Source organism: Phocoena sinus, chromosome 12 (assembly GCF_008692025.1).
Source record: "Phocoena sinus isolate mPhoSin1 chromosome 12, mPhoSin1.pri, whole genome shotgun sequence".
Classification (NCBI taxonomy): domain Eukaryota; kingdom Metazoa; phylum Chordata; class Mammalia; order Artiodactyla; family Phocoenidae; genus Phocoena; species Phocoena sinus.
The window spans coordinates 29,440,875-29,512,963 of record NC_045774.1 but is presented as its reverse complement, the minus strand read 5'-3'; positions in this window follow the sequence as shown (position 1 = coordinate 29,512,963).

The window sequence follows — 72,089 nt, the reverse complement described above, 5'->3', positions numbered from 1 at the left end:
ATATATGTGGAACCTAGAAAAATGGTACAGATGAATGGGTTTGCAGGGCAGAAATAGAGACACAGATGTAGAGAACAAATGTATGGACACCAAGGGGGGAAAGTGACAGGGTGGTGGTGGTGGCGGTGTGATGAATTGGGAGATTGGGATTGACATATATACACTGATGTGTATAAAATGGATGACTAATAAGAACCTGCTGTATAAAAAAATAAATTAAATTAAATTAAAAAATAAAGAAAATTTCTTTAGAGAGCCTTAGATTGTTTTCACTTACCTCTGACCATAGGTAAGAAGAACATCTGAGCTATAGATGCATTCTTCTATGCTATGTTCTCATGGAGATGGCTGGGGTCAGCTGCTGTGCTATTCTTGAGGCAAGGGATCTTGGCTAAGGCTGATAACCCCATGCTGGAACCCTACCTCCTAACGTGTCCCTAACCACTACCCCCTCTACTGCAACCCTCTCCTTCCTCCATGCTCCCTCTTCTGCAAGTCCAGTGAGGTTCTGATGCTCTTGGGCTTTTGGAAATACAAGCCAGAAAGTGTTTCTGTCTTGTACTTGTCACAGGCCAACACTTGAGCTAGCTATCTGCTTAAGTGCTAAGAAAAGATAGGGAAAAGGTAGAACAAATTCAATATATTATCTTTCTGCAAGAATATGAGATAGATTTTGCTGAGAAGTATACTTGTGTCATATCTGATAACACAAAATTTTCCCTTCAAGTGTTTGGATACATGACAGGGGGGTTATTTTATTCTACTTGAGATAGATATATGAGGCTCCTAGATGGCATTATAGAAAATTTCCCTATTTGTACTTGGCTTCAGTCCTTACATTTTGAAAAGATAAAAAGCATCTCCCAGAGAAATACATGTAAGAATTCATTTGTCATAATCTTTTTGCTTTTCTGACATGAAGGATAAGGAAAATAGAGTGAACATTTGAAACAACTGAAGATTAAACTTTACTCTTCAAATTCACAAGGAACTTGTCTTGGAATAAGTGATAACTGTGGCTAAGGGACCATATGATCTGAAGTAGGCATTGGCATGTGTAAGAGAAAACAATATAGAATAAGAAATGCTTATCCAGAAAGTGAGCAGTATTGCAGCTTTTGCTGTATGCCCGCCACTGGGGTGAAGTGGAGAAGCACATGCTTTATCTTTTTACCCTAATTTTGAAAATATTTTTTTCAAAGTACATTTATGTTCATGTCTCTGTACTCTTCATAAACCAATATTACACCATTTCTTTATGGGAATCACTTCTGTGGCACGACTTTGGGAAAGGTCTTAGAAGCTCTATACCTATGACTTTTTCAACACATAGGTGGTTAGCAGATTGACTCATGGGCCCATTCCTTCTTTTTTAGCTTTAGAACTGTTTATTGCTGTTCATTTTAAAATCTGGATTGAATTCTTTGTCTCTCTGTCTGATTTTTTTCTTTGGACCGAGTCAAGTTTCTTCTCAGGATTCTCAATTACATTTTGGAATGAGAGAATTCTCTTTACGGGCATTCCTAAGTTAGGCAGCAGGTGTTCTGATTTCTTTTGTTTTTGTTTTTATTTTTGTTTTCTCCTAAAGTGTGGAAAAGATGAAAGAAGTATATAATCACAGAATTTTAAAGCTGAAAGCAGTAACCCAATCCATAGCTTTTTTTTTTTTTCATTTACAGATGCTGAGGCCCAGATGAGGTAATTTATTGAAAATTAAATATCTTGTAATGATCAAATTGAGAATGGAAAGAAGATTATCTACATTCTAGTCTTTTTGAAAAATAATCCTAAGGGGAACATCTATCCTGTTTACTATTATATCACCGGGGTCTAGTACTCGGCAGGTATGGGACAAAAGAGAGGTATCATAAATATTCATAGAATGAATTAATGAGTGAATGTCCAAGTCTGGAAGTCCAAACTGCCCAGATGATTTTGGAAATGATCTAGAAAAAATCTCTAAAGAAAAAAATAGACACTCTGTGGTGGTCCCAGACCTATTTCTGATCAGAGGTATTTCCAAGATGGTGAAGTATGGAGGGATATATACCATCCTAACGCTAATCAAAAGAAAGCAGGAAAAGCTATAATAATTTCAGACAGAGCACACTTCAGATCAAGGAAAGTTATCAGGGATAAAGAGGGGCATCACATCGTGATAGAGGGGTCAATTCTCCAAAAAGCCATAACAATCTGACGCACTTAACAGAGCTTGATGCTCTGTTAAGGTGTTCCTTCCTCAGGACCTATGGGCACAGGCTCTGCTTTAATATTATTGCAAATAATTAATACATCATCTTTGGTCTTTCATAATTGAAACATATTTATATATTATTCATATTTTAAGCTGTTAGGTGGAAGGGGCTCTATTCTCTTTTTACTTTTGATTCTTCCCCCAGCTATTGATAATTGTGTCCTGCACACATGTTGAGAGCTGAATAACTATCATTGGCTTGCTGGAGTCCCATGTACCCTTTCTAAGTTACTGAGATCTATAACCAGAACCTGCCTGATTACAGAACTGTAAAGCAGTGACAGTTCTCAGCCATGCCTCCCCAGCTCAAGCTTGGCTCCTAAGCAGGGTTTCTATCCTTGTGCAGACTTGCCGCCAGTTTTGCTTAGGACACTTAACCTCTCTGCACCCCATTTCATCATTGCTTAGACACAAATGATGATATCTACCTCATAGGCTTGTTGTTGCTTTGAGAATAAAATGTAGATATAAATGTAAGTATAGATAGATGTTATCAATAAAAATAAATTTCTTTTCCTTTCCACAGTTCCAGACTATAATTCAGAATCCTACAAGGATTGACCAGAGACAGGAGGACAGAACACCAAGTTAAGAAAGGCAGTGGAGATTTCAATAATATGGATATATTGGTCTCACTGATTGCTAGGTATAGAAGGTGAAGGAAGACACGAGGTTTATGTAGACTTGAAATTTTAACCAAAAATGGTAAAACATGTGGGACTTGGAAAAGACAGCAACTCAGTGCAGACTTGCCCAGGAAATGCCAGTTCATTTGCACAATAACTCCTCATCCTCGTCTTAAAAGTCCTGGGAGCAGCTGTGCATTTTCTCTTTGTTTCCAAAAATCAGTCCAGCTCCCTCTTGACCCATTGTACAGTTTGGCAGTTTGCTTCACATTCTGCTCGTACCCTTGGTGCAGAAAGAGTCTGTCTGTGGAGATGGCAGGAAGGAACTCCCACCCCAAGGCTACTGCGGGAAAAGCCTGCCGAGACATCACCAACTACTTTGCCCCATTCCTCCCGTTCATCAGCTTTCTCTTTTGGGCATTCTCCTGACTCTCTAAGAGATTCTTCACCTCTGTTTCTCTCATTTGATATTGAAGCAATTATGTTTAACTATCTTCTTTTCTTCCTGTTTCTGTTCCTATACACTCAATAAGTGTCGTGTTTTTTGGCGCTGCTATTTAAACTCATCTGGGTTCTTCCACAGTTTAGAAAGTGGAATGAGTACTTTCATTTCAGAGATTAAGTCTGAGAAATGGCTATTTTTAAAAAAATGTGAATGTTCTTGGAAAAGTCCTTTTTTGCAGGTATTATACCGGAATCATTTTGTTCTTACCAGTTTCCACACTGGTCATGGGATTTCAGGCTGCTCCTATGTGATTGTTATGGATATTCCTATTCAATTAAAACCCAATAATGGAACATAACAATGACTGACTTCTACTATCTTGAATCAGAGAACTGAGAAGGTTTTGATTCTTAATTTCTCAGAATTAATTTACAAATCAGTATAATAATCAAAGGTTCTTCCAAAGGAATTGGATAAAAATGGAGTCATCCATCAGAAAAATGAGGTCTCTGCCCACTTGGAAACTGATCAAATTAACTATTTAGAAAAAACAGAGGAGCATGGTGATCCAGTCATCATGATGAACTAAATTAATTTGGGGCTCTATCCATGTAAATTGCATGGGAAGTACACATATATTATGTGTGTGTCTGAGCACATGTAGATGAGATTATATCCTTCATACTTAAATATGATATTATTTACGCTTTGTGTGTCAAGATTCAGAGACACCATGGGGGCTTCCCTGGTGGCGCAGTGGTTGAGAGTCCGCCTGCCGATGCAGGGGACACGGGTTCGTGCCCGGGGCCGGGAAGATCCCACATGCCGCGGAGCGGCTAGGCCCGTGAGCCATGGCCGCTGAGCCTGCGCGTCCGGAGCCTGTGATCCGCAACGGGAGAGGCCACAACAGTGAGAGGCCTGCGTACCACAAAAAAAAAAAAAAAAAAAAAGATTCAGAGACACCAAAGTTTGCACAATGGTTTGCTAATATGAACTTTCTTTCAAACTACTTTCACATTTATAACAACTTATGTGTGTCTTCTGTCAAGCCATTAAGCAACTGTTTATTCTAATATACAACTTTGATCACACCTCTCAAAACTGTTCACTGGAATTTATTTTACACAAGGAAAAATTAAAGCTTGTCAACCTGTCATTAAAAAAACCCAAAACATCATGTTATAGAGTTAGTTTCTCTTTCAAAGCTCATTGTAGCGGACGCAGCTGTTAGCTAATCTAATATTCATTCTCAACTGCTCTTCGCCCTGAGTGCTCTGCAGAAGAACGCAAAAAGCTAAGCTTCACTTTCCCAACCTCCCTTTGGGTTGCCATGTGTCCTAGGCTGCCATGTGACGCAGTGCTTTCCAGACAGTTGCAAGCAGCATCCGTGAAGGAATTTCTGAAAAGGATTTTATTCTTAGGGCAAAGGAACAGATATACTAATGCTTTCCACTTTCCCCTTTTCCTTCAGTTTCCTGGTCTTAGCAAAGACAATATGCCTAGTGTTACAGCAGCCATCCTGTGACCCTGAGGAAAAGGGCATTAGAATTGGCCCTGACATAGTTGATATACTAGAACAAAACTTCCAAACTTACATGAGAAAAATGAACTCCCATTTATTTGGTTAATTTGAGCTCTCTATTGTTGTTGCAGAATGGTAACCTAACTGACATACTCATTTTTTACCATTCTTCTTCACACAAAACTTTACGCTCCAAGTAAATTATATTTTGCCAAGCATACTATGGGCTTTCATGCCCTTGTATAGCCTGTGCTCTTTCATCTTATCCACTATTTCCCTAGGGTGTCTAGTGTCATCTGGTAAAACTCAACTTTGATATCACCTCTTCCAGGAAGTCTTCCTTGAGATTCCTCAACACAAACTAATCACTCCCTTTCCTCTGGGCTCTCTCTTTATTTCAAAGATATCTTCATTTTTGAATTTCCCACATAGTATTGTCATTTATTTATTTATTTATGTGCTTAGCATCATAAATAGACATGAAATAAAGTGCTGTGGAATGGCACGCAGTGCATTAACTATGGACAGGGTTGGAGACTATAAAGACAAGTCTTCTAGCCAGCTAACAGAGAAGATCAAGCTTATAAATGACTAACCAGACTCTAAGATACATTAAAGTAAAGGTTGTCATAAAGCAAAAATGGGTATTATATGAGTTCAGCAAAAATGAAGAATTCATTCCAGCTGGCGGCAGGTCCTGCTTCTTTAGGATTATATTGAAGTGAGAAATAAAGAAAATCAGCAGATAAACAGGATTTGATGACTGGCTGGATGGAGAAAGACTGAGAAAGCACAGTTGCTCTTGGGAATCTAGTGGCCTAATTTGTGAAATAAGGAAATGTACTAAAGGATTACTAATGGCTCCTCTAGCCATTAATCGAATGCTCTTTGGTCAGTTGAATCAATTGATGTCATCAAATTGACACTATAATCAGAGTAATGCTCCTTTAATCTTGCTTCTTTTTTTAGGCATAGTAAACTAAAGGAAAGAAAAAGAAAGAAAAAATAAAGACAGAAAGTGAAGAGAGGTTTTCAAAAGTCACTAGTAAGAATAAAGGAAAAATAGAAAGAGAAAGAGACCTACATCTGAGACAAGTCCTAATGCAGGCAAGCATTTGGGACAGAATCCCACCCAGTGATTGCCTGGCATTCCATTCTCATCACTTCTTCTGCAGCTATTCAAGGAATTGATTCTATAGCATGATCCACTCCAGATGGTGTGAATGGATTGTGATGGTGGTGTGGTATGAACATGCTGTAATATGATGACAATGATGATGACGACGACAATGACTATGGTGGTGATGGTAATGTTAATCATGATGAGGAAGAGAAAGAGCATTCTAGCACTTCACATTCAATCTTCCACATTATTCCATTCCAAACCAATACCTTCCTAGTTAACTAGTCAAAACTAAGTTATACCAGCCCACAATTGGAAGCCAGGAATTTAACTGAGATGTCCATGAATGTCTCCACCAGTATCTGTTCTGAAAGTTCTACCTCTTTCGATAAAGTTTTCTGAAGAATCTACTAGAGTTGGTTTCTGGAGTTGTGTCGTATGGATGCCACTTGACCAGAGCATTATTGACATCCTAATCAATGGGTCCCCTGATATTCTATTGATGGAGACACATCTTATTCAGAAATGATTGTATCATTTGCTTGTGACTAACTAGGAAATACAATGCTCTTTATGGACTAAACGTTTTGCAAGGGGGATAAAAGGATGCCATATTGTTTCCTTCCTTGGCTTCTAGCAGAAGCTCTTTTCTCTGCCTGGGAATATCTATTTCCTCTAATCTGAGGAACACCTACATTACTGGGAAGTTCGAGGAAGTTCTCCATAGAGAACTCTTCATATCCATTCTCCCTCAGGAGTTTATCACTCTTACTCAATTTTAGCACTGATCAGACTATGCTATGTTTATTTATTTGCATACCTATCTTTTCTACAATATGGTAAAACTTGATGCCAGGGTCTATGTTTGATTGATCTTTGAAGTTTAAAAGTCTGAAAAAGTATCTTGCACAAGCACTTGTTTAATGAAATAATGGCATTCATGTTACTAACACACTAACATTCTTTCAAGAAAAAAGCTAGAGAAATACCATTTACCTAAAGATTCCAGATTTCATGGATTGGATTATCTTTTAGGAATAAATGACCAAAGAATAATGTATGAAAATAAAATATCACAAATCATTTTAGAGAGGTAATGAATTTTAATGGGAATTTAGCTTATCTATTAACAGCTCAGTTATACACAAATGGGCCCATTCTGTTGAAATGTATATTGTAGAAGTTAAACTGTCTTCTTATCTTTTATGATTTTCTTTTTCTTTACATTAAGCAAGATTTGTATTTGAAACTTAGATAGTATCTCCTTTGGCCAGAGTTTTCAAATACCACCCATGAATTATTTAGTAGCATAACAGGAGAGTGAACCCTTTTGCATGTCAAACATCAGATTGTAGAACACATACCCCATAAAGTTTCTATAGAACATAACTGTGCAACTTCATGAGGTTTTTTTCATTAGATATTATTAATTGTTGAAATTATTGTTATTGAAGTAGTCCCAAAAGATTGCAATATGATTAGGACTAAAAGAACTAACATTTTAGCAAATATATTGGCTGCCTATGGAATAAACTGTTATTCCATGGCCAACTTTTTGTTGTAAACCATGTTATGCAATAAAATACAACTTCCTCCAAAATGGACGTGGACCTTCACTATCTTTTTGGATTAAATTATAGCATATTTCAAATGATTTTTAGTATGTGCGCTACTTTATCTTCGTCATGAAGAAAAAAATATTTGGATATAAGCTTTGGAGAAAATTACAGTCTCATCAGCATACAAATAAATTACGTATGGCTCATTAAAAACTGTCAGTTTAATCCAGATAACATTTATTTATTATTAGTTGTTTTAAAGATTTATAGTTATTTTCCATATTATTTCATTGCACTTTACTTACCCTCATTTAAAATTCTTTTTCCATGGTGAACTATCTAGTTTAACTTTTCTTTCCATTACTTTTCTACTGAAAGTTAAATAGAAATATGCTGTCATTTACCATTTTCCTCGTATCATTATCATGTGCTGTGCAATAGTATTCTCTGAATTGCCAGTGGACTCTATGCCACTTATTTACAGGTACTGTGTTGATATATGAATGTTGAGAGAAATGAATTTACTTTATCAAGATACAATTATTATGTGGTACTATGTCTTATGTAAAAGTGGATCAAACAAGAAACAAATAAGGAACTGTGTCATCTAACTATTCTAGTATTTTGAAAAACATCTTAAAGTTTTTGTACACTAGAACCAGTACTTTTGGCTTTATTTCACATAATTTAGATGCAGAGATGAGTTTATCTGATGTGAATTTTTCTATTTGTGTAAATAGGTCACAGACATATAAAAGCCATTTATTGGTTAAAAAAAAAGTGATGTGTATTTGCAAATTTAACAACATAGTGTAAGGTAAAAAGCACAGAACTTAGAAACAAGCAGACGTTAATTAGAATTTTGAATCTGCAATTTACCCGCTATGTAAGCCACAGTTTCCTCATCTACTATATAGGAGTAATAATAAATACCTAGGAAGGATTGTTGCAAGGATTAAATTAGATAATATATGTATGAGAACTTGAGAGGCTGTAGTAGTTCAGTTCATGATGGTAGGACTAATTCAAATGAAAAGAGTAGTGTGGGAATGGTGATCATATAGATAATTTTTTTTCTTTTTTTTTGCGGTATGCGGGCCTCTCGCTGTTGTGTCCTCTACCGTTGCAGAGCACAGGCTCCGGACGCGCAGGCTCAGCGGCCACGGCTCACGGGCTTAGCCGCTCCGTGGCATGTGGGATCTTCCCGGACCGGGGCACGAGCACATATCCCCTGAATCGGCAGGCGGACTCTCAACCACTGTGCCACCAGGGAAGCCCCATATAGATAAATATTGATTTTGATTTTTCATCCAGAATTTTGCTGTTTTAGGTAAGCACATGATCTAATGTTCTTTCACATTACTTTAATTTAGTAGCAAAAGTGATCATGATGATGATGGTGATGCTGGGCTGGTAAAGTTGATATACTGTGATGCTGATGTGGGGAGATGATGCTGTGTTGTGAATACAGTTTGCTTTGAGGATGGTTTAGTGTGATTAGGGTGTAGTTTGATGATGGTTTGGTGTGATGATGATGTGATGTGATAATGGAGTCACATGTGCCAGGAGGTAATGGTGTAGTGTGATGTGATAATGGTATAGTATAATGTCCGTGTAGTTCTGTGTCTCTGGTTGAAATATGACTGATACAAATTTTGGTATGAGAAGTGATTCTAGAGGACCAGAATCTCAAGGATGAGTTTTCTGGGTTGGTTCTAGGTTTTCTTGAAGTGGTTCTATAACGTGATTAGATCTAAAAGCATTAATAATTCTATTTCTACTGGTAAAAAAGGACCCTGGTAGTCCGTGACTTGGTGTGGCAATTGAGATACACAAAAAATTGCCATTGGATACTCCTACTCAAATACCAGTAGAAGGTAAGGTTATGGGTGATCATGTATTTGATATCTTAGAACACTGTAGTCAAACTAAGGAGTACACTTGGGATTGGCAGGTTGTTCCCAAATACACTAAAGTGGGAGGACAAAAGGGTGAGCTCAGCACTTCAAATTTCTAGCTCTAGCTCTGTGTAAATTGCCTGAAAGCTTCTACTTCTGCCCTGAAATCAGGATCTGTCCATATGTCCTCAAGTATGAATAAGTATGTATTTCAAGTTTAGAATTATGTTAGGTTCCTAACATGCTTCCATTTGTAAGGTATTCCTTGTCTCCATCACCACCAGAGAGTAATGGTTTTCAAGTGTCACTAGGCCAATAGTAACAGAACTAAAATTTCTATATTTATAACCACTCTTTGCTTTTTTCTTCAAAGATTTTTTTTATCATAGTCTTTTATCTTTTTTACTTTCTCTTATTCTAATTCTCTTGCCTGATGCACTCACAAGTATATTCCTCCAGAAAAATGTATCTAGGCAACTCTATATTACATCACACTTCATCCATATTCATGAATTTATTTTCTCATTTAATCATCTCTCAAATAGTTACCAAGTACATAACTGTGTGCAAGGAATTATGCTACATTATTCAATGTGTCAGGGCCTCTTCATGACCAAATCCAATTCTCAGCCTGTGGCAAAAATCAATAGTAAAAACAGAAAATAAAATCCTTTGCCCACATTTACTTAAGTGTTTGCTTGCAGATAAACATTTGATTTTTCTCCTTCTCTAAATTCGAGTTAGAAAGCTAAGCAGATTTTCAAATTGCCCTTGTGGTTTCTCCCTACAGCAAACACACACACACACACACACACACACACTCTTACCTGCACTTTTCCTTAGAAATTCATGAGCGAGAGTGAACTCAGACACACACTGACAGACCATTTTGAATACCTGTATTATAACATTGGCCATAAGCAATCAAACATTTGCATAAGAGCCAGTGGTTCTCATTTTTATCCTTTTTGAAATATTGGAAGGGGGGTAGCAGTCAAATTTCCAGAGAAATCTAACTTTGAGGGTTAAAATCATATGCTACCAAAATCCAGTCTGAAGTCCTCTTTTCTCCGGCAGGAAAGACTAGCTCAGAGAAGGTTCTGAAATGGGTCTCTCTGTCAGATGATACTGACCATGAAGAAACTATCTTGAAGCCCACAGTAGTGCCATGTTCAAAGTCATAACATAAGATATCCTAGAAAAGCTATACCCACCTTGGATGGGATTCTAGAGATCTTTATTCTGCCTTCCATGCTATAGAGGGCTGTGTTGCAGCCAAATCCCAGAGCATGATCACTGCCACAATGCAACTGTTTACTCCATCTCAAGATGTCACATCAACATGACCTTCGAGAGGAGGTATTTGTTTGTGTGACTCCCCAGAGCAAGGCCTTCTCTGTGTCTGGAACATTATGAGTTGTTAGTAAATATGAAACAAATAGAGGAGAAAATGAGAAAATTGGATCCCAAATAAACAAAAAGAATAAAAATGGAAGGAAGGAAGGAAGAAAGAAAGAAAGAAAGGGAGGGAGGCAGTAAAGGAAGGAAAAGAAAAGAGAAAGAAAAATATGACAATGGTAAGACTAACGTCTATTAAGGGCTCAGTGTGTGCCAGGCAATAGTCTAGAATCTAGTCTCTCACATATTAATTCATTTAGTCCTCATACTATCCTGGAAATTATTATATCCATTTTTAGATCAGGAATCTGGGCACAGAAAAGTGAAACTGCTTGCACAGTTAGTGCAGTTTCTTGGTGGTAAAGCTGGGATTTGAACTCAGGAAATCTTAGTTCAAAACCTGCACCGTTAAACGCTGTACTGTAGTACCTCTCAACAAAAACCAATAACAATAACATGAAGTGGGAAAGGGTAAGGAATTAGAAGAATTTATTCAATAAACATTTTATCCTATAAATAATTATTGAACTGGAAAGACAGTATTTATTGAGCTACTGAAGAAGACAGAGCTCCTGGGATCAAAGAACTCAAAATTTGGTTGAAGAGAGAAAATGGGAGGGAAACAAGATGAATGAATGCAATAGAGTACAAGAACTATAGCAGGACTTGATGCTGTGCAAGGCCTTAGGTGTACACACAAGAAGGCAGCCTTCTTCACCTGGGGAGGAGGTGAGGTTGTCTGTGGTTCTCCAGGAAGTAATGTCTGGGCTGGCTCAGAGAACCAACTCTGGCAGCCATGAGAGGTGTGGGTTGAGAGAAGGTGAGGCCCAAGAGGGGAGCTGTTAGAGCCTGTTGTAACACACCAAGTGGGAGATGATGAAGACCAAAATGAGAGCATTGATTGATGAGAGCAGTTGGATTCGAGAGGATGGGATAAACTGAGTTAAAGTTTGGAGGAAGAATTGTCAAGAGCCATTCATCAACCAGTTGCCATTAAAGAGGGGGACATCAAGAGCTGACTCCCAGGTTTCTAACTTGGGCAACTTGATGGTGCCACCAATGAACCGGGACAGGGAACATAGGGAGAAGAGCAACTTACAGGGTTAGAGGAGGGGAGAAGATATAAAGAAGTTCTTTCTTGTTGAGTTTGAAATCTCCATGAAACTTCTAGGTTTAGATGCCTTGGGAGCTGTACTTCAGAGTGTACAGATCTGACCAACATGATGAATATGTTGGTGGCACTTACATCCAAAACAGAAGGATTGTTGATAGAATGTGCTTAATGGGAGAAGAACAGAGGAAGGAACCCTAGAAAACACTGACAGTGGAGATACATGAAGGAGAAAGAGCCTGGAAAGTAGTCAAGTAGAAGGTAGAAGAGAATCAACCACTCAAAACTAAGGGAAAGGGCTTCCCTGGTGGCGCAGTGGTTGAGGGTCTGCCTGCCAATGCCGGGGACATGGGTTCGTGTCCTGGTCTGGGAAGATCCCACATGCCATGGAGCGGCTGGGCCCGTGAGCCATGGCCGCTGAGCCTGCGCCTCCAGAGCCTGTGCTCCGCAACGGGAGAGACCACACAGTGAGATGCCCGCATACCACACACACACACACACAAAAAAAAAAAAAAAAACGAAGGGAAAAGAGTTTCCAACTAAAAGAGATCAGAAATGATGTCAAATGTCACAGGATGACCACATAGACTACATAATGAAAAGCATTTATGGTATTTGACTGTTATAAAATTATTGGGACCTAGAGCCCAGGTTGGGGCAGCGGGCTCTTGAAGAGAAGGGGTTACTTTTTCTCTAAGAGAGGGAGAGAAGAGAAAAGGATAAAGAAGATAAAGATGAATTTTCCAGTGTTTTAAATGGAAGACAGAAGTTTAAGGTTAGTTTGTGAATTAGGAAGTGAGATCAGATACTGAAATGACAGTGGAATTGACAGCAGTGGGCAATATTTGAACATCCACTGAGAGAAAACAGCAATTTAAAAGGCTGCCAAGTTACAAAGAAGTCCCAGCTGGGACAGAGAAGGATCAATTTCTAGTTACAAATCTGCATTCTGACTGCCCTCAGCAACCTCCCCGGCCCACCAAACAGGAAAGTAGGAGATTGTGATTAGAAGATAGGATAGGAGTTTATGAACTCAAAGGTAGAAATTATGAATGTTCAAAGGAAAAGGAAAATAATTGAGGAGAAATGTCTATTTCCTAGTTATCATTTGTTAAATTAAATACTTACTGATTTCCTGTGCTTTGCTTTGTGGACAATAATTATTCAACTAATCTCAAGTATTCGCTGAGCAACTGCTATGTGCTCAGGTTTCTGTTAGGCACAGGACTTTCAGAGTTACATGACTCCTACCCTTAGGATGCTTACGGTCAGATGGAGGACTCACATGAAAATACGGCAAAGGAAAAGCAGTGTGGTGGAAGTTATGTACACTTAGGATGCTGGGAGATCAGAGAGCAAGGGAGTATAAACCCAGACTGGGAAGGGAGAGAAAAAGGAAGATTTCCTGATGGAGCCGTGCCTGAGATATAAAAATGAGTAGGAGTTGGGCAGGGTGCTTAGATGTGGTCAAAAGAGGCACATGGTGAGGCTGAAGAAATAAAGAGGGCCAGATCATAATAAGCTCTCTGGGCCCTACTAAGGAATTAAAATTTTATCCATTAAACTAACTCACTCTGTCTCTGTCTCTGTCTCTCTCTCTCTTTCTTGGCAAATTACAACTAACAGCAAAAGCAAGCATTTTTCATCCAGAGATACGTAGCCTACCTAAATTTGTTGTTGCTCAAGTTAAAATTCCTCGTTTCCATATTTAAAAACAAATGTGAATTTTATAACCTCCTTTAAAATATATTAATTTTAATATACTTTGAATTTTTAACCTGAAAATCAATCAATCATCAAGAAGATGCATCACGCTTCTCTGGGAGTTGCTTGTTTGTAAATTATAGCCATAGGTAAACAAAGAATCATTGAGTTGTTTTAAGCAAGACTGTTGCATAATCAGATTTCAGTTTTAGAAAAATAACCTAGCAACAATGCGTAGTATGGTTGGGTAAATCAAGACTAGGAACAGGGAAAGTAGTTGAGAGGCTGTGGCGGTAATCCAGACCAAAAAGGATGATTCCCTCCATATTAGCGGTATGAGGAGCAAGAAGGGTAAATAGTCCCGAATTATTACGGGAATAAGAATTTCAATGAATTCTGTAGTGCGGAGGAGTCAGGATGACTGGCAGAAGTCTGGATTGAATGCTGTTCCCTAGGTTGGTAACTAGAGGAGGAAAGTCAGGGCCTCAGGAGTAGAAGAAATGGTGAGTTCTGCTCTGGACGTTGAATTGGAGATTCCCATGGGGCATCCATGTGCTGATGACCAACATGAATTTAGATACCTATGTGGAACGACCAGTGTATATATGGGGAAGTTACGTGGTGGATGCGGAGAAGGTCATCAGACAGAGTGCCTTAGAGTTTATAATGCATTTGTAGAAATGATCTGGAAATGACAAATGAACCCATAACAAGTAAGTCTGGTAAATCAGTTCCAATGGAATGAAAAGTGCTGAGGGGACGGGGAGTTAGGGACTGACCGGATTGAGGTGGGTTAGTCAGGGGAAAACACCACTGAGATACATCGCTGGGCTCAGAGGCAAGTTCACAGCGTTACCCTGAACAAGAGGACCACAGTCACAAGCCACTCCTTCTTTGCTGCATCACCTTGTCTAATCGCCAAATCATCTGCACCTGCCTGGAACAATAAGGATGCCTTTTTTTTTTTTTTTTTTTTGCGGTACGCAGGCCTCTCACTGTTGTGGCCTCTCCCATTGCAGAGCACAGGCTGTGGACGCGCAGGCTCAGCGGCCATGGCTTACAGACCCAGCCGCTCTGCAGCATGTGGGATCCTCCCGGACCGGGGCACGAACCCGTGTCCCCTGTATCGGCAGGCGGACTCTCAACCACTGCGCCACCAGGAAAGCCCCGAGAATGCCTTTGATGAGAGGAGTGGCCTATTTATGAGAACTCCAAAGATGTGAAGACCATGTGATGAGTGAGATTCCTGAGCAGGGACTGTGAGCCTGGAGGTGATGCTATTCTTCTTATTGTGAGTTTGGGTCTACCATGTTGCCACAGTTGGAAAGCATTGCCTAAGCAGCCGGGAGAATCTCTCCTTCTGGAGAACACATGCCTGCCTGCCTGCCTACCTGCGCAGCAAAGTTCAGTCCTACATTCTAAACCCAAAGTTGGGGTTTTGAGTTACTCCCAAGTGGGAAGGAGAACCTTGAGAATAAAATTTGGATATAAATATATTTTAATTTCTGGGACATTTTTGTAGCTTCTAGGGATGATAGCACCATGTATAAAATTAGGGCTGTCCTGTCCTTGTATTTATATGGAACTTTCCTGAGTTCTTCTTCCCGGGACTCCAGAATGGAGGGAGGAAAAATGGTCAGAAGTGGGCCCTGCACTCTGCTGTACTTCCAACCTCTCCGCTTTGCAGATTGAGCTGCGTTAATGCAGCCCCGAGGAGACTTGGGACTGAGCAAAGACGAGGTGATGTGAAATGCTGTGTAAATACGAGAGGATGTGGAGATCTAAACCTTGGCTGGACATTTAAGTTATGGGCTCCTGGAGCTCTCATTTTAACTTTATTTAAAATAGTTACGTTTTTCACTTTGGAAGATGTTAGTGGATGGAACATTTTACATTACTAGGTTCAAAATGAAATAAATCTTTAAAAAATGAAATACCAGTGAAATATGTTTGGAGGTCAAGAAAAAATATATAAAACCCTAAGTTCTCTCAAGTCATATCCAACCTGGTAGTCCTGATTACCACTTTTCATGGTGTTCATTTTTAATTAAAAGAAATTCTTTGAATTTCCTACATTGAATTTATCTTTCCTTTGTAATTAGAAAAAAATACAACCTATTTAAAAAACAATAATACTAGAATTACTACCAAATGCTCCTTTCCATGTTTCATTCCATTCTATTCCATTCTATTCTATTTCAAATCTCTATTCTCTATAACTGATGTCAGAGCTGGACTCAAATTATCTTAGCAAATATTATGTCTCCTGAATAGCAAGAATCAGATTTGTGCTATACAGTCACCTGTGAGTTCTCTGTGACTCTAGTTTCCAAAGAGTCTTAATCCTGGAACTTCTAAAGGCCAAAGATTTATGCGGCCGTAAGTGAAACAGTTCTTCTGGAATGAACAAGATCTAAAAGTTTAGAAATCCTCAGGCTATTCTCTAAACAAAGATGTGGGAAACTATTAATGTTTATATTAAAGATTCCCTAGTGTTGGTTTTCTTTTTTTTTTCTTTTGGTCATTGTAGGATATGAACGGTTATGTCCTCCGCAATCCCTGTGTAGCTGTCTCAGGGCAGGGACCCCTTAGCTTGAGATGTGGCTGGGGGAGAAGGTGGAGAGGTGACTTATCTACTTTAGCCATAAAAGGAGCCCAAATGTTCACACACACTCACACATACACACACACACACAAACACATGCACACATGTCTTCTCAACCTGGTTATCAAATAGTAGTTCTGAAGAACTAGAAAAGAGTAAATAAGTTTATCCTTTATAATGTGTGTCTAGGCTGACATACATTAAGCATGATAAGGACAGTGCCCGGGGCCCACAATACTTTTAAGGGCCTTTGAAAGTGTTTTAATTTCTGTTAAAATCAGAAGGAAAAAAAGTGAACCTTTAAATTGAAGAAACATTTTAAGATGCAATATAATATATGCATCTTTATACCAATACAGTCATAAACTATAATTATCAATCCTTCTTTTGGAGGAAGCAGCCCACAAAAGCAAAGGGGCCAGGGCTCTCAAACGTCAGAATGTGGCCCCTGTGTCTGTGCTCCATTCTGTTAGCTGTAGAGACCCTTGTGAAAACAGCATCTGAGGCAAGCCTGTCAGTTCCAGAAGCAGGATGCTAATGAAGCCGGGATCTTGGGTTTCATGCCTAAAGAATTCAGTTAGCTTTCTTCAAAGAAAAAAATATTTCATAGCAACCAAGCCATCTACTAAAAGCATTACTTGAACAAAAAGAGTAAGATTGGACATGAGAAAAAAAATCACATAGCTCAATGCAAGCTCATTGCCACCTCTGGGGGAAAGGACTAGGAGTTCCATGTATTTTTTAAAAAATTAACATCGTAGCATTTGATATGTTAAGTGACCATGAGCCTTTGTGGTTTATAAAAACAAATATTTACTCTCTCAGGATTCTGTGGGTCAGGGAGAGGGCCGGCAGCTGGGGAGCTCTTCTGCTGACCTCACCTAGGCTCACTGCAGTCCGTTGGCACCTTGGCTGGGCCAGTAGGCTTCACTCATAGGCCACCAGTCAGCAGGTTGCTGGTCAGGACACCTGGGTCCTCCCCCATGTGGCCTCTCCGGCTAGCTAGACTGGATTTCCTCATGCCCTGGTGGAAGTAAACTCTGCTTGTGTCACATTTCCTATCTCCATTGGCTAAAGCAAGTCACATGTCCAAGACCAGATTCACAGGGTGGAGAAATAGACTTGACTTCCTGATGGAAATAGATGCAACGTCACTTTGCAAGGGACATGCGTACTAGGATGGGAAGAATCTGTGGCCATTTTGCAATCTACCACACCTCACCCTTTAAAATCCTCATAGCAATACTTTCGCCATTTCACCTCCTTTTTGAATGTTTATGCTCAGATGATTGGTTTTAGAGTGGTTTAAAGCTTAGTTTGGTTTCTAAAAGAAGGGGAAAGGGAGATGCAATTGAAACCAGTAGTCCAGTATTTTTTTAAACCACATTTTATATTATATTTTTAGAGTTTACAGCATAATGTGATGGAACAAGTTTGACTATTGAGTTCATATCACAGCTTTGCTACATACTGTGTGACCATAAGAAAGTTGCTTACTCACTCTGGGCATTTATTTCCTCCTCTGTGAAATAAAGACAACAAACCTCCCACTCAGGGTTGTTGGAGAACAAGAGAGAAGTGTCTAGTTCACCAAGCTTTGGTAGGTACCGAACAGTTCTTAGTGTTGGGATAAGGATGATTACATCTGGGAAATTGTTGATTAAAATTAAAAATTCAATAAATAACTATGGAGTAAATTCTGTGTACAAACGCTCCACAGTTGATCTTCATTTTTCATGTGCCTTTGTGAATTTTACGTATTTAATGATTAGATGTTCTGGTGACATTACTTCTCTTCTTGTTAGTGGGCAGCCAGTTCTGAAGTGGAATGGGGGCGTCTCCTAAAGACCAATACAGCTTCATTTGGAGGTTTTATAATTAAATCAAACCAATCATACTATAATGTCACACTTGCTACTAAAATTTGAAATTTTATTTCTCCTATTCATATCTCTGACTGCAGTCTGATTTTTTTTAATTTCATTTTTTGGAGTTACTGATGAAAATGTTTAGACAAAATAGATAGTTTGGAAATACTAGCTGCCCATGTACTTACCCTGAGAGTGCATTAATGAAGCTGACTTACACTACAGTGTGCCTGCTGGGTCACCAGTTTCTGAGCATCAGAAAACACACTCCTGAAAGTCTAGTAGGATGAGATTAGGTTGAATCAAGGAAAGGTTTCTTGGCAAGCAACGCAATGGAAAAGAAAGCAGAATTTTGTGGATGGCATTTTTTTCCATAGTTTTAAAAATATCTCTGTAGACAGTTTACTCATTTATGTATTGAAAATATTAAGTATATACAGATTTACTTTATATGAGTTGATTTCTTTAATTAAGAAAGTAATACATAGTAATAATTTCCTCAGTCTAGATATATGTAGGTGTAAGTTTGTACTTGTGTATTACTCAGTCAGTAGAAAAATTTAAACATGATTTTCAAATATGCAATTTAATAAAGAACTTTAAACTTCAGAATTATCCAGTGAAATAATTTTTATATGAGGTAAACACCATAGCGTCCAGCAGGCGAGTGGGAGTTATGCTTCACCTTTTTTGCTTTGGTGAATTTTAAATAGATCTTTTAATAGATCTATTAGATGTTGAAACAGTGAACAATTTGATTACAGTTATTACTTGCATCCAAGTTCCCACAAAATCAACTGTATTTGGCATAATATTTTTGTGTTCTGTAATCACAATCTTAATCAGAAGTTCTCTTTCAGTGCAAAAGGATAATTTGTACCTTCATTTCTTTTCCTTTTAATCGCGTTTATTTCATAAAACATGTAATCTCCAGAGGAGGCATTTAGCAAACTATGATATATTCATATGTATCAATACAATCCTTTCATTGTTTATGACAAAGAGAACTATGTAGAAATATGGAGAGAAAGTGATCTAGAACCAAAAATTCAAATAAGAATGATGTACGGACTTCAGAAAATATGCTAAGCATGGCAATGTAAAGAGACATTTTCTCAGCAGAAAAGAATGAGATGAATTTTGTGTTTTTCTTGTCAGATTTCAATAAGTTAAAACATTTTTTTCAGTTCACTGAAACCTCAAACTCTAGTCCAAGTGATAATGAGCTATATCGATAGCATGTATTTTTTTCATTTGATAGATATATATTTTTATTCCAGGAAAGAATTCTATCTAGGTTCTTTTATATATATGTATGTATATATATATATATATACACACACACACACACACACACATATATATATATGGACTTATCAAAATAAAATAAATGTGAGCCCCAGTTTAGGGAAAAATTATCCTCAACCTTCTCAGTAATTTGGTATTTTGGAAAGACACTTTGCCCTCAATATGTAGCTTCTAAAATATGGACGTGAAGCCAGTGATATCTGATACCATTGATGGGTGTTTACTGTGTAAATGCAGGATGCAATTGACAAATAGTATCTCTTACTTTCACTGTAGCTACATTTTACAGTGATTACTATGTTGCATCAAATCACCTAGTTTCTGAAAATATGCAGCCCAAGGACCATCGAAGTTATTATTACAATCTCCATCTTCTGAAGAACCATCAGTTATGCCTATCTTGAACTTTCTCTGCAGATATCTACATTATTAAAACAGTATTCTGAATAGGAAAGCAGTAAGATGGGCAATGGAAGATACACATTCTAAACCTACTTTTCCACCAGTTAGCGGTGTGAACTGGGAAGATTCACTTCTCTCAGCTTTGGTCTTCTCAGAAAACATCACGTTTGAACAAGTGCTGAAGGTTTATTCCAACTCAAAAATTCTCCTTACAAGCTTAACTACTTTTTTGGACAGAGAGTTTTTTTCCCCCCTACGGAAAGAAATAGGGCTCTCACTGTTGTACTGAGGGAGATTTTATTTTAAAAAGAGAAAGTCTGGGGCTTCCCTGGTGGCTCAGTGGTTGAGAGTCCGCCTGCCGAGACGCGGGTTCGTGCCCTGGTCCGGGAAGATCCCACATGCCACCGAGAGGCTAGGTCTGTGAGCCATAGCCACTGAGCCTGCGCGTCCGGAGCCTGTGCTCTGCAACGGGAGAGGCCACAACAGTGAGAGGCCCGCATACCCCCCCCCCAAAAAAAAAAGTCTGTACAGAGTGGCAACAGTACTTCAACTCTTTGCAGTAAGGAATTCGCTTTAGCTGGTCTCTGTCCTTCACTTTCTCTTTAACCTTAAATACCATATCCATCAAACATGAAAGAGTGTATGATTATCAATTTCCTTATTTAATACTAAGGGAGAAAATCTAGTGCTCTAGAGTACTGATTTATGGAGGAGGGGTTAGTTTCCTTTCAAAAATTTACCTTTTAAGAAAAATTATTTTTAAGAAGTTAACAAGCGAATATGAGCTTACTTTGAATTAGTTATTTTTCTTCTTTTGCTGTCTATATATTATTATAGGATGAAAACATCGAATGAAAGTTGTTTCATTATATGGGTTCTTCTTCATTATTTGCTAGCCTGTGCTCCTTTCTATGTGAGTTTATTGTCCCCCCACAATCCAGTTGATAAAGCCTTAAAGGATTTTCAAATATTCTGTCTATACAGGATACTGACTCTGGATACTGATACTCAGTATACTGATACTAAGAGGTTAGTTTTTGAAATAAAAGTATAATGGGAAAAGGTTGTATTATCCCCAACTTAGGAAAACTCTTTTTCCAGTCCTAGGTTTGGAGCCCTTGACTTTAATCTAACTGTGTTTTTTGTCTGATCAGGAGGGGCTTATTTATTAGGAGTCATACAAAATAAACATGAAAAGTTTGCCATAAAATATGACAACCACTTTAAATGATGTTGACTTAATTAAACTTTAAACTTTATATATTTTATGGTTTTAGTGTGAGCTCTTCTCGGATGTTTACTCCAGTGTAAAATCCATCATGTGAGGACCTTGAAAGGAATTAATCCCCCTACCCCTGGCACAGAACTCAGCTCCAACAATTCAGATCTAAATATTTAGTGATGGATGATACATGTTTATGGAACAGAGGGCAGCATGACATTTAAATGTGAACTGTGGTTTCCATCTTGAGCATATTGTGGAAGAGACACTAGAAGCTGAAGTTATGCCAACCAACAGAAGTTGATAAGTTTTTTTATGCTTCTCTTTCTCCTTCCTCCTTTTTTTTTTCGCCCATTCCATTTGTTTCTGGAGTCTCTTAACAAAACTATTCTTATAATCAGCTTTCCAGAAAAGAAGTTCTGCTGACTCTTGCGCATTTGGTAGTGCATCCCATGGTTAAACTAATAGCCTTGCTGGGTGTCAGCCAAAGGTTACAGGCCTCTCAAAATATTCCTGGAAAAAAAAAGTTTATCACGAAACTGAAGTTTCTCATTAGTAACCCTGTGGTGTCTAATCTGTGAAATTACATGATTAACTCCTTTGCAGAGCTGGCTGCAGTTGAGGTTTGCAATCCCACAGGAAGTTATTAAAAGTATCACCAAGATAATTCCTTAGCTTTGTACTTGGTCCCTGGGGTAAAGGAAATAGATCATTAGATGAGATGAGTACTTTATAATAAAGTCATAGATCACTCACAATTATTAAATGGCTGTCAAGGAAGATTATTATTTTAAAAGTTGAGGACAATGTGATTTGCAAAACACAAAAAAAAAAAACCACGAAAGAATTTCTTACTTCTTTTGTTTTAGAAAAGAAACAGGAAACATACTGTTTTCTCCCCCGTGCTTTTTGAAGTTGATATTTCAAATACAGATATCTTACCTTGTGCTTTTTTTTCCTGCAGTTATTGAAATGTTCCTTGAATGAAAGAGAAGATTATTGTAAGTAAATAAAGGATGCAAAAAAAAAAAGGTCCAAAAATAGAATGGAGAAATACCTTGCATATATGTGTAAATAATGTGAGATTTCTCCTATAGCAGAAGAGATGTGGCTATGTGCATGGTTAGTAGCTCACTGGAGGTTCATAAAAGTTATTCTAGTCATTCATTCAATTCATAAAACAATATCAGCCAGGACACTTGGCCTTTGGTAAGAGTAGAATACAAAAAAATACCGATCTTATAAGGAAAGCAATACAAAGTATCTCTCATTATTAGTCCAAATCCACTACACATTGAAGCTGCTCTTGGTAACTTCAGTTGGATATTTGGCTTTAAACTCTTCTCTAAGTGCTAAATCTTATTCTGGTCCATACAGAAATGTTTCAAATGCCTTCTTCCTAGTTTGCTTTTCAAAATATTTACTGTAACTTTTTATTAAAAAAAAATCCTAATCAATAAAGTACATGGTTTCTTTTGAAACCAATTCTTGACAAGGTCAGGTTTTATAATGAAAAGCCCCAATAGCTATTCAACCAAACCATTTAGATTCCTGTGTTTAATCATACTGGCACTTGGCACTCACTGCATGGTGATGTTTAAAGATGCCAAATGGACTCAATAAAAATGTGTGTGTCATGTGGAAAAATACTCATACACATAATGCCAAACCTTTTACAAATTTCCAAATATCAAACCCAATAGAGGGAGCAAAGCAGGACATTGGTAAAAAGTTAATCCCATTTGATCTGTTTTTCTGTTCAGTTTCTTTCCTTCTTTGCATTCTTTGTGGTTTTCTGACCATAACCAGAAAAAACACTGTCCGAAAATTTCATTAATAAGGAAATGTATGACAGTTGAAAAAAATCCAGGTTTTTCTGCCCACATTTGGATAGTGGTTCCTTTCAATAGTTACATAATAAACTTCTGATATGCACAATATTATTACAAAACAAAAAATTACACCAATTCACTCTTTTACCCTCAATGTCAAGTCAATAGAAACATAAAATGCAGTGCAGTGTTTAACAGAAATATTGAAGATTGATGTAGAGGGCAATACTTGCATTATAAATGCTCTATGATGCTTTCTTTTTTTTAATTTCATTTTTTTTATACAGCAGATTCTTATTAGTTATCAATTTTATACATATTAGTGTATACATGTCAATCCCAATCTCCCAATTCATCCCACCACCACCACCACCAACCCCCACTTTACCCCTTGGTGTCCATACATTTGATCTCAAATCTGTGTCTCTATTTCTGCCTTGCAAACTGGTTCATCTGTACCATTTTTCTAGACTCCACATATATGCGGTAATACGCATACGTTATTTGTTTTTCTCTTTCTGACTTACTTTACTCTGTATGACAGTCTCTAGGTCCATCCATGTTTCTACAAATGACCCAATTTCATTCCTTTTTTACGGCTGAGTAATATTCCATTGTGTATATGTACCACATCTTCTTTGTCCGTTGGTCTGTCGATGGGCATTCAGGTTGCTTCCACGGCCTGGCTATTGTAAATAGTGCTGCAATGAACATTGGGGTGCATGTGTCTTTATGAATGATGTTTTCCTCTGGGTATATGCCCAGTAGTGGAATTGCTGGGTCATATGGTAATTCTATTTTTAGTTTTCTAAGGAACCTCCATACTGTTCTCCATAGTGGCTGTATCAATTTACATTCCCACCAACAGTGCAAGAGGGTTCCCTTTTCTCCACACCCTCTCCAACATTTTTGTTGTTTGTAGATCTTCTGATGATGCCCATTCTAAACAGTGTGAGGTGATACCTCATTGTAGTTTTGCATTTCTCTAATAATTAGTGGTGTTGAGCAGGTTTTCATGTGCCTTTTGGCCATCTGCATGTCTTCTTTTGAGAAATGTCTATTTAGGTCTTCTGCCCAATTTTTGATTGGGTTGTTTGCTTTTTTAATATTGAGCTGCATGAGCTGTTTATATATTTTGGAGATTAATCCTTTGCCCATTGATTTGTTTGCAAATATTTTCCCCCATTCTGAGGGTTGTCTTTTTATCTTGTTTATAGTTTCCTTTGCTGTGCAAAAACTTTTAAGTTTCATTAGGTCCCATTTGTTTATTTTTGTTTTTATTTCCATTACTCTAGGAGGTGGGTCAAAAAAGATCTTGCTGTGATTTATGTCAGAGTGTTCTTCCTATATTATCCTCTAAGAGTTTTATATTGTCTGGTTTTACATTTAGGTCTTTAATCCACTTTGAGTTTATTTTTGTGTATGATGTTAGGGAGTGTTCTAATTTCATTCTTTTACATGTAGCTGTCCAATTATCCCAGCACCACTTATTGAAGAGGCTGTCTTTTCTCCATATAATATCCTTGCCTCCTTTGTCATAGATTAGTTGACCATAGGTGTGTGGGTTTATCTCTGGGCTTTCTATCCTCTTCCATTGATCTATATTTCTGTTTTTGTGCCAGTACCATATTGTCTTGATTACTGTAGCTTTATAGTATAGCCTGAAGTCAGGGAGTCTGATTCCTCCAGCTCCGTTTTTTTTCCTCAAGGCTGCTTTGGCTATTCGGGGTCTTTTGTGTCTCCATACAAGTTTTAAGATTTTTTGTTTGAGTTCTGTGAAAAATGCCATTGGTAGTTTGAGAGGGATTGCATTGAATCTGTAGATTGCTTTGGGTAGAATAGTCATTTTCACAATATTGATTCCTCCAATCCAAGAACATGGTATATCTCTCCATCTGTTTGTATCATCTTTAATTTCTTTCATTAGTGTCATAGTTTTCTGAGTACAGGTCTTTTACCTCCTGAGGTAGGTTTATTCCTAGGTATTTATTCTTTTTGTTGTAATGATGACTGGGATTGTTTCCTTAATTTCTCTTTCTGATCTTTCATTGTTAGTGTATAGGAATGTAAGTGATGTCTGTGCATTAATTTTGTATCCTGTTACTTTATCAAATTCATTGATTAGCTCTAGTAATTTTCCGGTGGCATCTTTAGGATTTTCTATGTATGGTATCATGTCATCTGCAAAGAGTGACAGTTTTACTTCTTTTCCAATATGTATTACTTTTATTTATTTTTCTTCTCTGATTGCTGTGGCTAGGACTTCCAAAACTATGTTGAATAATAGTGGTGAGTGTGGACATCCTTGTCTTGTTCCTGATCTTAGAGGAAATATTTTCAGTTTTTCACCATTGAGAATGATGTTTGCTGTGGGTTTGTCATATATAGCCTTTATTATGTTGAAGTAGGTTCCCTCTATGCCCACTTTCTGGAGAGTTTTTATCATAAACAGGTGTTGAATTTTCTCAAAAGCTTTTTCTGCATCTACTGAGTTGAGCATATGGTTTTTATCCTTCAATTTCTTAATATTGTGTATCACATTGATTGATTTGCATATATTGAAGAATTCTTGCATCCCTGGGATAAATCCCACTTGATCATGGTGTATCATCCTTTTAATGTGTTGTTGGATTCTGTTTGCTAGTATTTTGTTGAGGATCTTTGCATCTATGTTCATCAATGATATTGGACTGTACTTTTCTTATTAGTAGTATTTTTGTCTGGTTTTGGTATCAGGGTGATCGTGGCCTTGTAGAATGAGTTTGGGAGTGTTTCTTCCTCTGCAATTTTTGGAAGAGTTGGAGAAGGATAGGTGTTAGCTCTTCTCTAAATGTTTGATAGAATTCACCTGTGAAGCCATCTGATCCTGGAATTCTGTTAGTTGGAAGATCTTTAATCACAGTTTCAATTTTATTACTTGTGATTTGTCTGTTCATATTTTCTATTTCTTCCTGGTTCAGTCTTGGAAGGTTATACCTTTCTAAGAATCTGTCCATTTCTTCCAGGTTATCCATTTTATTGGCATAGAGTTGCTTGTAGTAGTCTCATATGATGCTTTGTATTTCTGCAGTGTCCGTTGTAACTTCTTTTTCATTTCTAATTTTATTGATTTGAGTCCTCTCCATCTTCTTCTTGATGAGTGTGGCTAATGGTTTATCAATTTTGTTTATCTTCTCAAAGAACCAGCTTTTAGTGTTATTGATCTTTGCTATTGTTTTCTTTCTTTCTATTTCATTTATTTCTGCTCTGATCTTTATGATTTCTTTCCTTCTACTGACTTTGGGTTTTGTTTGTTCTTCTTTCTCTAGTTCTTTTGTACGGTTAGATTGTTTATCTGAGATTTTTCTTGTTTCTTGAGGCAGGATTATTTTGCTATAAACTTCCCTCTTAGCACTGCTTTGCTGCATCTCCTAGGTTTTGGATCGTCATGTTTTCATTGTCATTTGTCTCTAGGTATTTTTTGATTTCCTTCTCCGATTTCTTCAGTGATCTCTTGGTTATTTAGTAAGGTATTGATTATCCTCCATGTGTTTGTGTTTTTTACATTTTTTTCCCTGTAATTTATTTCTAATCTTATAGCATGGTCGGAAAATGTACCTGATATGATTTCAATTTTCTTAAATTTACTGAGGTTTGATTTGTGACCCAAGACGTGATGTACCCTGGAGAATGTTCTTTGTGCACTTGAAAAGAAAGGGTAATTTCTGGTTTCGGATGGAATGTCCTATAAATATCAATTAAATCTATCTGGTCTATTGTGTCATTTAAAGCTTGTGTTTCCTTATTAATTTTCTGTCTGGATGATCTCTCCATTGGTGTAAGTGAGGTGTTAAAGTCCCCCATTATTTTTGTGTTACTATTGATTTCCTCTTTTATAGCTGTTAGCATTTTATAGCTGTTAGCACCTTATGGATTGAGGTGCTCCTATGTTGGGTGCATATTTATTTATAATTGTTATATCTTCTTCTTAGATTGATCCCTTAATCATTTTGTAGTATCCTTCCTTGTCTCTTGTAACATTCTTTATTTTAAAGTCTATTTTATCTGATATGAGTATTACTACTCCAGCTTTCTTTTGATTCCCATTTGCATGGAATATCTTTTTCCATCCCTTCACTTTCTGTCTGAATGTGTCCCTAGGTCTGATGTGCATCTCTTGTAGACAGTATTTATATAGGTCTTGTTTTTGTATCCATTCAGCGAGCCTGTGTGTTTTGGTTGTAGCATTTAATCCATTTACATTTAACGTTATTATCAATATGTATGTTCCTATTACCATTTTCTTAATTGTTTTGGGTTTGTTTTTGTATGTCCTTTTCTTCTTTGTGTTTCTCACTTAGAGAAGTTCCTTTAGCATTTGTTGTAGAGCTGGTTTGGTGGTGCTGAATTCTCTTAGCTTCTGCTTGTCTGTAAAGCTTTTAATTTCTCCATTGAACCTGAATGAAATCCTTGCCGGGTAGAGTAATCTTCATTGTAGGTGTTTCCCTTTCATTACTTTCAATATATCATGCCACTCCCTTCTGGCTTATAGAGTTTCTGCTGAGAAATCAGCTCTTAATCTTATCGGAGTTCCCTTGTATATTATTTGTCATTTTTCCCTTGTGCCTTTTAATAATTTTTATTTGTCTTTTATTCTTGTCAGGTTGATTACTATGTGTCTCAGAGTGTTCCTCCTTGGGTTTGTCCTGCCTGGGACTCTCTGCACTTCCTTGACTTGGGTGGCTCTTTCCTTTCCCATGTTAGGGAAGTTTTCAACTATAATCTCTTCAAATATTTTCTCGGGTCCCTTCTCTCTCTCTTCTCCTTCTGGGACCCCTATAATGCAAATGTTGGTGCATTTAATGTTTTCCTAGAGTTCTCTTAGGCTGTCTTCATTTCTTTTCATTCTGTTCCACAGTCGTGAATTCCACCATTCTGCCTTCCAGGTCACTTATTCGTTCTTCTGCTTCAGTTATTCTGCTATTGATGCCTTCTAGTGTATTTTTCATTTCAGTTATTGTATTGTTCGCCTCTGTTTGTTTGTTCTTTGATTCTTCTATATCTTTGTTAAACATTTCTTGCATCTTTTCAATCTTTGCCTCCATTCTTTTTCCGAGGTCCTGGATCATCTTCACTATCATTATTCTGAATTCTTTTTCTGGAAGGTTGCCTATCTCCACTTCATTTAGGTGTTTTTCTGGGGTTTTATCTTGTTCCTTCAACTGGTATATAGTCCTCTGCCTTTTTATTTTGTCTATCTTTCTGTGAATGTGGTTTTCGTTCCACAGGCTTGTAGTTCTTCTTGCTTCTGCTGTCTGCCCTCTGGTGGATGAGGCTATCTAAGTGGCTTGTGCATGCTTCCTGATAGGAGGGACTGGTGGTGGGTAGAGCTGGGTGTTGCTCTGGTGGGCAGAGCTCAGTCAAACTTTAATCTGCTTGTCTGTTGATGGGTGGGGCTGAGTTCTCTCCCTGTTCGTTGTTTGACCTGAGGTAACCCAGCACTGGGGGCTACAGGCTCTTTAGTGCAGCTAATGGTGGACTCTGGGAGAACTTGTGCCAAGAAGTACTTCCCAGAAATTCTGCTGCCAGTGTCCTTGTCCCATTGGTGAGCCACAGCCACCCCCCACGTCTACAGGAAACCCTCCAGCACTAGCAGGTAGGTCTGGTCCAGTCTCCTATGGGGTCACCCCTCCTTCCCCCTGCGTCCTGATGCCCACACCACTTTGTGTGTGCCCTCCAAAAGTGAAGTCTCTGCTTCCCCCAGTCCTGTCAAAGTCCTGCAATCAAATCACGCTAACCTTCAAAGTCTGATTCTCTGGGAATTCCTCCTCCCGTTGCTGGACCCCCAGATTGGGAAGCCTGACATGGGGCTCAGAACCTTCACTCCAGTGGGTGGACTTCTGTGGTATAATTGTTCTCCAGTTTGTGATTCAGCCACCCAGTGGTTATGGGATTTGATTTCATTGTGATTGCGCCCCTCCTACCATCTCATTGTGGCTTCTCCTTTGTCTTTGGATGTGGGGTATCTTATTCGGTGAGTTTCAGTGTCTTCCTGTCAGTGATTGTTCATCAGTTCGTTGTGATTTTGGTTCTCTAGCAAGAGGGAGCCTTAATGCCCTATGATGCTTTCATAGTTCTTTTAGTACCCTAGAGAGGACTCTAGTATTTAGTGTGTATGTGTGTGTGTGTAAACACATCTAGTGCCACTCTAACAACTTTTCAAAGGAGTGGTAAGAAATGTATGTCTGGTGGTTCTTGTAATAACTCTTGATCACTCTTGTCAGGAGTGCTGGCAAGCGTGGGCAGCCTTCTGCCCAGTACTGTCAACTGTATACTCAGAGCCAGTCCCATGATTCAAAGGGAGCTTATGGGGTGTGATCTGAGGATTGCTGAAAGGGTATTCACCCAATATATCTGCCTTAATAGTAAGCCATAATGCCAGTAATCCCCATGAAGCCATTCATTTCATTAATATACAAAAGTGGGAAAATGCACATTCATCTTTAGGGATAGGAAAAATGCATAGTCATAGCCATCCATGAGTACATTAGTTCTAATTAACATGTTATATCAGTCACCCAGAAGCTTCTAATCCTATTTGTTATATAATATACATTTTTCATTTACTATATGTCAGGCATTCTGCTGAATTTTTCTACACTTTTCAACACATTTAATGCACATGACATGCTAGTGAGGTAAGCACCATCATCTTCCCTGTTTTACAGGTAAGAAAACTGGAGCACAGAAATGTGAAGTAATCTTCCAGATACCACACAGCTGAGAGATGATCAGGCCAAGATTAAAACCCAAATAGTTTTCCCCTAGGGCTAGAATCACTGTGAATATTACCTCTGTGTGAGACCCAGGATGAGGCCCAGAACAGACTGGTCTGGAGGGAGTATATGAACAAGCAAGGGCCCGCTAGGAAAGTCTGTCAATGGAAAGCTGCCTGCAAAGGAGCAGATCTGGGAGATATGCTAAAAGCAGGCAAGACATCCGCTGTTGCTGGGTACTTGAGGCAAGGAGAAGATATGGGATTGACTCAAAGGTCAATCCTGTCTGCCATACCATTCTCCCTATGACTTCCCTGACTCTGCTTTTTAAAGAAATCCCATCATAACTGTAGAGCCACTGCAGATGATTTTGCTTCTTAACAGGTGAAAGCAAAATGCAGAAAATATCACTAAGTCATAATATAATGAATGCTAAATATAGGTGAACATAAAGACATGACCCACCCAGCCCCCATCTACATAAAGAAACTAAAGGCCCAGACAGGTTAAGCAGTCTGCCCAAGATCCCACAGTCTATTAGTCTCAAAGCTAAAACTAGAAACCAAGTTTCTTCCAATCTTTTACTCCCATGAAATGACTCCCACCTACCTATACTCCATCCTTTAAGAAGCATATCTGGTACTATCTCTGGACACTGAGTTCTGTTGCTTAAGAAATCCATTAGGATCTTAAGCCTGTGCTTGAGCTGCATGACTCATTAGAGGGAAGGCATCAGCCTAACCCCATTGCTGTGCGAATAAAGTAGTTATATTCAAACACCAAGGTTCACTCAATGAACTTTAAGCACTAATGCTTGAGGAAGGAGGAAGTTAGTGGTAGACCTCTTAACATCTTTTTTAAGGCAATGTGCTCAGTGTATTCCCAAAACCACACACACACACACACACACACACACATACATTTTTAGAACTTACTAATGACAAGGGCTATAGTGCTCTTTTTTGGATTTACTACAGACAGCAACATTTTTTGAATGGTCTAATCAGCCCCATTAAATGCTATTTATTTATTTAAGTATAGTTGATTTACAATGTTTCAGGTATACTGCAAAGAGATTCAGTTATATGTATATATGTGTATCTGTTAATCCAAATTTCTAGTTTATTCCTCCCTACCCCCCTTTCCCCTTTGGTAACCATAAGTTTGTTTTAAATGCTATTTTTTATGGGCTTTGGAGTCAGACCTACCTAAGTTTGAATCCTATATCCCCCATTTCCTCGGTGAGTAAACTTAGACAAGCTAACTGACTTCCATGGAGAACCATTGTGAAATGGGACAAGCATGAGCTTTAGAATTATAAGGCTTCATTTGAATTCTTCTTCCACCACTTGTTAGCTATATGTTCTTGGACAAGTTTCTTAACTCTTCTGAGAACATTTCTTCATCTGTAAAATATATGTTGTAACCCCTGCCTCTTACAACACATAATTCTTAGGTTTGTGGTGAGAATTAAATGAGATGATGTTTGTAAAATGCCTGACACAGTGCTAGGCACAAAGCAAATGCTCAGTAAATGTTAGTTTCTTTGTCTTTTCCATTTTGATCTCTGTCCCCTTATCTGTAATCTGTGAATAATATAATGTACCATGGGAGGTTTTGTGTCATTTCACAATGGATGTGAAACCATAAAGAACCATGGATTCACATGGTAAATGTTGAAGATACATAAGCTTCTAGGTGCTTTGTTTCCAAATCACAGAGTACCAAGTTCGAGTGCCTGCAGTTCCCCTGCCTGCCATCTGGATTCAGGACACAGCTCTCAACCCATAGGGAAGAGGGAGTAAAGAGGAGTGGAGGTGATGGCATATAGATACCAAGTGGCTCATCTGCGAGGCAAAGAGGGCTTGCAGACACCAGGCAGGACCTTGAAGCAGAGACAATCTCCAGTAAAGACTATTAAATCTAACATCACAGAGATGCTACTTCAGTGGGTTGGACCATCCGGTGTAAGGAAGATGGATGCCACTGAGAACTGCTATGTAAGCACACAAAACACACTTCTAAGGACTTCTGGATTTAACTTCAGCCACTCACATGTTTGGAGTGCTAAAAACTAGCCCCAGACGATACTCCAGTCCATGTGCTCATCAGAACCACATTCTTCTCTGAGTAGAGATGTTGAGTATCAAGTGAAGGGACCATAAGCCATGGTTAGAAAACAAACTCCAGGCTTCTGTTTTGTCCCAATTCACATAATTTTTGGTACCTTCAATTTTTTAAAAAGTAGAATCTAAGTAAATAATTCCATTATATTTACAGAATTTTTTTAATCTCACGAAAATTTGACTATAATTTTAATGAATGGGTTGAATTGCAAATATAACCTTTCCATTCACATGAGGAAATCATGTGTGTAGTTCTTCAATTATATTTGAATTTTATAGGTTGATAACAGCAATATAGTCATTGAACAGTGCAAGAATTCCAATGTGAGTTTCTAAATATTAAAAAGTCATAAATTTCTCAAAATCCTAATATGACATTTTCCTTTGAAAGAAAATTCTTTAGTTGGTCTTTGAGAGGGGTTGGTGTGAGGAAGTACATGAAAAGTTTAACTATAGAAGCTATTATTAAAGAACAAATTCCTCTGTTTATGCTTGAAACTTGGAAACCTTTTATAAAAAATCGGAAACAAATTCCATGTATGTAAATTCCATTGCCTGTTAAATTTATAATGATTAGGAAAACATACAGCGATAAGATTTCTCATGACTTATTCTGAGCTGTTCTTTTAAGATATTAATTTTGAAAGGATATCTCAGCTCATATCCCTGATACCTGCCTACATATGTACACAGAACCACAGCGGTTACATTTGAATTTCAGATAAATAACAAAAAATTAGTACAAATATGGCCAGTGAAATACGCTCAATTGCATGGGACATACATATACTAAAAAATTATTCTTTGTTTTCTGAAATTTAAATTTAGCTGGGTAGTCTGTATTTAATTTGCTAAATCTGGCAACCCTAACACACCTAGACATATGCACCCACATACACACACACACAAGACCAGTAAAAAAATCTTTAAATTTCTTTTTATTTTTAATTTAATTAATTAATTTATTTTTTTGGCTACGTTGGGTCTTTGTTGCTGCACGCGGACTTTCTCTAGTTGCAGTGAACAGGGACTAGCTGTGATGGGAGTGCTTCTCATTGTGGTGGCTTCTCTTGTTGCAGAGCATGGGTAGGTGCACGGGCTTCAGTAGTTTTGTCACGCTGGCTCAGTAGTTGTGGCTCACGGGCTCTAGAACGCAGGCTTAGTAGTTGTGGTGCACGGGCTTAGTTGCTCTGCAGCACGTGGGATCTTCCCAGACCAGGGCTCAAACCCTTGTCCGCTGCATTGGCAGGTGGATTCTTAACCACTGAGCCAGTAGAAGAATCTTTAAACCCCTATGTCTACTGTAAAACAAAGTTTTAGAAGCCACACACCACAAAGTTTTATTTAAATCTTTGGGACTGGAGGGACTACTCAGGCCTCCACTGATAACATACAGCATAATCATTAAACTCTCTGATACAATTAACATGTGACTTCAAACTAACTCGAAATTGTCTCCTTCCTTTACTTCTTATCTTCATTTGCCTTGCCCACCTGCAGGCTCCTCTTGAACACTTGTTCCTCTCTTGCTCTGCAATTCCCTACTATCTACCTGTGCATTTATTAGCCTGTTGGATTCTCATTCTAACCCACGAGTAACTCCCCACTGCCTTAGCAAAGACCACAATTAATATTTACTTAAGTTTATCATCTAGTATTAATACCTGTGCCCACACTCATCTCTGTCATCTTAGTTTCCTCAGTGACTCAGCACCTAGTTTATTTTTGTTCTTTCTTTTAGAAGTCTCTACCATCAACTTAGATTTACTTCAACCTCCATGTTAACAGCTCTTTAAAAACTCTTGCCTTGGAGTCCTCTGATTTTAATTTCACTCACCATCACCCTGCTAAGTCACTGACACGCAGCTTCATGTAGCATCTTGACATCACCCTCTTTCACCATAGCATCTTTACTCTCATCAGCCCCTTTGTATGCACTCTCGCTAATCTGCCCTTTTTCTTTATTCCTTCGAGCTTCCCTGTCTGCCAGTCTGTGATCACTGTACTGAGTCATACAGCGTCATTCATACCCACCAGTCTCAAACCTAAATTAAGCCCTATTTGTCTGCCCATGTTAGTTTATACCCAAATTTTTCTTAAAAGGAGACAAGGTAGTTTACAAGGAAAGAAAACATCTCCTTTCTTCAAGTCAGAGATTCTCTGGGTCTTCAAGCACCTTGCCTTCCCTCCTTTCAGCTTGGCCAGCGAGAGATTCTACCTCTTCCTCAGGCCAGTCTCTTTCCACATGTAAACTTCATATGTAACACTTCTCATCTGCAACCTTGCTAAGTAATTTTATTTCCACCAAACTCTCCCATTTTACTGCCTCCTTCCCCTCTGTGTACAGCCATGAGGAATTCTCCCCACCTCACTCCCTCAATTCCTGGAATTTTGTTAAACCTCATAATAAAAACTCTACATAAAATGGAAATAGAAGATAACTACTTAAATATAATAAAAAGCTTGCTACCAAAACTCCAGTGTAGAAAATAATTAAAAACTGAGATAATTTCTACTAAAAATAAAAGCTATGTAAATGATACCTGCTATTACTACTATAATTCAATATCATTTGAGAGGCTCTAACAAATGCAATGAGAAAATAAATAGAAATAATCAATATTAAAGAAGAGAAGGCAAAGTTACCTATACATACATATGATAGGGTTATATGCTCAGAGTACATAGAAGACTGTATAAGAAATTTAGTAAAGTAGCCAGATAAAAGAGAAAAAAGACTTACAAAACAGACTTTCTCTATATTAGCAACCAGTTAAAAATCCAAATTGAAAAACAAATATCAATTAATAATAACAACCCAAATGAAAAAATAATACCTAGGGATATATTATGTAAGAAAGGTAAGGAATTTAAAGAAAATTATATAATAGTGGTACCTGAACACTTGGTGCTATTGTCTGAATATTTGTGTTCCCACAAAATTCATGTGTTGAAATCTAACCTGCAATATGATGGTATTAGTAGAGGAGACTTTTTGGAGGTGATTAGGTCATGAGGGTAGAGTCCTCATGAATGGGATTCGTGTCCTTCTAAAAGAGACCCCAGAGAACTTCCTAGCCTTTTGACCCACCAGTAACCATGTGAAGTTACAGAGAGAAGATGGTCCATGAACCAGGAAGAGGGCCCTCACTAGACACTGAATCTGCTGGTGTCTTGATCTTGGACTTCCCAAACTCTAGAACTGTGAGAAATGAATTTCTGTTGTCACTCAGTCTGTAGTATTTTCTTATAGCATCCCAAATGAACTGAGACTCTTGAGAAAATATATTTCATTTCTGAATGAAACAACATAATATTAAAAATGTAATTCTTTCCAAATTAATATGTAAATTTAATGCAAATTCTGAAATCATTTACTGCAATCACAATGTGAGTTATCTTGGAATTGGATAAAATTAATTTAGAATTCTCATGAAAAATAAATTACTAAGAACCACAAATATCTCTACAAGGAGGAAAAATGGAAGGAAAATATGCTTTAACATGTATCAATGTATTATAAAACAAACACAATTCCAAACAATACATAAATTTGTCAGTAGAGCAAAGTAGACAAAAGTACACATAAAAACTTGATATTTGTCAAATTTAAGCAGGAAGGATTTTGAGATGACTCATTTTTGACATGAGATAAATAACATAATGATGATAATAATAATAATCAGAAGTATATGAATCAGGGTTCCCCCAAAAGGAAAGCAGAGACAAGAACTTGGCTGCTGTTAGTTTATTTGGAATCTGGTCCCTGGGAGTAGTGAAAAAGAGGGAAATGAGGCAGGAAAGGAGGAATATTCGACCTAAAGGTGTATGATTAGGGTTGCTGTTTTGGGCAATGGGCTTAGTTCCTCTGGGACTGACTGGGAAATGTTCAGAATGCATCCCAGAATTGTTCCCTGTGAAGAATTGGAGGAAGATGGGGCATTTACCCAACAGTTCCTATCCCTCCTCGGTGGAGGATTGCCTCTGGGCATTAAAACTACCCCTCCAACCCCTATGTTGCACTTGAGTGCAGGAAGCCCATAAGTAGAGAGCATGTACCCTGGATAGGACAGTGTTAGCTGAGGTGAGCCTGAAGTCACCTGGAACTGTGCAGTGCAGATATGGCTAAAATCAGAAGTCAGTCATGGGGATGCTGATGTGGGAAACCAGATGTGCTGGGAAACCCTGGGCATATCGGTTTACCTGGACTGAATGTTCAGCCTAGAGAAATTGTGGGTAAGGGCTTTTGGGAGGTAAGTTTCTTTAGTGATGATGCTCTTTCTTCATTGTTATCTCTTATGGTATAGCCTGATTTTATGCAGTGAGTCTCATTGGGTCACTGAAAGAACACTGACAGTCAATAAAAAGCCCATGATGCATACATTTGATCTCTCTCATGGATATTCTCCCAACCCCCAAAACTAATTTTGCAAGGCAATTCCAGTGTTCCAAACCTTTACTTGTTGTTGATGGGGAAAATTGTGGGTAAAGTATCTTTCAGATTTATGAAAAATCATTGATATTCAACATTGGATTCTTGACTTTTAGCTAAAATATAAGCATTCCTTAATCATCTTAGTGCAAATGAATCATTGTTATAGCCTCAGGTGACGGGTTATCCTGTTCTTTGTTCAGAAGCCAAACATGCGTCCAATTAGAAAAATCTCAGGATGATTTAAATGCAACCCTAAGAAAGGAAAAAAAACACTTCCCATGAGTTTTTTCAAAGATCAGTAATAGCAATCTCTCTGGAGAAAAAAAAAAGATATATTTTAAGAAAATAAAGTAGGCAAAAAAAGCAAGGTCTGGTGAGCACCAGAAAACACTAATATATTAATATTCCTATGGTGGTGAATATATTAATCATAATTTATCTTCAGTCATGACTGACTTTTCTAGATGGATTCTATTTCCCAGGTTCTACTGCTAATTTCTTCACCTGAAATGTTCTCCTCACTTGTCTATATGTATTCAAAACTCCCTTTGGCTTTATTTCTTCACTGATTGCTGTGAATTAGTAGTAAAGTTTTCTTTTTCTGTAACACAGATTGATTTATGTTCATCACCTGGATCCTGCACCAAATATAGTAACTTCTAAGTACACTTGTTTCTATAATTGTATATGCCACATATACTATCATTCTGATGTAACTTCTTTTAATGATCGTGCTTCACGATCCCTGTCTGATGTTCCACAAAATCAACATTATGCCTCTGTTTTATGCTGATCTTCTTGTTTGCACTGTTTTATATACTAACTGACTTCTGATATAAGTTATCTTAAACAAATATCATTCAAAATGACATAGCCTTTCCTTTAATTTTAACTTTTCAGACAGTATTGTAATTTAATTTTACAAAAATTGAAACGTTCACGTTCAGAATCCTGACTTGTTGAATTAATAATACAAATAAAACTAGACTGCTCTTCAAAGATTCAAGACTCATTTTTTTATAACAATGTGACACTTCAGATTGAAAATAAAATCTTTTCTCACACAAGATATCTCAAGTTGCCTGGAAAATAGGCAACTAGGTACAATGCTAGAATAATAAGAGAATGTTCACAATAATTGTAATTCATACAACACAGAATCAAAATTAGACTTCCAAAAGATAGTTGTAAGATTGAAAAATAAACTAAAACTGCCTTCTGACATAGAAAAACACTGTATCACATGTATACTCCAAAATACTTATGTTTTCACTATAGGTACAATCTAACCAGAAAGTTTTCCAGTATTTAAGACTCAACAAGATAATATACTGTGGTTTGATATAGAATATATCAGTGTGTCCAAACAAATGTTTTCCTTAAATAGGGTGAGGCTGGGATCTAAATCTGTCTTAGGGTGTCTTCAACATGGTGTCTGCGGGAGGTATAGTGAATGTTATGGTCTGTCAGTCCAGATACCCCTCAATGGTGAGGCACTCATCCTTCCAGATGCTGGGGTGTTGACTGCTGAAGGTTCCTAGTGAGTTCCTCTCTGGACATTGCTCTTTTTTATGATAATTTTTTTATTAATTCACCTTTCTTAAACTATTTCTTAAATTGAAGTATTAAATGTTTGCAATGTTGTGTTAGTTTCAGGTGTACGGCAAATCCGAAAAGAAGCTTTTATAGGTTATTATACGATATTGAATATACAGTAGATCCTTGTTTATCTATTTTGTTTTTTAATTTTATATTGGAGTATAATTGATTTACAATGCTGCACTAGTTTCACATGTACAGCAAAGTGGTTCAGTTATACATATACATATATAGATTATTTTTCAGATTCTTTTCCCATATAGGTTATTACAAGGTATTGAGTAGAGTTCCCTGTGCTATACAATAGGTCCTTGTTGATTATCTATTTTATATATAATAGTGTGTGTATGTTAATCCCAACCTCCTAATTTATCCCTACCCCCTCACCTTTCCCCTTTGGTAACCATAAATTTGTTTTTGAAGTCTGTAAGTCTTTTTCTGTTTTGTAAATAAGTTCATTTGTATCATTTTTTAGATTCCACATATAAGTGATATCATATGATACTTGTCTTTCTCTGTCTGACTTACTTCACTTAATATGATAATCTCTAGTGAACACTGCCCTTTGTACAAGGAAGTTGCCTCACCCAAGGTAACACCTGTTCCCTGGGAGTAGCCCACATCCAAGGTAGCCAAGATAGGTGTCCAAACTGATTTAGGACAACTCTGAAGGGTCATCTCCGCTCTAGAGGATCTGCTGAGGCCTCCGTTACAACAGAATCATAGTTCAACTCCTCCTCTCTTCCCAGTGTTTCTCAACACTCACAGGTGTTTCTCCCAAGAGTGCTCATCAACTAATCGCTTGCACACAAATTTCTGTCTCAGAGTCTGTTTCTTGGGAAAGATGGAAGCCACAGCAATTTTTTAAACATTATTTGAATAGTGATATTCAACACTCTAGACGTTTTTGTGCTTTATATTAGAAAATAACATTCTGATATATATTAGATACCAAGTCTAGGCACAGAAGAAGGAAAAGAAAATTAAACCACAGGAAAATTTAATTCTCTGAACTTATCAGCTTTACTGGCAATTGTACATTTTAGTCATAAAAAATAAAGGTCATCATGAGCATGATTAATCCACATGACCTATATTAAACTAATTATAAAACTAAGTCTAAGACTGTTTGTTCATGGAAATTGAAATTATTTAGTTCAATTAGTGGTCCATTTTCCTTAAAACTTTCAAGTTACTTATATGCAAAGACATGCATAAATATATTCAGGAAATATATATTATGGAAAGCTGCCCCAGCATCAAGGGGGCAGCTTGGATGGCAGTAGCAGGAGTGGAAGCTGTTTGCTTGACCTCATAAAGGCAAACAAGACTACACAGCAAAGGATTCTGGCTGAGTCTCTACTCAAGAGTCCAAGGCCTGAATGCCTCTGTCCTGGCCTCCTCGGCCTAGTGCTGACTTTTGGCAGCAAAAGAGAAGATGCACACTTGCTGCCTAGAGGTTGTCTTTTAAGAATCCTAGGGAAGGCTCCAGGCTCTAGGTCCTCTTCCCAGGCAAGTGTGAGGAATTAGAGTCTCACTGGGAGATTGTACAGCTACTGCAGGTAAAGTGTGCCTTGCCTGCTGGCTACTTCTCACTGCACAGTGAGTATTCACTGCAATATGGAAACAACCAAGGCCAACATCTGCTCTAACTTGAGCTGCTCTTGTGATTCCTCCTCGTACCACTGGTGACCATTTCTTGTTCCAAATCTGGTGTGAACTCTATCAGCCACTTGGTCTATTCATAGAGGAGTATTCATTGCTCAAACAGCCTTGTTTTTTCACAGGGACAGGAAACGCATGGGTTAGAGAGGGATACAGGTGACAGCTCCCTCTAAATAGTTGTCTATTGTTGAAGAAGCCTTGCCTCTCTTTGTTACTAGAGGCTGTTTTATATCCCCAGAGGTCAGTGTGAACGTGGCTGACCTCTCCTTCTCTAAATACTCCCATTTTTAAATCTTATTGCTGCAGGTGGGGGTAATTCTGGAAATTTTATAACTGCTTTTTAACAGGAAGTCACAAAGTAAGAGCAGAATTGGAAAGAGATGATGATACAATAAAGGAACTGCAAAAGAAGTTCTCTCCAACTTGTATTTCAAAGGAAATTCCCCTGTCTTGTACTGTTTATTTTCCACGGTTAAAATAATATAGAATCAGAGGCTCAGGATTTCAAGCAGTCTTTTGTTTCTAATTTCCTTACAGAATTGACTAAATCAATTTAGAATATTTTTGCTTAATGTTTTCAAAACTCTTGTAATCTTTCTCTCATTTGCCTCACTCTGTATTTCACACTGCACTTTAATTGTTGATAAGGTCCATTATCCATGGCTTCATGTTTTATTTGGTAGAATACCAGACTCATAGATGATTAGCCATAGTTTATGAAGTAAACTTTCTTAGAAGTTCAGGGGTCTTCTATTGTACGAAACTGAATATCTAAAACTAGTCTTTGGTGTCCTCTCAGTGCAAATGGTGTGGTCACAATCACCCGCTCATCCAAAGATGAGAAAACTGGCCAAAGCAATATAAGAAAACTGATGTTTCTTATTGACCCCTACTGATTTCATAATCAAAATTTATTTTGTCAAGTCAGTTTTGAAGATTATAATAATTTTGTTAAATAAGCAAGTTTTAAAAATGCACATAATTAGTTTTATTTTACTGATAAAATATTTATTAGCAATCAAAATAGGCAAAAAAAATTTATAGGGAAAAATAACAAATACATATGCTGTCAACTGTATTGTAATGCACTTGACACCACCTACAAATAAGTCTATAAGCTACAATAATTCACCAAATTATGACTTTACAACAGCATTATTGCTGTCAAGGAAAGATGGGGGAGAGCAGAGCCACTAGCACAGAAAAAAGCAAATTGAAGTACATATAACTAAAAAGCAAAAAAAACCTAGATTTTGTTAGTTGCATTGTAATTGGAGTGGTTTTTGGAGAGGAGTAAAAATATGCCATCCATCTGCTTCTAAGGAAGAACATTCAAACATTCCATTCAATAAATAAAATAATAAAAACAAAGTTTAACTTCATGATATAGTTAATAGAGTCAAAGAAGAGGGAAGAGAAATAGACACAAAAGGAGACCACACACAGTCACACAGAAAGAGATAAAGAAAGGGGCCCTATGAAGGAAGAAATGTACAGTCATTAACACAGAAACAGAGAAGCAGGGCCGATTTCCATGGAGAAGTACCTTCATCTTGTGGACTTGGCATTTTGGGTCCTTAAAGCCCATGAACCTAGTGCAGCAAACACCCTTGTCACTTGGGGCTGTTTGACTGTGGGCTGAAATTTAGTCAAGAACCAGCTGGGCTCCATGGGCCAGCTCTCACTTTCCAATTTTCTTGACTAAATTAATAAAATCTATCTGCTTACACCAATTTTCATTAGAAAGAAGGCTTACTTCGCTAATTATCTCACTTCTAAAATGTCAAACGGAAAGCTAAAGTTAATACTTTTATTCCCACCACCACACCCCCAAAAAACCCCAAAACATAACCAAAAGACAAAAAAAAAATGTTATTTGCTTTAGGAGCTGATGTGTTTTTTTTTTAAAGGAGGAAATGAAAGAAGGGTGTTTACCAGTTTTACACATGTCTTTTCTTAAAGAATCTTATGAGAATCTAAGTTTGAGAAATATATGTTAGAGAGAAAAAGATGAGCAGTGAAAGAGCAAGCCAATAGCAGTAGCAACCCTGCATGACCTTGGACCTAGCAGCTAGGGAGCAGCAAGATGCCCAAAGGGATGAGGGCAAGAGCCCAGGAAAACAAGGGAAGCAGTCACTGCTACTTACAGTGTTCTCCCCCTGTGCTAGGCTAACCTTTTAAAGCCTCATTTAAAAGATGTATTTATATGTGAACTAATAACCAACAAGGATCTACTGTATAACATGGGAATGTTGCTCAATATTATGTAACAGCCTAAATGGGAAAAAAATTTGGAAAAGAATAGATACATGTATATATATATATATATATATATATATATATATATATATATATATATATATAAAACTGAATCACTTTGCAGTACACCTGAAATTAACACATCATTGTTAATCAACTATACTCCAATAGAACATAAAAAGTTAAAAAAAAACCAAAAAACCTACTGTATAGCTAGGAACTCTACTCAATACTCTGTAATGACCTATATGGGAAACGAATCTTAAAAAGAGTGGATATAAGTATAACTGATTCACTTTGCCGTACAGCAGAAACTAACACAACATTGTAAATCAACTGTACTCCAATAAAAATTAATTTAATAAAAAGAAAACAGATAAAAAAAGAAAAATAATAAAAGATTTATTTAGAGATAAACCTGTGCTAAGTTTATGCCATTCAGAGATTTTAAAAATAGCTTTATTGAGGCATAGTTGACGTACATAAACTGCACATATTTAAAGTATAGAATTTGAACCACCCCTGCAAGGTAATGAACATATTTATCACTCTCAGAAGTTTTCTTGCACTTCTTCATAATCCCTTCCTTCAGGACCTCCTAACCTTCTTTCTCCCGGCAACCTCTGATCTGTTTGCTGTCAGAATACATTAGTTTGCATTTTTCAGTTTATAAAAATGGAATCATACAGGATTTTTTTTCTGACTTCCTTCACTCAGCATAATTATTCTGAAACTCTTTCCTGCTGTAACATGGATAAATATTTCATTCATTTTTATTATTGAGTAGCATTCCATTGAATGGGTGAACCACATCACTTAGTTTATGCATACCTATTAATGGAAATTTGAATCCTTTTCACTTTTTGGCTATTATAAATAAAGTTCCTATGAGCATTTGTGTACAAGTCTCTATATGGATGTGTGCTTTCATTTCTCTTAGGTAGGATCTAGTGGAAGTGCTAGGCCAGATGATAGGTGTATGTTTAACATTTTAAGAAATTGCCTATTTTCCAAAGCTGTTTTACCATTTTACATCTCTACCAGTAAGAGTTCCACTTCCTCATCAACACTTAGTATGGTCAGCTTTGAAAATTTTAGCCATTTAATAAATATGCAATGCAGTGTTATTTTGTTGTAGTTTTTTTTGGGGGGGGTGCTGAACCTAATTATTTTATTTGAAAGAATACTACAAATGAAAGAACTTAAGTTGGTGTTTTGGTGCAACTTAGAGAAAAGGTAAAGGTAAACCCAAATACATGTACTGCCTTGGTCACCAAAGAGGTCACCCCATGGCTATGGAGAAGCCAACTTAAGGCTTAACCCTCAGGGTCACTGTCTTCCAGGGTGTGCTTGTCAAAGACAGGCTCTGTAGTGCCAGGTTCCAGGGCCCCCATCTTATGCAAGTTGATTATAGTGGTCACCCAGTTCTTTAATGAATTTCACCTGCTCATTCAGGTCATATGTCTCAATGAAATCACACAAGTAGGTCTGTTTTTGTCAATGCCAGTCTGTGCAGTTCCAGTACTGACTGACTTACACTTATTTTTCAAGTGTAACATGCACTCCATTGCGTTCAACTCACTCTCCCAGTGGTCTCAGTTTGGTTTCTTGATATCCTGATGGGAGTTTTGGGTATCTACTTGTTTCTTGTAGCTTCATCAGTTTCCAGCATGTTCTCTCTCCTTATGAGATTGGTGAAGGAAACATTTGGCAAAGTTCTTTAAAGCCACATCATCACAGTCAAAGTAGTAAGAGGTGCATGGACAGGTAGATATAGGAGATGTAGAGCTCCTGCTTGATCTGACAGTTGGTGGTGACCTCTGAGTCCTGGCAGTCATTCTGGTAAACCTGCAAGGGGGAACTGGCCACCACGGCAGGCAGTGGGCTCCTGGAGGTGGTCTGTGGGATCTATGAGGAAGTGTCAGAGGGCTGGCCCTAAGTGACAGGCTAGCTAGTTTCCATAGAAGGAGTACTGAAACAGGAAGCCACAGTGACTTTCTGCGAAGAACCTCTGCCCTATTGCATTGTAGCTTTAATTTGCATTTCTCTAATAATATTGAACATCTTTTCTTGTGCTTATTTGCCATTCTTATATCTTCTTAGATGAAGTGTCTGTTCAAAACTGTTGCCCACTTTTTAAAAAAATGGATTATTTGTTTACATATTGTTGAGTTATGAGAGTTTTTTACATGTGTGAGATACTAGTTTTTTAATCAGAGTGGTACTTGGCAAAGATTTTCTCCTAGTCTTGGGTTTTCAAAGAACAATTTTTAATAAGTTCATTTATTAATTTGTTCTTTTATGATTTATGCTTTTGGTGTTGCATCTAAGAAATCTTTACCTAACCCAAGATCATAAAGGTTTTCTCCTATGTTTTCTTCTAGAAGATGTATAGTCTTACATCTGGTTTGTAACCTATTTTTGAGTTAACCTGTGCATATAATGTGATGTATGAATCAAATTTTTGTTTATTCATCCATTTTTTTCTATATGGATATCCAATTTCTAAGCACTTTTGTTGAAAAAACTATTTTTTCACCATTGAATTACCTTTGAACTTGTGTTGAAAATCAGTTGTCTATTATGTGTAGGTCATTTTGTAAACTATTTTATTTTACTCTTTTATTTCTCTGTCTTATTACCAATGCCACACTGTTTTAATTTCTATAACTTTATAATAAGTCTTAATAACATATAGTGTTAGTCCTCTAACTTTATTTTTTGTTTTCAAAGTTGTTTTAAATATTCCAGTAGAATCAGATATCTTAAAACCTTCAAAAATTCCTAGTATTTCCCTCCAAAGTTATGGTGCTAGTACACTTACTCAGAAATAAAATTTAGAAAAAACTGGACACATACAAATTGATGTTATTCATATATCAATATGTTGTTATACCATATCCAGAAGCTGTATTATTAGAAGAACCCTATCAAGGAGAACAGTCTGCAAATAGGAAGAATCAACTTGATTAAAAGATAATGAAAATGTGAGTGGAGAATAAGAAAATCAGAAAGCACTTTAATTTCTTTAACTTGACTCATATTCCAAGTCCAAACATACTTTATTTAGGGCCCTAGAATAACTTCAAGATATTTTCTTTAAGGCACATTCCTCCACTCAGCACAACAAAGGCTCAAAAGCTAAGCAGGATGACACAGGCTAAAAATACATTTTTATATATGTGAGATATATAGAGCTATATATATATATTCAATATATATATATATATGTATGTATATATGTATAATTTTTCCCTATCACAAAGGGAAATTCCAAGAATGGCAGTGGGAAACTTCTAAGATAAGCCAGCTGTTCTTGGGTGGCCATTTTCATTTAAGTGACATGATTACATAAATTAAGTACGCATGGGTTGGGAAATGTAGAAAAATTTCCTTACAAGTAAATCTGGACAGATTTTGAGGTCTTGAGCTTCCCAACACTGTGAGTTCAGAAACAGACTGGAGGCCCTCCATCAGGGGTGTTGGGGAGAAAATTTCCTCACTGGGTGAGAGACAAATGTCACTGACCTTGAAGGAGGCAGCCGACTCCAAAAATTGATGGTTTTTGAACAATTCATCCTATGGCATAGATAACTACAATAGGTGAGTAGTTTTCAAACTATATTCCAGAGTACAGCATCTCTCTATATTTCATAGAGAGAGCGTTGCTTCGGTGCCTGCCTCAGCTACTGCGCTAGCAGTGTACCTCCAGGGCCTGGGTGAGCAAAATTCACGAGGAGATTCCAGCAGTTCAGAAATTAAAGTCATTCTCCTTCCATTGCTTTACACTTTCAATTATATAAACACATACTGGCTTTTTAGTGATCCAAGCAGCATTTCACACTTGATTGGCCCACTCTTCTGTGGGAACTTTTCCTTTGCTCACATGGATGACCACAGGAACCATTTCAGAATTCTGCACAGAGTAGCAATAAAAATGACTTTGGCCCACATGTTTGACTGTAGAGCTGATATCTACCCCAGATCAAATAGTTTTTACTCTATAAATAAAGGGTTTGACCTGTTCATTTTAGCTAGCTTGTCTAAACACAGCAGTTCAGCTGAGAAGTGATCCAGATTTCAAGTGTCCGGGCCTTACATATATAAAACGCGGGCACACATTTGCACACATATGCAGATTCATGTGTGCACACAGGCTGGCATTCTTCCCCCTTTGACCAGTTTTGGAGTATCTGCCCTACTTCTCAGAGGAATCATCTAGTAAATAATCAGCACAGGGAGAGAGAATGATCCTAGGATTTTTTCCAGAACACCTCTAGCTCAGTAGGCACTCGGATGAAAAGTAGGGCAAATACCAATCTTAAAGTTTATTGGCTGTTTAATTTCCAGCCAAGAAAGCAATGAAGATGGAAAAGGGGGAGTACCTGTGGTCTGTGATTACTGGGGTGGCAGGCTTCCAGAGACACTGAGCCTTGACTTTGTTTCATCAGGATTCTTCCTAAGTTGCTATTAAGAAGTATTTTCAACAATCTCTTTTTATTAGCCGTTTGTGCCCAATATAGTTTTCTAGTTGCTAGTTTGTTATGGCTTTAACATAAATAAGGTTCTAAAAATGTCTCACATGAGGAGTTGCAGGGCTGGGTATGCTATTTAGACCACATAAAAAGTCTATGTAAAGGACTTCCCTTGTAATGGGACTCTTTTATATTTAATAGAACTGTCATATAAACATATACTAGCATTTAAAATACAGTTTCTGAGCTATAAAATAAACACCATTTCTAATATTGCTGTTGGCTTTCACATGCATAGAGCTTAGTTCATTAAATGTTCTTTATTCCATTTACGTGAAATGTGTTTTTAACCACCGAAGCAGCACATAAAGTGCATTATCCCTTGAAATGCAGCCATTATCAAGTAAAGAGCAGTGAAAATCAAACATACCAAACATTTTAGGCAGATTCAAGAAAATTACAGTTAATTTTAACACCTTGTACAATGCCACAAATTGGTACTTTTCCAATAAATTATTATTGATGATTATAACTGTATTCATAAAATGAAATATAAATGTGGACATATATCACAGAAAAATATATATATTTATTTAGAAATATTTTCACAATTTATTGTTTACCTGAAAGTTATACAATAGCAATATTTCATTTATTTTTCAAGTTAAAATGAAGTGGATTAAATAAAATGATTCTGCATTGCCTATCTTTATAAACTTGAGTAAAAATTTGCTACAGTGTGCTTCAGTTTTCTCATTTGAAAAATGCTGATAATAGTAGTTCCTAAGTCACAGTTTTCTTAGAAATGAGTTAAATATATAAAGTTATAGAGTTAACATAGTTAACACATATAGAGTTAACATAGTTTTTAGAACATTTCCAAGCACATAATCAGCAACCAATAAATCTCAGCTAGTAATAATATTTTTCTAGAGCTCTATTTTAGAGTCACCACAAGTAAATATTTTGTTGCACATGTTGCAATATCCAACAGAAATCATCGGTGTACATTTTGTGCTAAGTAGGAGGTGCTATGTTGTTTATCAACATATAGCATGAATCAGTTTAGATCAATATATCTATTAACAATGTTTCATTGTACTTAATTTTTATAAAAGTTAAAAAGTGTGGGAGAGTCAAAGAGCCATAAGATGTGATTACTGTCCTTAAGTAGTTATGTGAACATAAAAAAGAAATTAATGACATTAAAAATACTAAAATTAACCTTACAAAAAACACTGACAGTGACATTACCAGACAGTTGGGAAGTGGTTGGCATTTGATACATGGTGCTAGAACATGTGGCTATTCCTACATAATACAACACAGAAAAAGTAACTACCTGGTAAATTAAAGACCTCAATATGAAAATAAAACTGAAAAACTTTTAGGAGAAATCCTAAGAGGATATCTTTATAACATCAGGACTCAGAAAAATTTATTAAACCAGACACAAAACCCACAAACTATAAAGGAAAAAATGTTTGAAATTTATCTATTAGCACTGAAAATTTCTGTGTGACAAAAGGTAACGTAAAGAAAATTGAGACAAGTCATAGACTAGAGGAAGATATTTGCAGACATATTATAGCCTCCTTTCCCCCAAATTGTATTTGGAGTTCTTCATGTGTTAGCAACCAAAAAACAACCTAATAAAAAGTGGACAAAGGATTCACAGAGAAGAAAACACAATGATCAGTAAATATATAAAGACATCCCCAAGCCCACTATAATAAATGGATATGCAAATTAAAATAACAGTCAGAGGGCGTGTGCATCTGGCTATAGCTGCCTAACTTGCATAAGACTAAATCTTTTAATATAAAACAACAAAAAAAAGTCTGGAAAAATTAAAAAATCTGTTTTAAGACTTCAGAGAGCAATCAAAATAGTTAGGACTTGAGAAGCCAAAATTCCAAAAAGAAAGGAATAACAGAGAAGTAAGCTCAATATTCACCGTTGCCTGCCCCGTTGAAATATTTGTCAATATTTGCCAATCTGTAACTTTCAGCCAAGATGCCAAAAGCCAAACAAAAATGGTATCTAAGAGATTAAGAAGCTTCAGATTTTCCAACAGTCACAAAGGCTGGGGAGACAAAAACTGAAATACAGGGCTTACCATAGAAGATCATGGTAAAATGCCCCAGACATTCAGCTGAAACTCCAGAAAGGCTACGCTTTGGACTAAGGAAACTGGAAATAGACTATTAGTGAAAAATATCTGGAATTAGTTCAACCCAAAATAGATTAGGATGACCTCCTTCTATTCTAATTGTCTGTCTACCAGAAGCAAAATTTAGTACTCTCTGTAGGAAAGTAATATTATCATGAGTGTCAAATTATCTTTGAACATTTTCATATACAATGACAACATCCATTTAAAACAACCAGTCATACCAGAAACAGAATCAAATTACTTAGAACAAAAAGGAAAAAAATTGGTAAAATAAAAACAGATCCATAGGAGATCCAAATATTAGAGTTATCAGACACAGAATTAAAAATAATTACGGTTAATATGATCAAAAAAAAAAGTACAGGACAAGATAGAGGCTTTCAGCAGAGAACTAGAGTCCAGAGCAAAGAATCAAATAAGAATTCTAGCTTGGAAAAATATAAAAACCCAAATTAAGAACTCAGTGGATTGGTTTAACAGAAGGCTGGGCACTGTTAACGAGAGAATTAGTGCACTGGAAGATAGGTTGGCAGGTAACAGCTTGAATGAAACACAGTGACAAAAAAAGAGGAAAAGTATAGAATATATTACAAGAAACATACTGGACATGATAAAAGTCTAGCATGTAATAAATATATAATATGTATAAAAGGAGAGAAGAGATAAAGTGGGACAAAACAATATTTGAAGAATATGACTAAGAATTTCCATAAATGTGTAGAAAACATCAAGCTACAGACTCAATAAATTTTATGAACCACAAAAGAGATAAATACAAAGCAAGTCCACACAGATACACATCACAGTAAAACTACTGACACACCAAAGATTCAAACATACAAATACAAATACAGAGAAAATATCAGATGCATCGAGAGAGAAAATGTTACCCTCAAAAAAGCAAGAAACAGACTAATGGCTAAATATGCAACACAAACATTAGAAACTAGAAGAAAGTAATAGTTTTTCAATACTGGAATAAACTACCTGCTAATCTAGAATTGTATACACAGCAAAAATATCCATCAAAATTTAAGGTAAAATAAGTATATATTCAGAGATAAAAAAACTGAGGGTTAGTCACCTGCAGACCCACAATAAAAATATATATATATAATAAAAATTTTATTAAGTTCTTTAGGTAGAAAACCTGCATAGAAAAGCTGGAAAAAATAAAGAACAAAAAAGGATAATTATTTGAATACATCTGAATGAATGTCTAAAATATTGTCTAATACATTGTGTGATTTAAACATTTGAAGATGTAAAATACATAACAATGAAAGATAGGAAAAGAATATATGCATTACTGGGGAAGTGGTAAAAGTAACAGTTTGTATTAAAATGTAACAAATCAAGATTCATGTTTTAGTCTTTAGGCTAATCAGCTAAAGAATAGTATAATAATGAATAACAAAGTAATAGAGGGTAAGTATGGAATAATAAAAAATACTTGATTAATCTAAAAGAAAACAAGAAAGGGCAAAAGAAAAACATGTAGAAAATAAATAATAAGATGGTAGATTTAAACCCAAATATAACAACTATTTAATTAAATGGAAGTAGTCTGAACACTGTGATTAAAAGACAAAGTTTGTAGAATTGGATGTGGTTTTTTGTTATTTATTTATGGCTGCGTTGGGTCTCTGTTGCTGCGTGCAGGCTTTCTCTAGTAGCAGCGAGTGGGGGCTACTCTTCCTTGCAGTGCACGGGCTTCTCATTGCAATGGCTTCTCTTGCTGTGGAACACAAGGCGCACGGGCTTCAATAGTTGTAGCATGTGGGTTCAGTAGTTGTGGCATGCGGGCTCTAGAGCACAGGCTCAGCAGTTGTGGTGCACGGGCCCAGTTGCTCCGCAGCATGTGGGATCTTCTCAGACCAGGGCTCGAACCCATGTCCCCTGCACTGGCAGGCGGATTCTTAACCACTGTGCCATCAGGGAAGTCCCTGTATGTTTTTTAAGTCAGGCATTTATGACACACAAAAGATGCATCTTAAATGTAAGACTGTAGAAATGTTGAAAGTAAATTTTTTCTGAAAAGAATGAAAAAAGATACATATGCAAATATTAGCCAAAATAAAATTTATATAACTGTACTAATATTAAAAGAAGTAGGCTTTACTGCAAAAATCACTATTAGAGACAAAGAGGAATATTTCAAAATGATAAAAGATCCAATCTACTAAGCATATATAACAATTCATAAAGGCTCAAAATACGTAAATCAATAACTGACAGAATGTAGAGAAGAAATTGACAAATCCACAATCATTGGGACATTTTATTACAAAGATTGATGGGGATATGGAAGATTTCAGCAGCGTGAGTAACCAGTTTAACTGACTTGAAATAACAGAGGACACTGCACAAACATGGAATACACATTCTTTTCAAGTATAAAATTGGCCATATGCTAGTCCATAAAGCAAGTGCTCAATCTCATTAGTAGTTAAGGAAATACATATTAAATTCACAATGAAATTATTACACATCAGAGTAACCAAAATAAAAAATACAGAAAATACCTCGTGCCAAAAGAATGTGGAGCCACTGGAATGTACTGCTGTTGAGAGTGTAGATTGGTGAAGCTAATTTAGAAAAGTTTTTGGCTGAATCTACTAGAATTGAACAAATGCACTACCATGATGGCAACAATTCCATTCCTAGATCAATACCCTAGAAAAATGAACATGTGCTCACCAATATGAACAAGTTGTACAAGAATCTTCAAAGCAACACTTTTTTTGTGTGTGTGGTATGCGGGCCTCTCACTGTTGTGGCCTCTCCCGTTGTGGAGCACAGGCTCTGGACGCGCAGCCTCAGCGGCTATGGCTCACGGGCCCAGCCGCTCCGCGGCATGTGGGATCTTCCTGGACCGGGGCACGAACCCATGTCCCCTGCAAAGGCAGGCGGACTCTCAACCACTGCGCCACCAGGGAAGCCCCAAAGCAGCACTCTTTATAGCAGCCAAACACTGGAAATGACTCAAATGCTTATGAACATAAATGGAGCAATACATTTTTACACACACATAATGGAATGCCATAGACCAGCAAGATGGACAAACTACCACCATGTTCAACAATGCAGTAAATCTCAAGAAAATATCTTTAGTGAACAGATCTAACACAAAAGATTCTGAATCCGATAGTGATCCTGTTACTAAATCATTCTGAATGAAACTAATCTACTGTACTAGTTTTTTTGCAGGCTGCCATAACGAAGCACTGCAAACTGGATATCTAAAACAACAGACATTTATTTTCTCACAGTGCTGGAGGCTAGAAATTCAAGATTGGCAGGGTTGGTTTCTTTTGAGACCTTTCTCTTTTGGTTTGTAGAAGACCATCTTTTCCTTGTATTTTCACATTGTTTTCCCTTTGTACCCATCTGTGTCCTAATCTCCTCTCCTTATAAGAACACCAGTCATGTTGGATTAGGGCCTACCCTGATGACCTCTTTTTAACCTAATTACTCTTTGGGGGGGGTTACAATTTTGCCCATAACATTTATGTGATTAAAATTTAGGATAGTGTTTACCTTTAAGGAGGATGGTGGTAGTAACTGAGAGGAGGAAAGAGGAGGTCTGATATTCTTGATTCTGATAATACGTGTATTCTCACTTTATAAATGCTCATTAAGCTATATACTGATGATTTGTGCACTTTTCTAAACGTTTGTTGTTCTTCATTTTTAAAAATCTTAATAAGAAAATATGAATTAATAAAAAGTAATTTACATCCATCAAATTGCAGAAATATAAAAAATGCAATGATATGTGAAGACTTATGCACTGCTGGTAAGTTTATAAATTAGTGAAACACCTTAGAGAGCAATTTGGCAATTGTTGGAAAGATAACAAAATAATTGATATACTCATTGAGCACTGTTCTAAGCACTGTTGTATTTACTATGACAATGCCATAAATGATGTATTTTTTGAGTCTGAACTGGACTGCTGTAAAAAAGTGACTAGTAAAAACCCAGTGGTTAAAAAAGACACCTATGTATCCTCCTTATAACAGTCCAGCAGTAGATGGCTAACAGGACAACTCTGCCAGGTTCAAGATTTCAAGATGGAGATTCCATCTCTAGGAATAAGGCCTCTCTCTCTCTCTCTTTCTCACACACACACACACACACACACACACACACACATACCATTCTCTCTCTCTCACCATTTCTAGATAGCAGGAAGTGGGGAAAGGCACACAAACACACGCAGGAGTGTACATCACTTTCACTCACATCCCATTAGCTAGAATGTAGTCACATGTCCACATCTAGCTGGAAGAATGCTAAGAAATGTAGCCTTTATCTGGACACCTGAAACTCTTCTATGGACAAAGGGGATAATGGATATTGGAGTACAACAGGCAGTCTGTCATAGGCAGCTACTACTACTATCATGATTTTAGAGATCAAGAAACAGAGTCAAATTTGGTAAGGGTACACACAGAGTAAACGACAGAGTCAAGACTTGAACTCACACAAACAACATACCTACTGTATGAGGCACTGCCTCTCTACAGCTAATAAAATTAAAGTTGTATACCCTGTAACCCAGCTGTTCTAGCACACGTGCATAAAGACGCATGTACTGGGATGTTCATTCCAACACTGATTGTTAAAATAAAAAACAAACAAGCTAAACTAAACTAAAAAAGACATGCAATGGAAACTTCTCAGCCATCAAAACTAGCGTTCAATATGAAAAAATCTCCAGAACATAATACTGAAAGGAAAGAAGTTATAGAAAGAATACATACAGTATGATGTCAGTTGCATAACACTTTAGAAATAAAAAATATGTATTGTTTATGACTGAATAAGTGTGCAGTAAAAGTACAGCATATGTGTGGGAATAATGTTCACAAATCTATTAAATATGGCAAGATGTTAACAAATATTTAGTCTTATATGCTCATTATTTTAATTTCTGGTTTTGGTGTGTTTTAAAAATTTACCAGTGGTGTCTAAATTTTCTTTTTTAGATGCATTGACCATATGGTGTAGATTTATTGGGGATAGTTTGGATATAAATTGCTCTTTATAATCTCTGTAAACTATCAATATATTCTAGGAATAGCAATTCCTTTTGGACTACCTCTCACACATAGAACTGATATAAAAATCATTATCTTGATTTTTTATCTAGAAATATAGTTGGCCTAGATGTGGTGGCTTACTCAGTTGACTTAGGATTCAAATTTCACATTTAATTTTTACATTAATCATATAAGAGAGAAACCATTTTTCTTTCATATAAATGATGTAATTTTCTGTTTCTCATCCTCCTATACTTTCAAAAGTTCCTTCCTTTTCATCTAAAAATCTTTCAGACTAATTCATATTGGTCTACCATTTTAAATTATCAGTTTCATTTCCAAGTGAAAATTTGACTTACATTTTTGTGACTAAACAAAAATAACAACAGACTTCATCACATTTAGGCTAGACTGAATTTTTAAGTGAAGCAATTTCTTCACATCTTTTCTAGGTGGGACTGGGGGAAAGAATGGGAATGTGAGGAGAGATCTTTGATAGCTTTTTTTTTTTTTTTTTGAAGGGCAGGCTCAAGTGTGGTGTAGAGAGATTATAGAGTCAAGATATTTCCACTGGACAAAAAAAAAAAGATTTTTCCACTGGATATTCCAATTATTCTTGAGGCGCTATCTTTCTCTTAGACCAACATCATTTAAATCCAGATATATTGCCTTGGCTTAAAACAATTTGGGTAAGAGTAAAGCAGAATTATTAATAACTTCATCATTCTTTCTTCTTATCGAATGCTGACATATTCAAGACAGATTTGGAAATTATAGGTACCTAAACACTCATCTCCTTCATTATTTAAAGTTGATGAATTCCTAAATTAATTCTTAGACCTTTCTTTAACAAGACAGACAGAAATAAAAGGAGGGTAGAGAGGTTCCTCTTACATTTGAACCAAAGTTACTTTATTACTTAGTATAGCTAAAATTATCAAAGACAGATTTCATGTTTTAACAATGGATTCTCTACAGTTTATAGGGATATTGTTCTACAGAGGAAAAACAAACTGAGGACTTTTATAAGAGGGCATTCTTGGTTCAGAGTACATTATAGATGATGTGCTATCACTTTCAGACCCAACAAAAAAAGAGACAAGGTTTTAATGTTAAAACACTAAGATTGATTTATTGATATTATGCTTGTCAAACACAGGAGAAATGGTTTTATAATGTTGATAAAGTGAGCATAGAATTTAGTTTTGGCTATAGATATAATTTCTTATGTAATGCAACTACAAAAACAATTTCTTGAGGGTTCTCTGAGGAGTAAACTGGGTTGAGGTGGACCACTAGAACTTCAGTGTATTCTTAGTAAACTGGAAGCTAATAATGACCCTATCTCTTTCTGGCAGCTGAATGTTTCTAGCTTCATATCTAGGGGTTCACATAAGAAATGCATGATAGGGCTTCCCTGGTGGCGCAGTGGTTGAGAGTCCGCCTGCTGATGCAGGGGACGCGGGTTCGTGCCCCGGACCGGGAGGATCCCACATGCCGCGGAGCGGCTGGGCCCGTGAGCCATGGCCGCTGGGCCTGCGCGTCCGGAGCCTGTGCCCCGCAACGGGAGAGGCCACAACAGTGAGAGCCCGCATACCGCAAAAAAAAAAAAAAAAAAAAAAAAAAAAAAGAAATGCATGATAGCCAGGCCTACAAAATTTCTTACTTACAATCTCTTTGGGGTAAAGTGAAATAAAATTTTGATCAACTTCATTCATCAGCTTTGATCTCTTCTCTAAATTATTTGGCCTATATTTCTAAAAAATGAGACTCTAAGACAAAGTCTTGCATGCAGGTAGTTGATCTCAGGGAGAAAAGAAGGAGGACATGGAGAGTGAGACCAGGAGGAAGGGAAAGCTAATCCAAAGGTACATATTGAACTGGCCGTTACTGTGGGGGCCGGTGCGTCATCCTGTCAAGAATTCTCAAGCACTTCATGGAATATGTCTCAGATTGAAAAACCAGGGGACAAAACAAGAGAAATGTTTATTAATTGGCTCCATTTACCTTATTAGTCAATGGTAGGCTCACTCCTTTGCAGTCCTGGTTTGTGCATTCATGAAGGCCAGGTGGGTCATTCAATCCCATGTTGCAGTATCAGAGGTGTCCTGGGGCAGGTAGTGAGGGATATTTGGCACGAGTGTTGTTCAGAAGCACCTGAGCAAAGCTGGTAGAAATCCGCAGAGAAGATATGAAGCAGTACTCAAGAAGTGTCTGATGTAGTCTTTGCAACTTTGCACCTTTTAGATCCTCTTGTGTCCCGCATTAATTAATTCCATTAAGTCAAGCTCATCAGAGTCCCTTTCTAGGTCATGACCACTTGCAATATTTATAAAGACTCAATACTAAGAGGCTTAGTGCAATAAGTTGTGTTTCCTGCTGCTACAATCGGTGCTGAGACTGAAATTGATACTTACCATCTCACTCCTCTACTACCCATTCTAGAATTCTCTCATCCTTTGCCTGTGCCTCAGCTTGTCTAGGTTGCTTATCTAGTGTGGTGACCTACACTGTCTTTCCCAAAGACTCCGAGCTCTTAATGCCTTTCCCTTTTCAAGCTGTGGTTGCTATGCATCCATTTACCATTATCACTAAGCACAGAGTCACCAAAAGACATCCTCAAATACCCTGTAGTCTAGACAGACTTCCCTAAGTTCCCATAATGTAGCAGCAACTCTAGATCTTCAGAAAAATTAGAGTCAATTACTTTAAGTTATTCCTTCCTTTGCTGACATGAAAAACCCAAAATGACCAAGTGGTAGTTGGAGCTATAAGTTCAGAGGAATCTTTACTATGTCTTGTGGTGTAAGTGTTTCCTCATTGGGAACTGAGACTTTTGATCTGGCAGAGCACGAATAGGAAACTCAAATTCCAAAATACAGTCACTAATGGTGAGAGGGTTCTGTACTACCTGTCTTTGCTCCTGGACCCAATTTTTCTGACACTCAACACCAAATATCACGTATCGGATAAGCAAATATGCCACATCCCAGACTATGGCTATCCACCTTGCTGGTGCATCAGCTGAGCTGCTTCTAAGCAATAAAGTTTATAGTCTGGAGCCACTTGTCTCGTGTCATAAAATGTGTACCTTCATCTGAGTCACTGTTATATGGGATACCATAACAATGGATTGGTATTTTGGAATTCCTCAGATGGTGGTACTAGCTGAGACATGGGTTATACATACAGTAAACCCATATCTACTATAAGTGTCAGTTCTGACTGGGGTACCTCACTTCTTCCTCCAGAACGAAAGGGATCTGATGTAGCAGATATACTATCAGAAATCTGGTATCTCAAGGGATTGTGCTACATCTAGGGTTTCAACCAGCTCTTCCCTGGATCATTGTCACTGAAGTTCCAAAGTCAGACTCTCAGTGTCTAACAGAGTACAAGAACACGCGAGAAATTATTTTATAATAGCAGATACTTAGTTCTCTGCTAAAGCAGCCATGACTTTGCTCTAGAATTCTGGAAGTCTGAATTGTGACTTTTCTGGTAGAGCTTGATAGAGATTCTACCTTGCACACTTGACCACCATGGATACCTCTAGCACTCTAAGCTCTTGAGGCAAATGGCCCAAGTGCCAGGCATCTCTCATTGAGTATGGATCTGGTATAAAATTTTCCATTATTCTGGGTACCACTCAAAACTGGGAGCCTTCTGAACCATCTAATAGGTGAGGCAGAGCATTATTCCAAAGAGTAGTATATATTGCTTTAGAACCCAAAGGCCCAAAAAACATTGAGCTTCTTTCTTTTTTGTTGTTTTAATTTTAATTTTATTGGAGTATAGTTGATTTACAATATTGTGCTAGTTTCAGGTGTACAGCAAAGTGATTGAGCTTCTTTCTTAATAAAGAGGGCTGCAATAAATAACAACGTGTCCTTAGAAAGGTTGTTTCAGGATAGCCCAGATCATTGGACCCATTAAAACTTCATCAATATGATAGGCCTTCTAAAACTTTTGAGAGTTTATTCTCTCTCCTATGCCATTCATCAGTCTTAATGGGCATTCAATGCACCTGCCACTATCTGTTCATCCTCTGCAGTTAGCATGACATAATCAACATTGTGGTCCAGTGACATGGATAGACAGAATATATTAATTGGGTTTTAGATATAATAAAATTGTTGTAATAACCAGACTTCCAAATAATAATGCCCATCAGGCAACTACAAATGTAATGGTTGTGTAGCAAGGTAAAAAATAAATGAATGTGCATGAAAATATTGGTTTGGCAATAAATTATAAGAGGATGACAAGGTCTTCCAGAAGTAAATTAGTCCTCAGAGAAAAATGACACAAAAGAGCAGTAAACCAGTTCTGTTGTTTTGAGCTGCTGTATGACCCTGTGCTTCCTCTATTCTTAAATTAAAAGATAAAGTGTTGTACAACAACACTTGAAACTAATATAAAGTTATATGTCAATTATATCTCAATGAAAAAAAGATACAGTATTAATGTGGGCAGTGCACCAGGACCTACATGGTTAGGAAAATAAGTGTGAATAAATACAGTGTAGGGATCGAGAAAAGTGAAGAATGATTATCAGTTTAAGGACCAGCAGCAGGACTCTGCCTAGAGAAGAGTAACAAACTCATATCCTAGTGGGGAGGACTATTTTGGCTTGGCTAATCTGATGAGACATCTTTGATACGGGAAATTAGCTTTCAGCATATTGCCAGTAAAATTTATGCATGAAATAAAGTGATTTTAAAGAAAATTATATGGGAGATTTCAGTAAGTTAGCTAGAAAGGAAAAAAACCACCAATAACAAACATTAGACTGGGGAAGAGAAGAAACATGATGGGGATGGGAATCCAGGAAGAGGACGTAAGTAGTTAAACTTTTCCAGCAGGAGATTGTGGAGGGGGAGGAAAGGATAAGGATAATGGCAATGACTTTTAAGGTTAAGAACTTTATATTTAAACCATATGATCTTCTGCATAAGCCTCCTGCCTTGCCTTATTTGCCCCCTAAAATAAGTAAAAGTCTATGACCTACCCACATGCCATGGAGCGGCTCGGTCCGTGAGCCATGGCCTCTGAGCCTGCGTGTCCGGAGCCTGTGCTCTGCAACAGGAGAGGCCACAACAGTGAGAGGCCCATGTACTGCAAAAAAAAAAAAAAAAAAATGTTGCAAGAATAGTACAGATAATTCACCTTCTCCTTATGTTAGCAACTTACATAACTATAGTACTATTATCAATGCAAGAAAATGAACATTGGTACAATACTACCAAACTAACCTGCAAACTTTATTCTAACTTCATCAGTTTTTCTTCTAATGTCATTTTTTGTTTGTTTCAAGATCTTATTCTGGATATCACATTGCATTTAGTTATGTCTCCTTAGTCTCCTGCAAGCTATGACAGTTCCCCATTCTTTACATTTTTTTCATGACCCTGACAATTTTGATGAGTACTGGTCAGTTATTTTGTGGTTTGTCCGATGTTTTCCAACAATTAGATTGAAGTTATGCAGTTTTTGGCAAGAATACTGCAAAAATAATATTTTGTCCTCAATGAATCTTGGAAACAGGGTATATATGTTTTCAATATGTCCTACTACTGGTGATATCAACCTTTGAACTCTTGCTTAAGTGATGTCTGCTGGGATTCTCCACTGTAGTTACTATTTTCCCTTTTTCAATTGATAAATATCTTGGGAGAGACACTTTGAGTCTATGTAAATATCCTGTTTCTCCTCAAGTTTTCCAGTGGTCAATCAGTGCATCTTCCTGCAACAATTATTACTGTGGTGATTGCCAAATGGTGAGTTTTTATTCCCTTGTTTCTTTCTACATTTATTAACTGGGTTTATATTATAAGGTGGAACTGACGCTTTTCCTCCCATCATATGGGTCAGATATTTTATTTTCCAGGCTCCTTTGTGGATAGGGCTAGGCACCCGACCTAAGTGTGGCCAATCAGATAATTCCACAAAAATCACCTAGACTTTCTATCCCATCATCAAGAGTCAAGAGAGGGCCCACACACTGGGAGTAACCATCAGCTTCTCAAAAATCTCTACTCCTGCCCTAGTCCATTTAGGCTGCTATAACAAAATACTATTGTTATAAGCTATAAACTACTGTTATGATATAAACTGGGTGGATTATAAAAAACAAAAATTTATTTCTCACAGTGCTGGATGCTGGGAAATGCCAGATCTTGGTGCCAGCATATTTGGTGTCTGATGAGACCCTGCTTCCTGGTTCATAGATGGCCATCTCTCTGAGGTCTCTTTTATAAGGGCACTAATCCCATTCATGAGAGCTCCACCCTCATGACCTAATCACTCCCCAAAGCCTCACCTCCAAACACCATCACATTGGGCATTAGGATTCAAAATACAAATATTGGATGGACACAAACATTCAGTTTATAGCATTCCATTAACAGATATCAAGGCAAAGTCCAAACATCTAATATAAGGCTCTGTCTCCTCCAATAAGTGCACTGCATCTGTGACCACTCCTCCACCCAAGTCTTCTACCATCATTTTCAGGAAAGGATCTACAACCTGAGACTATGACCCAGCTACCCCAAATTTCCTTACCTCTATTGATAAGGAGCTGCAGGTACTCACCCTCCAATCCCCTAATGTACATTATCTGTCTTGAATTCACCCAGGAAATACTCTCATTTAACCCTTTATTCCTGTTTTTATCTCTCACCTGGGCTCACAGTTAACCTTTTTTCTTCTGCTTTTATTCCCCGTAACCCTCTGTACTGTCTCCCTCTCCCACTGCTCCAGTTCCAAAAATCATTTCACTGTGTCCTCTGAAATTCATGGTCCACATGCCAGACTGTATTTTCTACAGTGGCCACAAGATCTCTCAACCCTCTGCTCCTGCAATGTTCGCTGGAATGTCACTCTTTTATGAGGACTCCCTAAACACTCCATTTAAAATTGTCACCTACAAGCACCCACCCAGCCCACCCTTTTTATCCCCCTTAATCTACACTTGTTTTCCTAAAGCACTTTATCATCTAACATCAATTTACATGATCCTTTACTTTATTGTTTATGGTCTGTCTCAAGATACCCCACTCTCCCCTGCTTGAATATAATTTCTAAGAGGATGGAGGCATTTGTTTGTTCTTTCAGTGATATATCCCAAACACCCCAAGTGGCATGAGGCACATTTTAGGTGCTCCAGATTTTGAATCAGAAGTTGATGTCTCAAATAGATAAGATCAAAATGACTTTTCTTCCTAGTTGTAATGTTAGCAGCCCCACACTCACTTTCCCAAGATGGGGCATGTAGGGCAGCAGCAACAGTAAAGCCAGTGTGTCCAGCACCCCATGATGTTGTGGTCACCAGCAATGTCAGTACTGACCTCTGGACCATCACTGTGCCTGGATTTTGGCTACAGTTTTGCTCGGTCTTCTTGTTAGTTTTGCTCAGCCTGCCTGTTTCTTGGGACTGATTCTGCAGCCAACTCTGTGATCTTGCAAGTGACACAAAATTCTTTTGAATAATTTTTTTCTGCTTATATCAGCTGGTGAGGGCTTGTTTCTTTGCTAAGAACAACGAACTTTTAAGTATTGGCCTTTTGAAAATGGATGAGGACATATCTGAAATACTCACAAGTTCAGAACAGCATCACTAAAAATAAAAGGGAAAATAGTACCAGAGGAGGCTGTCTATCTAATTAGCTACCAACATATGAAGATGAGAATGCTGGTCCAGAAACTTGGAATAGAGAAAGCCACAAAATGTCAAGATTGTTTCATCCAACATCACATAGACAGCCTATTTCTTTACTTCTTTTGGTAGGGCTGGTCAGAAAGACATGGGAGTGAAAAAACATCACTTTTTAAAAGCCATCACTTGGACTCGTGTAATATAAAAGGCCATCCCTGGGAGACACCCGGCATGGATCCATATGCTTTGTGAGTCTTTTTCCCTGTGACATTTTTATGAAGGTTATGTATATGGCCCGTTCATCTTCATTCTCCTGGTGCTAATTGCTGTCCATTGGACCTTGCTACTGTGTACACAGACCACATGCTTCTCCGACACTGCCCTGGCTGCGGTGTGCCACATGGCCCTGCTGTCCTCAGATAAGAACCTGCTGCTGTCTGACCACAACAGCTGGAAATGTTCTGCCTTGAAGAGCTTATCTTGTGGAGACTCAAGCTGAGCTATGACACAGTCGACAAGCACACAGAATGAGTAGATTCTCTGGGGGCAGCTTATGGAAGCCAAAAAGCCTCCCATGTGCTGTTGGATGAGAGTTTGGAGTTGATAGTGAGCTTTACTGTGGACACTTCCTGTGAGGAAAGCATTGTGTTGAAGACAGAAAGAGGTTCAAGAGAGACACGAGCACAACTTCTCCAACCATTGGTCTCTCTCTGGGACTCTCAGCTTTTTACTGATTTTTCCTTGATTAGGGGCAGGAAAAAATGAAAGAAGATAACTGTTCAATTCTTTCTCCTTCATCTCCTTCTAATTTATAAAGCATCTGCAATCCAAGAATTGCAACATTACTGATAACTGGCCTCTACTCTGATGCTTTTTACTAGTCTTACACTTCTGCCTCCCCAAGCCCCCCATCCAACATTATCTGTTTTTCATTTCCTTGCTTTTTAAAATAATTCTTTCACATATGTCTGGATGCTTAACCAACATAGTGTTTAGTTTCTGGGTTTTATGAAAGTGATATCATACTGTGTACAGTCAGCCCTCCATAGCTGCGGGTTTGGCATCTGCTGATTCAACCAAAATTACCACCCAGGATTGGTTGTATCTGTGGATGCAAAACCTGCAGATAGGCAAAGCCCACTGTACAGTGTTCTGGAACTTGCCTTTTTATCAGTTACCAGTATGTTTCTAAGGTTCATCCATGTGGTTCTGTGGAATAGAGATTGACATTTCCTGCTATATATTAGGCTTTTGTATGACTAGACCAGAGCGTGTTTATATGTATTCCTGCCGACATTTGGGTTGTTTCCTGTTTTTTAGGTGTCTGAACAGACCTGCTCTGAACATTCTTGCCCGTGGCCCTTGGAGCACTCCTGCTACACTTCCTCTAGAATAGATTTGCTGGTTGTTTGCATGTTTCATCTCACGCGATAGGGCCAAATTGTCCAAAATGATTATTCTACTTTACAAGCAATCCATGAGTTCCCCTTGATACACCTTCTCTCAACATTTGGTCTATTTGATTTCACAGAAGATTTATTTTGTGAGGGAGAAGGAATTGTCCCTAATTTGAGAGGATGAGCTAATTAATGCTAATCAGGCTGAGAAAGGTACTCCTAGCTACCCTGCTTGCACTTTTGAGTACATCATTTCTTTTGCTTTTAATATGCTGTATTCATCCCTGTCAATTCAGCTGTTGCTTAGGAGTGGGGCCTGGCAACACCCTTCAGGAAGAGAGCACGGATACCGGGTCAGAGAGAAAAACATCTCCTTCTCTCCTGTACCATCCCAGGGCTCCCTATCTTGTGGAAAAAGACTAATTTTTGGGCTCCCTCACCCCTACACACTTGCAGTGGTGATAGAGAAAATATAAGGCAGGTGATATTTGTCCTGGGCATCCCCACTGCTCAGGTATTGATGATGGCTCTGTGCTGGATGCTCCTAGGCCTGTTCCTGTCCCTGGGAACATTCAGGCTTGCTTTTTGTGGGAAGGGGGTGGGGTATGTGTGGAAGGGGAGATTCAGGGATACAGGCCAGTGACTCTCTCTTCCTACTAACATTGGAGTATCTGTGTTACTCTCAGAAACAAGGCATCACTCACTAACGCTCTGACCTGCACTGCACTGATGGGAGAGGGCTAGCATTCCCGTCTAGGTGGCAAAGGGATATTTCACCAGGGCTATCACGTGGCGGGAATTTCAAGCTAGGTAGGAAGGAGGACAAGGCAGAAAGGCAGTTGGAAACATAATAGCACACCAATTAGTTGACTTAATCTTGAAGCTAAGCCAAATCTCACTTTGATAAAATTGAGGCAGAGAATCAGGTTTGTTATTCATTTATATGAATTTAATTTTCTTCCCAGCAAGCCTACAACTCTGCCTCTCAGCCTCTTCAGAGATTTGGGTTCTGTCTCTATAATAAACTTGAAATTTTAAAATAAAGTCTGCACTTTTTCTCTGGAAACATTTCTGTATTTGGAGAATTCTTATTTAGGGCCACATTTCCTAATGATCAGCTGGCTGTTTCAAGTTACTTAACCACAGATTTGAAGTTTGGTGAGCTCTCTGCCTCCAAAGTTTTTCTGAAGTCCTGGAAAATACATGATATGTTCAAGGTCACAGTTTGCTCTTGGAATTTTTGAAAATATCTGTGCATGCTGATTTACGGTACTGTAGCCTTTCCCAAGCAGAGAAGACCTTGTTCCTTTGGTATACATGCTTGGGTAAAGATGTTTTCTTCTTTTTTAATGGAACTCTTCTTCTATTGGAAAAGTGATGTAGGAAAGAATAATGGAATTTACTAGCTAAAAATGATTCTGAATTGTAAAAATGCAATGCTTTGGCCAAAAAACACTTCCTCTCTTGTTCCTTGTCATTAGAAGTATGTATGTGTATAATAAATAAGCTACTTGCCATTGCTTTTTATTCTCTGGAAATAGACTTTTTAATTCACTAGACATTTTCCAAGTTAAGCAAAGGAAACTGGAAGATAAATTTATGACTACAGTTTCTGGGGAATAAACATGAGGCCAGTTGGATATAACCCTAGTGAAGTAAGGGTGGTGCAACAAAGCAATGAAATCAGAACAGTCTAACTAGCCAATAAGGATGAATCACAGAATAATGTAATCTTAGGTTTGAAGGGATTTTAAAGGTCATCTAGTCCAGCAATATGATTTAGACCAAAGACTATTTTGGCTCAGCAACATAAAACCAATGTTGGGTAGTTTGTTTTCTAGAACCAATCCAAAATTTTCTAGCAAAATCAGATTTGCCTTGCACATTTATTCTAACCTCAAACTCATATACTAGAGGTTTTCAACCTGTAATCTAGGGATGGCCCACAGGGGAGCCCTGGGGCCCTCTGAAATGGAATGCAAAATTGTTTGGGATTGTATACATTTGTGCTTTATTCTAATACAGTAAATATTATCAATATAACCCAAATAAACAAAAGTTCTTCGAGATCCTTAATAATTAAAAAAGAATTTTTTTAACAGTCCTGAGACCAAAGAGTTTGAGAAACTTTGTCTTATACATTACTGCTATCTTTCATTTCTTGCACAAAATAAATACCTTGTTTTTTCTCCTGGGCCTCTAAAACAAGTAACTGTAATGTCTCCAATTTGGACAGCCTGCTTGTGTCTCCCCCTTTCTCACTTCCACAGATTAACCATCCTGGAACCTTAGTTTTATCATAGAATCTGAAGTGACCCTTAAAGATAATTTACTTATTTTTTACAGTGATGAAACTGAGATCCAGGAAGATAAGCAATTTGTCCCAGGTCACACAGGTAGAGGCAACTACTTCTCATCTGGGCTCAAAACCTCCAGACTTCTAAGTCCAAAGCTCCCAGCCTGGCATTCAGCGTCAACACAACTACTTGTCCTACTGTTCCTAACACAGTCCCCTGCTGGAAACAGCTCATTTCCTTTGCTGTCCCCTGAACCCACTAGACCCACCGTTACCTCCAGGTGAAGAACTCCTGTTTAGATAGAGCTGGTCTCTGCACTCAATCTTTCCCTAGTCCAGAATGGTTTCTACCCTTTTAAATCCTACTTATTTTATATTGTATAGTAGAGAACAATTGCATATAACTATGCCCTAAATCATACATGTAATATATTATCAAACAACGATTCTTGCCTGTCTCCCTACCCCAGAATCCCACTGCACAGAAACAACCACTTTCAGTTCTCCACTATTTTTTCTGTTGTATGTCTCAGTATTTCAAAATAACATACTTTAAAATGATGTTTCCTAATATTTTAATATGGGAAATTATCTATTGACTACAATTCGACATCAGGATTTAACTCTTTAGCTTCACCACCTACAACACGGACATATCTCTTCCTGCTAGTCTTCCAATCTAGTGATGTCACAATATTTGGCTAAATCAATATTCGGTATATTAGATTGCATCATATAAAATTGCTATCATATAACCATTTTGTCTTTTTTACCATTTATTTTTAGCTTACACACAGTAAAAAATATGTATCCTTTCACAAATACCACACTGCCTTGCTTACTGTTGATTAACAGTACATTTTAAAATCAAGAATTCTGAGTTCTCTCAGTTTTTTCTTCTTTTTCAAAATGGTTTGGGCAATTCTAGCTCTTTTCCCTTTCCATGTAAATTTTAGAATCAGAATAGGGACTTATTTTCTCAGTTTCTTTTATCCAGAGAAGGATTTTTCATTGGGGATTCACAGGCCTGCTGCTACAGCTGCCATGAGTGTACAGTTCCACACCTGGGGCTGGCCTCAGGGCAGAGCCAAGAGAGAAAAAGAGAGAGAAGTGGAGATTCTCCTGACACTCTCCAGCTTGCACGGTTTTTATTCCTTTTTAGATATGACTAACATTTAAATCAGTAGATTCTGAGTAAAGCAGAGCACCCTCCATGGTGTGGGTAGTCTCATCCAGTCAGTTGAAAGCCTTAAGACAAAAAAGTGAGGTCCCCAGCAGAGGAAGGATTTCTGCCTCTAAACTGCCATTGGACTTGAGACTAAACATCAACTCTTCCCTGGGTCTGCCCTGCAGATTGTGGTCTTCCAACCCCCATGATGACATAAGCCAATTCCTTAAAATAAATCTAGACAGAAAGATACAGATATCGATATAAATACATCCTATTGGTTCTGTTTCTCTGGAGAACCCTGACTAATACAGCTACCTAGACACATAATTTTTAAAAAATCAATAATGCGCTTACAGTAATATAAAAGAAAAACAATTTATAATAAAATTATGTGGAATTCAACATATAAATTCAAGCAGTGTCCCAGTTACTGCTGCTGCATAACAAACAACCCCAAATTTGGGAGTGTAAAATAACCACTTTATTACACTCACAAATTCTGGGTATTAAGAATGCAGAAAGAGCAAAGCAGTGACAGCATATCTCAGAGCCACAATGTCTGAGGCCTCAATTAGAAAGACTTGAGAGCTAAGAGTGACTCAGTAGCTGGGGACTTGAATAATCTGAAAGTTCGTTTACACACATCTAGTGCTTGAGTTTGACTGAAAGGTGAGACTTCAGCTGGAACTATTGAGCAGAACATGGGCAAGTGAAATCTCTATGTGGCTGTGGCTTCCTCAAAATGTGGTAGCTAGGTACCAAGAGCATTCCAAGAGAGCTAAGTGGATGCTGTATCACCTTTTATGAACTAACTTTTGAAGTCTCATAACATCACTTACTCTGTGGTCACCAAGCCACTTAGATTGAAAGAGAGGGAAAATTTTTGCACTTCTTGATGGGATAAGTGCCAAAATCATGTTGTAGGAAAAGTATATGGACTTAAGGATAGTGTCATTGTTTGGAAATGCAGTCTGCCATGGACTAGAAATAAAATATTTCCATCCATATTTCCAAAATATTCTATGAAGGGCCCTGTCAAGAATCAATATTTTAGAGCTATGGGAAACCAACTGGTGAGAAAGGAGTACATGTGACTGTGTCTTTTACATTGTAAAGATCACTTCTAGAGCAGTGATGATTTGAGTATGATATAACAGTAAGTATAGATAAGTCCCTGAGAAGTTTCTAGAAGTAGTCCAGATGAGAAACAATGGTAGCTTTAGACTAGGGTTGAGGGGAAATGGAAAAAGCTACATGGATTTGGTAAAAGTTTTAGAGATAAAATCCATAGGATTTGCTGATGAGTGGATACAGGGCAGAGGTGGTGAAGGAGAGGAACATGTCATAAACAATGATGACAACTTTTCTTGTTTGCACAACTTGGAGGGACCATGGTGCCATTCACTAGAGCCATGGGATAAAGGTTTGGGGAAAGATCATAATTTGTGGGGTTTTTTATTTGAATAATAGGAATTATCTTTAATATCTTTCTGAAATAATTGTTTCTGTAAGGAGAACAGAATTAACTTGGTCGTTAATTGGATGATGAGTGGCTCTGATAAACTAGCTGGAAATTATTTCCCAGCTTAAAAATTAGAGGAAAGTATTTTGTTTTTCAAATGTCTAGGAAAATGATCCTTCTAAAGTGCTCAAGTTGAGCCCTCTGTCACCATTAAGTCATCGTGGCCAAACCACTGTTAATTTTCTAGTTCTTCTCTGGGTTTATTTCATAATTCATAATTTTAAGCATCAGAGTTCAGCTGCATCTGTTGATATTTTCTCAGAATAAAGTGAAGGTCGTTGATGCAATTTAACTGAGGAATGTCTGGAAGGAATATTCAGGAAAGCCTACAGTGACAGTGGTGGAAGTGGTTGCCTAATCAGTTGGGCTGGCTACAAAAGAATACATTTTGAGAAAGAAGAAAATTGGAAAAGAGATCAGCGACAGTCCTCCGGCCATTTCTCCCTGTCACTCTTTCGGAAACAAAGAACTGAAAGAAAACAAAAGATCCTTTCTGGATTTTATTGTTTTGCTGGAAAATAAGGTTTTAGGAGATATTAGTTTTGTAATTGACACTATGAGTCTCCTTAAAATATGAGAATTATATTTCTGTGAAATGTAATTTTACATTCTATAACATTTTCTTTTTCCACTTTTTCAAATAGTAGTTTTAGTTTGTAAAGTGGAGCTCACAATACCCCCCTAGCAAGATTGTGGTTCATTTCAAATAATAGATGTAAAGAACCTAAGCTCATTACTAGAATTATAGTATGCACTCAGTAAATGTTTGTATATTACTTTTATTACCATTATTACAAATTCTTTGTCATTGTTGATGACATGATCAAAGGTATTTCTAAAAGTATATGTTAAGCAGGTTTGATCATTTTCCTAACAGTGTATCAGAGCAATATGACACTGAAGCAAGTTGCAGAAAACCACTTTGATGTTTTTATTAGCAGCAGCAATAAACACGTAGGGTACCTACTAACCTTGGGAAACTTCTAGGTCTATTTAAGGTCTAGAATTAATTTAATTAATACAATAGTTTTGAATACAGAGAATTTATTCTTAAGGCTTTTATAAGCTATATGTTGACAGACAATGTATTAGTGGAAAAGAGAAAGAGAACATTTGCAAGACCCTCAATTTAAAATTGTCATCAAAGACCCTGATCTACATTGGGGAAGGGGGATCTACTGAGCTCTGCATTGTGAAATATAATCCTCAGTTTATTATTCTTGAGATAGAATCATTTAAGAATCTCCAGAATATATACACATATTGAAGAGAACAGTTAGTGTTAGATAAGATTCTAAGGAAAGGCATGTGTGATCTTAAAATTAATTTTAGCAATAATTGCAACTAGAAAACTTTAGTTTTCATTTTGTACAACGAAGTGATAATATTCAGTTGCATAAATAATATAACTTAATGATATGCTTCTTTTCATGCTTTTTTTCTGGTGAAAGAAAGATGAGAAAATCACACTTTGTGGGAAGTTGTAAAAGGTATTTTTTAATTTGATTTATTATAATAATGGGATAATTATATTAAAATATAACTCTTATAGATATGAGATATTATTGTAAAGATTTCTGCAGGATAAAAAAGTAGTTAGACATTTTTATGAATCCTGTGATGTTGTCAAAGGAGAATTTTGAAAACTGTAGTTGTTCTACCAAATGTAAATTGGAACCAAGTCATATATAAATTCAGTGATAATGTCTGAAGATTAAAGTGAGCTATAATTTTAGTCTTTGATCTAGACTAATTTTTACTGAGTTATACTAATAGCTATTTTAGATAATAAAATGTTATGACTATGTTTAAATGTATTCATAATGCTTACACTAATACTGAAGACACTTTCATAAAAGATGTTCTTGAAGATAGTTTACATAATAACTGAACAAGAAAATCTAGTCAGAGTGGAATTCAAAAGATATTAATAAATTATAGTCATTTTTCTTCTTGAGAAGACCTTTTTCTGAATGAGTCTTCTCCTGAGGAGGTATTACATAATATAAATGATATAACTGGTAAAGAATTGCAGTATAGCATTATAGCATTTATCAGCAGATGTTATTCTTGTGTGTCATCTGGATTGTGAGGACCTGAGGGCATTGTCATTGATTCTGATTTAGTTGTCTTTGAATTTTCCTCAGTCCACGACAGTGACAAATAGGCATAGAGAAGACAATTAGCATGCTTCTTAACTGAGATGGATTTATTTTCTTCAGGGGTAAAAAGCATGCTTTCGCTATTGCCCTCTGTCTTGTGTATTCCTGGAGCTGGAACCAAGAAGCGCATCTTCCAGACACCCTTGCCAGCAGGATTGCAGTGCAGACCCGCCAACAAAAGGTATTTGCATGGAGTGCGACAGGCTGAAGGGAGGTAAAGCCATTATTGTCCCTTTGACAATTGGCTTCAGCAGATTGCAAATGTAAGGTTCTGTGTGGTTTTAGGCAATCTTCAAATCACTCCCCAATGATATGGGCAGCTGAAATCTTAGCTGTGGTTTCCTATAATTTCTGACTACTACGGCATTCCTCAGCAACTAATTCTCTATAATATGTTGATTACTTCTGGCAGAACTTAAACTGATGTCTGCATTACTGATTAATCTATGACTTAAAATACTGAATAAAGTATCTAAGAAAGGTTAGTTCAAAATGACTCTTTAATTATGGATGAACCAAGAAAATGAACAATGGACTTAAAGCAACCTGGTTTTATGTCCCAAACTTGCAACCACATAAGCTTAATTTTTGAATAAGCTTAATTCAAAAATGTCACTCCTCATATCAGGTATATTATCTGCCAAGTGTAGCTATTAGCAAAATTCTTACTTTATTCATTGTCTTATTCTTTATTCATTCTTACTTTATTCATTGTCTGCTAAGGGTGCCATAACAAAGTGCTATAGGCTGGGTGGCTTCAACGACAGAATTTATTTCTCATTGTTCTGGAGACTGGGAAGTCCAAAATGCCAGGAAGGTAAGTTTTCTTCTGAGTCCTCTCCTCTTGGCTTGTAGTCTTCTGCCTTCCTGCTGTGTGCTCATGGGACCCCTTCTTTGTGTGCACATTAGGGAGAGAAAGAGACAGAGAAATTTCTCATCCTCTTCTTATAAGACCACCAATCCTAATGGGTTAGGACCCCACCCTTATGACCTCATTCAATCTTAATTACCTCCTAAAAGCCCTATCTCAATATACAGTCACATGTGGGTTAGGACCTCAACATACGAATCTGGGGGGGTACACAGTTCATTCCTTAGCATTCATTAAGCTGATATGAAGATTAAAACCATAAAATTGAGGAAAATGTTATGGAGACTAGAAGTTCAAATTGTTGTCATACTGACTTCCCATATTTGTAAGTTTAGTATAACTCTCTTTTATCCTTCATTTTAAATATTATAGTTATATCCTAGCCTAATTCAATCTATTCCCTAATAAAATTAATATGCACCTTTTGAAGTAATATTACTCTAATAAAACTCAATTACATTTATCATATAGTGATCAAAATTCTATAGACTTAGATATACTGAAGATTTCTGTTTATAACAAAAATTTACAATATCCTTAAACTTCTACTTCAAATCCTATAATGTAAATATAGAATTGAGAAAGTCTATTTTCAAACCCTCTCTCCCTTCTCAACTGCTCCATTTCTATCTGAGGCATATAATCCATACATTATCCATCTCTTATTTCTCTATGATTTTCTCAAATTTCTGTACTAGATTTTTCATTGCTTCTCTATAAGATTTATAATAAAATTGCCTACATCTTTGAAGATATTTTACACAAAATCAGACTTGTTCATTATCTTCAACATCATCCTACTCCTCCTGACTCACCACCACTATAGTCTGCTCACTATATTCTTTTCTAATTAATTATATGGAATGTATATATTTTAATCTGTTTAAAAAATTATTTATGATGTAACACACTAGTTTCATTTTATCTTTGAATATCTTATGATAATCATCTTCTTATAAGTGGAAGAGCATGACACTGTAAAAAGCATGAGGTCTGAAGTTGAGACCTAGATTCTAATCTTGCCTGTGGCACTAACTATGGATCTTGAGTAGTAAGTTGGCTAACTGCTTTGTCATCTGTAGAAATAAGCCATTAGACTATAGCTATATGTCTTCAAAGCTACTTTTAATTGTAACTTTACTTACATTTTATTGAGCAACTACTATTGCATATCCTGTACTAAGCAGTATGGAAAGATTCTAAAAAAAGATTCATAGTGTTTCTTATGGAGCTTCTACCCCAGAAGGGAAGATAAAACAATGTCAAAAATAGATGAAAAGAGGAAGAGAGAAGAAACCTCTTTGTACTTTATTGTATATGTAGTGGATTGTACAAAGTCTGACACACAGTAATGATTAGTAAATATCTATTGCACAAATCAACCAACGTAAATATAAAATGAGAAAGCATAAAAAAGCACTAAGTTGCATACATATAGATTGAATCTCGTTTGATGGTATGAAATACAATTCAAATTCTGGGTGCCCATTTGGCCTTTAATCTCAATTCAATCACTTTATATTATTATTCCAAATTAATTATATGTTTTCTCTATCAGAAATAGTAGCCATGACTAAACAATAAAAAATCTGAGA